The sequence below is a fragment of the Balaenoptera borealis genome (assembly GCF_965194805.1).
Source record: "Balaenoptera borealis genome assembly, chromosome: 6".
NCBI classification, from domain to species: domain Eukaryota; kingdom Metazoa; phylum Chordata; class Mammalia; order Artiodactyla; family Balaenopteridae; genus Balaenoptera; species Balaenoptera borealis.
The window spans coordinates 74,352,570-74,424,658 of NC_138863.1; the positions used below are offsets into that span (position 1 = coordinate 74,352,570).

The 72,089-nt window shown below is 38.3% G+C and overlaps 2 protein-coding genes across 2 annotated transcripts; one reads left to right on the plus strand and one right to left on the minus strand.

The window, feature by feature from the left end:
- Nucleotides 1-2,203: 2,203 nt before the first annotated feature.
- Nucleotides 2,204-7,243, plus strand: ERMN (ermin). Its single transcript, XM_082395799.1, has 3 exons — nucleotides 2,204-2,683; nucleotides 3,332-3,424; nucleotides 6,289-7,243. The coding sequence occupies exons 1-3, from the start codon at nucleotides 2,443-2,445 to the stop codon at nucleotides 6,798-6,800; spliced, it is 846 nt and encodes a 281-aa protein (XP_082251925.1). The 5' UTR covers nucleotides 2,204-2,442; the 3' UTR covers nucleotides 6,801-7,243.
- A 5,923-nt stretch (nucleotides 7,244-13,166) lies between these two features.
- Nucleotides 13,167-55,078, minus strand: GALNT5 (polypeptide N-acetylgalactosaminyltransferase 5). Its single transcript, XM_082395737.1, has 10 exons — nucleotides 50,264-55,078; nucleotides 37,621-37,787; nucleotides 35,915-36,034; nucleotides 30,649-30,784; nucleotides 29,900-30,019; nucleotides 27,699-27,816; nucleotides 26,373-26,696; nucleotides 21,835-21,915; nucleotides 18,892-19,053; nucleotides 13,167-15,331 (listed from the first exon to the last, which is right to left on the minus strand). Exons 1-10 carry the CDS (start codon nucleotides 51,712-51,714, stop codon nucleotides 15,191-15,193), a joined length of 2,820 nt encoding a protein of 939 aa, XP_082251863.1. The 5' UTR covers nucleotides 51,715-55,078; the 3' UTR covers nucleotides 13,167-15,190.
- Nucleotides 55,079-72,089: the final 17,011 nt, after the last annotated feature.

A 72,089-nucleotide genomic window follows, 5' to 3' on the forward strand; every position in this document is an offset into this window, starting at 1 on the left:
TAGAAAGTTATCTTTTGTAAGGGAAATTGGCACTTATAAAGGAGGTCTCCCTTTGTCTCGCTCTCTGTACCAGGAAGAGAAGGATGCTCTAAAGCATAACAGAATCTTGTCAATGGAGAAGGCAGCCACTTAAATCTGCATAACATACCACACCCTTGTTTACTGTGCTTTTCCTGGAAACCTCTAACTGGCCTCTTCTGTTCCACCCCCAGCACACACCTTTCTCTTTTGTCTTTAGCTGGAGATGATATTTACGGGAGTGGCTTAGGCCATCTTAGGGAGTTACTAGGTTTCCCTGAGTCACTTCCATATATATTATACATGAGGCATATTTGTTAAGTTAATTAGACAAGGAGGCCATTGGACTAATGTGGTTCTAGTGCCTGGTGGCCTACATAAGCAAACCAAAATAAAAGCCTATATATTCCTCACGCTTACAAAATCAAAATGCTAAGGACAACCAATCACAAACAGCCAACTAGGTTTTAAGCTGTAGTCAATCAATAATTTCCTTACTTTGCTTCTGCCTTTTCTCTATAAAAGTCTCCCCGTTTCCTGTCCCCTATAAGGCTCCTAGCCACTTCCGGTTTAACATTATCCAGTTAGAATTGCTCAAAAAAAACCTCTTAAAATTTTTAATATGCCTCAAATTACTTTTTAACAACATATTAATAAACATCTGTTCCCTTTTCTCTTGTTAATCTATCTTTTATTACAGGGATCTCAGACAAGAACTCAGAAGAAGGTAGAGGGAAAGTTAATTTTCCTCCTGTGCAGAAACAAACAAACAAATAATCAGTGTGTTGGGTAGAGAAGAGTCAGTGATGACAAGGGAGAGAATTCTAGGATCATAGAGATATCCTCCAAGTATATGGGGAAAGGGGATGAGAGCAGAGTGCCTTGTATTTGTCGGCCCTGATATAGACCCTAATGCATTCAGCCCTCGACACAGTTTTAAAGGTGATAAATATGCAATTACTCTCAAACCTCTATTCTTCTTCCCTTTAGGAAAGATCTTAAATGTATTCTCTAGGGAGTAACATCTATTCATTTATTCAACAGTAATTTTTTTTTCTCTATCCAGTACCTACTTATTTCAAGGCAGATGCTACATGCTGGGGACACATGTAAGTAAGTTAACCATGGTCCCTGCCCAGATAAGGCTTAGATTCTAGTTGATGAGAGACATTATGTACATAATTGTGCAATTACTTATTTAATCACAACTGTGAAGAGCACTCTGAAGGACAAAGATAATGTGTAACAAGAGTCCCATCCTAATCCTGTGGGTCAGGGAAAGTGTCTTTAAAGAAATGGTATTTCAGAGGAGCTGGTTAGGCCAGGGGTTTGGCCTTGAGGAAGAGAAGGGCGTTCCAAACTGAGGGAGCAGCATGGGCAAAGGCTCTGGCATCATTTTGCACTGATTGAGATTCAACAAAGAAAAAGAATGAATGTCTTACTTTAAGAAGGAAGGAATGGTAGGTGGCAGATGTTTTATATAATCACCTGTTTCCCCCAAAGGCAGACAGTGTTGGTGCCTTATAATTTTACCAGCACCATGAAACCACAGTAGGGAATATTGAAAATAATTCTGATTGTAGGAAGGGAAGATTTCATGGAGGCAATTACACTAGGGTTTTACAGGATGGTTTGAGCTACAATAGACATGAATAAACTAGAGGATAAGAAGCTATAGACCAAATAAATCACTGAAATGTAAAATTTTTGGTATTAGCAAGACGGCAGAATTTATGCTTGTATTTTCTTAGATCTACTTCTCTGGGCTCCCGAAAGCATACCATGGAATCTGCTGCCAGAGCCACTTACAATAAAGTTGTCCTGTTTACAGGTTTTTGATAAGCTGTTTTTATTCTTTAATAAATAAGAAACGAAGCCATTGTCCTTTACAAAATAGCTGAGGTTGTACTTGAACAAAATCTGTTTGGAAATGTTAAGCTGGTTACACAGAACTAATATGCCTCAAGGTGGTCATTCTCTCTGGATTAAAGCTGTGGAACAATTGTGGCTCCTGTTACAAGGAAAATGACAAAGGGCCATTATGAAAAGGGACAAAAATCTCTGTTCCCAGAGGGGGACTGACAAGCTGAAAGTCCCCCTGTACATGCCAACACAAAAGGCTGATTGCCTCGGATTGTTTGTTTATGTAAATCAAAAGGCTGCCATTAATTCTGCAAGTGGGACTGCGGAGCAACAAAGAAGGTGGTGATTGGCCAGATTTTTGCTCATGGGTTGGTGGCAAATCTGACAAATTCTATTACTTTTGTGCTATGCTCTGTCTGCACACCTTCAGGAAAAGAAGCTTGTTATTATGCACTAAAGGAAATCATTTGTGTCCTTAGAGTAAGAGCTGGATTTGAAGGCAAGAGAACTTATCAAGGATCTTCCCCAAAGCTCTCTCCAAGTCGGACTCAACTGTACATCATGACAGACGTTCCAGTGACATTCAGTCAGGTTGAGTGTAATGGGGATACACCCCCTGAAAACGGTCAACAAAAAATCACTAAAATCACGGAAGAAGCCAGTGATATGGGTGGCACCCCACCATACTGCAGGGTAGAATCTAGTCTTGAAGAGGAACCCACGGAAGGAAATCTGGAGAAAAGTGCAAAATTACAAGAGAACATACTGCTGAACTCGTCCATGGATGAGAAGATTCTAAAAGGTAAAGCATTTTCCTTTTCTATAATTTGCTTGATTTGATTTGTAAACTCACTCAGGAATCTTTGGATGAACTGTTATGACAGGAATAAGCTGCACATCCTCCCACCCTTGCCCCTGCCCAAATGCAGTCCCTTATCCTACGGGGGCTGCAGAGCATAAGGACTAAACCTCTGCCCTGGGTCAAATCCAGGCTCATTTATTTGAGAGCTCTGTGACCCTAGACAACTTTCTTGGCTTCCCGAAGCCTTGGTTTTCTCATTAGAAGAAGGCAGAATAATAGTTCTGATATTTGTACAGTTGTTGTGAAAATTACTGTTGGTTAAATGTTAACTACTGTTATTTATTATTATATGGACAGCACCATTATTATTCAGTCAGAATGAATTCATAAATTCAACTTCTCCTTCTAAATCTACCTGAAAGTGTCTGAATTCATGGTACAACTTATATAGACATTAAAGGAGAGGTTATCGTTATGCTTATAAATAAAAGGAATCAGTGAAGAAATGAGTTTGAAGAGTGAAATAGTTATTTTTAGTGACCACAAAAATCACAGACATCTACCTTGTTAGAGTCTTAATTGGTAATTTATTTATCTTAGACTACTTAATTGTTAAAATATTAATCTTGTGGGGTTTTTTCCTCTCAGAAAAACCAGAAGAGAATCTCTATATTGTTCATAAGGCTATCACAGATCTTTCTCTCCAAGAAACAAGTGTTGATGAAATGACATTCAGAGAAGGTAAGGGGAACTTCCATTTTGTACACAGAAATTGTTTGATGGAATGTGGAAGACAGTTTTTGCATGGGATGTTACGTGAGTGTGGTATTGAAAAAGCAATCCAGGTAATGCTTTCAAAAACTCAAAGCTGCTATAGGCAGATAAGGGATTCTGGATTTATCTGTGGGTTCCACCTTAGAAAGCATTACACACTCTTCAAGACTGAGACTGCATGGATTGGTATAACTGATTAGCACGCTTCGACCTGACGATATGATATCTGCGTCTTAATAAGTTAGTCTACTAAATAAACCTTTCCTTTCGATTAAGTGTCTTCAAATCTGTGTCAGGCGCCTTGCAAGATGTAAACGTTTCAAAAATGGGTTTATCTTAAAAGTTTACCGTCGGCATACTGTTTAAAATAAACTTATAAATTTATTTGATCTATAGGAAAATTCTAGGCCTCTGTTGTAAGCACAAAATGGTTACCTAATTCTTGTCAAAGAAATCTTCCAGGTGATGAAGTTCATTTTAATTGTGTTCTTTCAGAAAAATGGGAGAAGAAAAAGAATATTGATTTTTAAATGACTATATTACTTTTCAAATAAACTCAAGAGTCTGAGACACAAAATCTTGTAGACTTCTAAGGAGACACCTACATTCAAACAATTTCAAAATAAAGTGGAAGATAAAAATCTATCAATTAATCATTCATATCCTCTCTTGCAGCCATAAACATCTTATCTCAAAATTGAAGTCAGCTTGGTAGACCTAAGTGATTTAGCTTAGTTAGGACCTTAACAAGTAAAACATTGAAGAGATTATTGGTTGAAATATTAGAACATCACACAAAATAGTAGATGCCTAGGAGGACAAGGTTGTTGGCAGTTTCCTGGGTTTGTCCCCTTTGCCTGGACCCCTCTCAGACTGTCTGCTGACTACATATGGTGGTCCACTGTGTAGTCACTCAAAGAAGAATGTAGTAAGCAACAGTCATTGTCAAGCTCTTACATTATCACAGATAATTTATAAGACCTAGACCCCATGAAATGGACTAAATAACCTCTCACCCTAACCCTTCTACTGCCAATGAGCAAGCAAATTCTGAGAGGCAGGGATCTCAACCTTTCAACTAGAGCCCCTTTCAAATTTCTCATCAGAAAGTCACTGGAGACAATAGTTTTCTATGATCTTTCATTTCCTTTAAATAAAGAATAAAAGCAGTCTGGATTTTTAAAGTGGATGGTCTCAGGGTGAATTTTTCCCTGCATGAATCCCTTTGTGTTCGGTGGAACATGTTCTTCCTGTAGGGTTAGAAGGACACATTTGGGTGTCTTTTATTTTCACAATGGCAAACAGCTATAAAGTCCCCAAAGAGAATACTCCTGAGTTGAAAAATAGGAAGATGTTAAAAATACTTAGAAAGAATTATAATTTAAAGTCAAGAAGTAATTTCATGCATGACAACTCCATGCCCAAGTCACGAATACGAGCAAAAAGATCAGTTTCTTTGGTTCTTATGGAAAAGAAGAAAACAAAACAAAGCTTAAAATTATAGCAAACATTCTAATACATATTTATTTATGATGTAAAGAACACTGACTGGATGCCAGTGGCCTGATAGGAGCTGTGCACAGCTAATGAGGAGTGATGAACCACCTCCAATTCTATCTCTTTGTGTAAGTTTACAATCTGATTCCTATAGTTGGGAAAACAAAACAAAAAGAGAATGAAAAACCTCTGATGGAAATGGACTTGTCAGCATCTTTCAGTGAAAATAGGAAATTGTGGAGGAGAAGGGCAAAGAGGAACAGTGCCTCTCGCTTTATATAAAGACTGTTATGGTGTTGAAAGGGAATAGTGAACACAGCCCTGAGTCATGTGCACCGCAGCCTGAAGCTTCCCACAGAAGTCCTTCAGGGCTGAAAGCTCTGAGAACAACCTCTACTCTCTTATTATTAATTCATTTTCTCATGCTCAATAAATATTATTGAGGATATGCTGATAGGATGTGTTTGAAAAGTGAAATTTGCAATGAATTAAATGAGCCTCTTAAAAGTCACTGCATGGTACCAAACAACTTAAGTTAATTAGTTGTCGGTTAAGGACATGTCTAAAATAATAGGCTAACCTAACACTATGTAGATATGACCTCCACATGATTTTTAAATCTTGACTCACTAGAAATCAGTGGCAGATCTTAGGCTATATAATGTGTCCTTTGGTGGACTTGACGCCTCCATTAGCCCAGCACGTGACTCTTGGCCATCTGTGGTTCCCTGCTCCTCCTCCGTACCCGGTACTTTAGGACATGAGAACTCTGAGAAGCATGGTGGTAAACACTGAATTTGCTACTCTGAGTGTGACCAGTCACTGGCAGTCATTATTTCATTATTTTTACTGTTGGAAGAAAGCCTTTTTTCTAATTTTCCTTGAGGAGTGTGTGTGTGTGTGTGTGTGTGTGTGTGTGTGTGTGTAGGAGCTAGGTCCAAATATTTTTTAATATATTCACATATCCACTCATGACAGGCTAGACAGGATTTTTAAAAGTGTGTCTCAGGGAATACCAGTATCACTAGATACAGTAGTCCACAACAAAATTGTTCCATAGTCAAATGAGGTTGGGTTGCTGGATGCTAATATTCATTAGTATTTTAAAGGCTTGGATAAATTCTGAAGAGGCTTACTTAATTGTGTTTAATGCAGTGTTTTCCAAGCTAATTTGATGGTGTAGCCTGTTTTATTGTGTAAAACATATTAATAACCCACAAAACAATATCCCATAAAATGTTTGGTGGAAAACGATTGTCCAGAAATATAGTCTGGAGAATCTGTGGTATTTTGAAATCTCTACACATATCAATTACCAATTGATTTTGCTATAGGACATCAGTGGGAGAAGATTCCTTCGAGCAGCAGTAACCAAGAACTAAGTAGACAAAAGGAAAGGATTGCTCAACAACCTTTAGGAGAGAGAGAAGATGAGGATCTGAAGAACAAAACTCAACATCAGGCAATGGAAATTGAATGGTTAGGATTTCGGAAACCTAGCCAAGTTGATGTGTTACATTCTAAGCAAGAGGTTTGGGATGAAGAAATTAATAATGATGATGATGATGATTGCAAAGATGATGAAGATGAAGTTCGAGTGATAGAATTTAAGAAAAAAAATGAAGAGGGTTCTCAGTTAAAAGAGGAAGGCGATGTAAGTGAGGACTCCCCACTGAGCAGCCCCAGTTCCCAACCTGTCACACCTGATGAGCAGTCAACCTTCGGGAAGAAGGGTGATATTTCCAGAAATGCTTATTCAAGATACAATACGATATCCTATCGGAAAATCAGAAAGGGGAACACCAAGCAAAGAATTGATGAATTCGAGTCTATGATGCATTTATAAACTAACTGGAACTGAGAAGTTCTCATGCCCACTAAAGCAAAAGCTAATTCTATTTTCCTGAGATGCATCTTTGTATGCCTTGAGTCATCCCCTATAAAGAAGTGGAAACTTAATCTCTGTTTCACTATAGAATAATGTGGAAATAACCCTAGGCAAAACTCAGTCCGGTAACCTCAAATCAAAAAGCTTTAGATTCATTCTTGGATATTTGCTTTTTAAATCCTCACTAATTTAGCCTGTGTGCTAAGCACTAAACAGTTTGACTTTAAAAGTAGCAATGCTGGGAAATGTAGTCATCAAATGAAAGAGGACTATTTGAAATGAAATGTATTTCTTTTGGTGTCTTTCTTCCTGTACACTGAGGGTGATAGAAAGTCTGGTATCAAATCTCTCTTTCTTTAAAACGTGGTTTTATAGACTCTGGCAATAAACTTTCCAAAATACTTTGCCTTTCCTATTATCTTCAGATTTTAAGTTGTTTTTCTTGGCATCTACAGAGTGAAATTCTGTATAGGCTGCCTTCCTAGGTGTTACCATTCACTGAATTTTCTCACTAGAGGGGCTGAGCAATTGTCAGTCAGGAAAATTCTGTTTACTAAATGTTGGCTTTATGTTCTCAAGATGAATTAAATCCATTGTGAGATTGCCACAGGGAGGGGCTGGAAGATTGGTGGGCAATTGACTAAAGAGTTATATCAGATAGATTATTTCTGAGACTGAAAATAAAATCTTGTCTAGCACAGTTAATGTCATTAAACATGAAAATGACAGCTTTAGCACAATTTTAAGAAAATACCCCTCTCTATTACTACACTTTCTCCTATTAAGAGTATCTCAGAATAATTTTCTTTCCTTAGAAACCTGAGACAACTCTAGTCATAACTGTACTAGTTACTATGAAAATGGAAATAATTATCTTAGAATATTTTCAAAGTAGAGTGTGAGCATGTATTTTTAGTGAGAAAGCTCTGATGGTTGTTGGGAATATATAATTTACTGGACCTCAGCCCAAATCAAGATGCTTAAAATTGTGCTTGTGAAGCTTCACTCAAACCAATGTGTCAAATAATGTATTGAATATTTATGAAAAGGGAGAGTCTATATTTATATTCTTAGATAGTTCCATAATTTTTCATTTCATGCTTCTATATATATTACCCTGAGCTTTCTGTCACCATAGATAAAGACATTTCTTTTGGCCCTAGAAATAAAAAGACAATTCCTTATTGTCTGAATGTAATACAGTCTTCATTGTACTATTCAACCCTTTGTTTATTTATTTTTCACTTTGTGAAAAACCCTGGGTTAGCCCTTCTCAGATTATTGCTTATTTATGTGTAACAAATCCCACACATTCTAAAGGCACTTTCTTTAATTCTTTATCATATAATATGTTTCCATGGTATCATATACTATTATTTAGTGTTTATGAGACTCAATTTTGAATTTTTTCCTTTTATTCTTTCAAACAGATACTTCACAACCTGACCATATAAAAGTCTGTCACGCTTAATCTATAGAATCTATGCATTTCATTCTCGACAATGCAAGTTTTCAGAATAAAGACAGGGAAATCAGTCTTTTATTGACAAATTTAGGTAGAAGATTGATGCACTAGGACAATTACCTGTTCATTTAAAGCCTCTAAATCTTTTCACTTGGGCAAGCTATTTTCTTTTTGGATTACTGGTGACCCCTACTATTTTCTACTTAACTTCAAAGCACAGTATTATGTTATCCATCATGGAACAGGACCATATTCTTAACCTACCATCAACAGAGCCTGTATTTTGAATTATTCCAGCAGAGGCAGCCAATTCCTGTGGAACTTGAGTGAGGTGGGAGGTCTGTGGTCATTTGATGTGGCCAAGCAACTAGCTCTAATTGGGCTCCAAAATATAGTAACCCTGGCCCTTTTAGTTTTGTGCTCTTACCAGATGATTAACCAACTATGAAAGATTTTATCAACAAGACTATTTCAAGGTATGTTCAATGAGTAAATGCTTAATGCTCATGAATGAGGCAATGTAGTTGCAGAAGAGCACTGAAACTATTATTTGGCATTAGTGCCCATTGCCCTATTCTGCCATCTTACACTAAGGCCACAGAGCTTAGTGACTGTAAGTATAATGGTGATGGGTGGCTGTTTGATTCTTGTAAACTAAGAAAGACAAGGGTCTGGTTCAAATCTCATGGGGGATACTTAACATATTTGAAAAGCATATGGGACACATTAAGAACACAAATTGGTAACTACACATGAAGGTTTACTGCTTTTGTGCTTCAAGGTTCAGGAATGGAAGAAGGACTCTGGTACCTGGTAGGAGGGAGAATTGACTTATTGTGAGAATGCTGATATTTCTTACATGATTTTTTATTTTCCTTAGATGCTGGGTGAACAGGAAGTAATAACAGCTCTATTTCTCTGTCAATATAAAACTTAACCCTTCATATAATGCTACATTTGAAGACACAGAATATATCAGACTCTATCTACCTATTAACAGTTTAAATAAGGAACTGTGTTTGACCTGCTCTCAATAAAAGTTTGTGTCCTTGTTTTTGGTGCCTAGATTTTATTTTTTTATCTGCCTTTTAAAATTTAAAAGAACCCTTGCATATTAGCAGCTATTGAGACCATCAATAAATACCATTTCAGAAATCAACACCTCATTTTAATTCATTCGCGTTATTTATTTCAAAAAGGTCTTAAAATGCTTGTGTATGAAATTGTAAAAAGAATTTCTGATGGATAGATATGTAATGTTCATGAGACATTTCTATTATTTTTACAGGAACTGAACTATTGTTTTAGATACACCTTAATTCCAACAACTTGAAAAAAATATCTTTGTAGTCATTAAGGTAATACATTGCTGTAAACTATGCTGACACTTTTATAGTAATTGTTTCTACATATTTACATGGTGGAGTACTTCTGGCACACTTTCAAATGGAGAACAGACATTTGAGTTTTTCAAAATGATAGGAAAAACATTTAAAATAAGTAATAATAGAGAATTATGGAAAAAGATGAAACACCAGCGTATCATGAAGAAATATGTCTGGCCATATGAGAAAGGCACTACTTCTTTTAAAGCCTAAACTTTCATTCCTCTATAAAAACAAGAGGGCTATAAAAAGTAATGTCAAAAGTTATAGCAAATATTTGTCCATATTAAAGTATCAGACAGTAACATAATAAATATGAATACCAAAACATGTACACAGCTCATGAAGAACACAGGTGAGTAGAACATACAATTGACATAAACACAATGACACGGGTAGTAATGAGCAGTGGAAATCACCCAGATATGTGGCAAACTACAAAATCAAAGCGTTTTGTAATTAACTGCCAGCTTGGATGAGTTTTGGTTATGAATTTGGAAAGTAATTGAATTTTTACTTAGAAACTTAAAATTACATATTTGATTTCTTCTTTATAATAAATTTGGTTGGTCAGAGGCAGAAAAACTGGGTAACTAAAAATGTTCAAATTTATTCCAAATTCCTTTCTACTCCATAGTTTCAATCTAGTTTTTCCACTAACAAATATTTTTAGGTAATCAATAACAAATTCACAAATTTAACCTTTGCCTTCTCTTGTTTTTATGCCCAGCTCTTATAGCTAATATGTATAAAACTAGCAACATTTGGGCAGTTGTTTGAAGGAGAAGAATTAACGCATGTGCATAAACCTAAACTGAATAACAAGCATCTTGATAATTTAGGGTTTGGTTACTCCTTTCAGGTCTGGGAAAAAAATACCCAGAGTGAAAGTCTGTGTGAGATACTTTTGTCCAGAAGGCCAGATGCAGATGAAGCTATGCACTTAAGAGAGAATTAAAAATATCCCAAAACAGTTCTTAATTTTTCTTTGTTAGTTAAAACTCTTGGTTTTACTTTCTCTCAGTTCAAAGCATAAAATATAGAAACATACCCATAGCCATATATATATATGTTTTCGTTTCAACAGCTAATATAAAGACTTTGTATAGATATTTATAACCAATATCCTTGAACTGGGAAAACCTATCAGTCAATAACAAAATAGAAAATCCCAGTTTTCAAAGAAATTATTTGTTACTTATTTGATGGCAACTGTTGTCATTAGAAACTCAGCATATTAGAAGTTGCTCTATTTGCTGGAAAATGAGATTTTTGTGTTTTTGCAAAGCAAAGATTCACATAAACTTGAAAAGAGACCCTAACTGTAGTGATAACTATTAGTTGACCCATTAGGTTGAAAACAGAGGCATTAAATCTTAGTGCAATGGTATTTTTTTCCTTTCTTTTAGGCACGGACACCACCAACACCTGAAATTCCATCCATTAAACCTCATCAGGAGTAGATAATACTTTACATGGCTTATTCAAACCTGACCATGGAATGGCTATTTGCCAAAAATAAATATTTTTGTACATTAACTGTGGTTAGTGTTCCTTTTCTCATTTCAAGGCATCTTGGCTTGTAGCAATTGTTGAGTAAACTTATGCAAAGGTTGTTGTAAAAGCATTATGGTGACAATCTACACAGTGAAATGAAAGCTACACGACTTGGTTTTTGTCTTAAATTAAAGGACTCCAATTTTTCACTTTCCACTTCTGTTCAAATTGAGCAATTTGTCAGCTTTGATTAATGGTTGGGGGAACAAAGAGTTGGTAATATCATTCACAGAGAAGCAATCTCTCTGTGTCCACGTCTCCCTCTTATACTTGTTCTAGGAAATGGAAAGGAATATGTCCTGCATGAAGTCAAGGAGATAGACCACTGCGAAGTGTATGAGGATAACTATCCTTAAGCCTACACTTCAGTTGTTTAACAGAGAGGGGCGCAGCCTCTATTTCCTGTCTGTACAACATGCAAGAGAGACCAAAGAGGTGTGACTCTATACCAAGGGATTTTAACTGAGCCCACCTGAGTTGTCTGTCCTACTTACAGAAGAAATAGAAAGAGGAGGAGAAGGAGGGGGAGGAGAAGGAGGAAGAGGAAGAAGAGGAGGAAGAGGAGAAGAATCAAAGAATCACAGCAGCATGGTTTAGTGAAAGAGGCTCACTTTTTTTTTTTTTTTTTTTTTGAGCCCAATAGAATGGAATCTGGGTTTTAACTCTTACTAGTGGGATGACTTTAGACAATCCCTCTCAGCCATCCTCGTCTGCATAATGAGGAGAATGAAACTCCCCTCACTGAGTTGCACACAATAGTGAGATGGGGCACAAACAGTGCCTAGCACGTAGTAGGTACTCAAAGGTACTTAGTCCCACTTCTTTTCTCTTTACTCCTTGTAATTTTCTTGTTTTTATCCAAGCTCTTGGGGCTTTCTTTTGAGACAGAATTTCTTTTCTGTGTTTGAATGTGAAAGTTAAAGATGTTACAACAAATAAAGATGGTACTATCTGGTGCACCTCAACTCCATTCTCTTGCATGAGAGACCCTTGAAAAGCATTCTAAGCCATTCATGAAATGAAGGTTGACTGGAAAAATTGAATTCCTATACACTATAACTAGTATCTTTGCTCCTCTACAGTTCCTAAGGCAATTCTAGAGGCAAGGTGTTAATATCTAAGAAAGTATTTCCAAATTACAGTTCAAAGCTAATGATACATTGTGATCATGGCACATGGTGGTTTTTGCCCTTGTGAATGACAGTTGATTAAATGTTGGCAAGAAGAATTGAGCAAATTTGAGGCTGGTGATAAAACACAGTTGTATCAACAACAGCTGTGTAATCCTTCAAGAGAGTAGGGTAGAATCTCTGGGTAACTGTTGAAAACAAGAAAAGAACTGTGCAAGCTGGAAGGCTCAGAAGTACTCAGATGGTTTGGTAAATTAGTTTTTGATCAAATAAGTCCTGTAAAATATTATCCACTATGTTTGTGTTCAAGGTAACAAGATGCAGAGACATTTTTTTTAAGAAAAGGCAATAACTTAAGCTAATCCAGGGAAAACTCTGAAGTCCCCAAGAACAGAGCCCCCTATTGAAGAACTTGGGGCTAATTAAGACCCTAATGTGTCCCAGCCAAGGGTTTATCTTTAGAAGTATCAGAAGACCTAGAGGCATTTATACTTTTATAAAGGTCTTCTGAAAACAAAAATTCGAGGGCAATGTTTAAAAGAATGTTGGTAGTAGATTTCACAATTAGTCAATACTCTCACAGTTAGGTCCATAAGATTTCTAACTACTGCTTAGTTCCTTGCTTCTAAGAGTAGTTGAGCAAAAACATGGTAAAAGCTGTTTTAAAAATTCTACCCAAGAACAAATATGTGATGTATGAAAACAGTTCTTTGTTATATTGATAATATGGATCCAAATATAGCTTCACATAATAAGTATGTCAAGGTAAAGCCAGGAAGAGCATACATTGAACAGACCACAGAAGGTTCTTTTGAGCAAAAACATTCAAATTTCTTCAGCTGGTATACCCACAGGTAAGTGTATCCAAAACATAATTCATCTTTTTGTGAACAGAGTTGACATTGTTGGTGGAAACTCTTTTTGAATAAAAAGAGATTCTTTACACTGGCAGAAAACCTTTCAACATTTTTCATTTACACAAAGCATTGCATGAGGCATCCAGCATATTTAGTTTGGTCGGCAACTCAATTAGTCCTTTGGCAACTGACTTGTGTTTTATCCCTCGCATGGCTCTGTTTTGAAAATAATTGTCTCATTTTCTAGTCATTTTCTTATCTCATCTGCAATGTCAATTATTTACATAAAACATCTTAAATATGTTGCAAATACGTAAAACTATTTCCCCTTCCAACTCTTAGTTATTGCTTTGCTTTTGCGTAATTAATTGGGAGTTAAACTTTAAACAGGAAATCAGAGCTAAAGATGCCCAGTTTTACCATCAGCTCAACAGCACAGGTTTGTTTGTTTGTTTTTTTATTTTAATATTAACAAGAATATAGCATGATTGACCTCCAGAGACCCAACCCTAACAAAAAAACTTATGTATATCTTTCTTAAGAATGTTGTGGAGGAGATTTGGTTAGGCTAGTGGCCCTGTCTCTGGAGATCCAAATTCTAATCCTGATTCTCTCACTAACTGGCCTGGGATTTTTGGACAGGCCAGTTTCCTTACCAGAATGAATGCAAAGGATATTAGGATTTCTAAGATATCTTCCAGTATGCCTAGGTATTGTCATACCTAAGATTATGTGCTCAATTTGGATCAAAGAAATATTGGAATTTTCCCCAAATTTATCAGTGTTATCTTTAGGTCCACATCTAGGACTTTGTTCTTTTCTCCCCCCCATAGAGGTGCCAGATCCCCTTCCGTTTTTGGACAAGTCTTGGACAATTTTTTCTTAACTCTCTTCCTAACTGTATTTAACTCATTCTCTTCCCCTTTCTTTATGTTTCCCCTACTTTATTTCTACCTTGAAATCTTTTAGAGCCCATTTTTAGCATTCTTCATCCCTGTGAATGCTGCTGAATCTAAAGTAGTATTTTCACATAAAAGAACTTTAATATTTTTCCGTGCTCTATTTCTGCTTTATTCATTTCAACTCCTCTTATTTGGTCCTACATTAGAGTAGATTCAATGATTAAATGTATTTTTGATTACTGCAGTGTGCTGTGACCCAGCCTCTATTTCTTTGCATTTTTTTCTTTCTTTTTTAATATCCACATGAGTCTAGAAGTTACTAGTATGGCCATTTTCTGAAGTGCAATTTAAAAGCACAGAATGAATGGAAACAACATCCATGTCTAGAATTGAATAAGCATTTGACTTCCTCACTTAAAGTTTTTCCACTGACTCAGATTGGGAAAAACATTATGCAGTCATCTAGATCAAAACCCTGCCATCAAGGAGTATTATATCAATACTATTTCAAACTGTTAGGTAAACATGCATGTAGTTGGGAGGGATTTCACCAAGGTGAAAGCTGTGTGTTTCTGAGGTCTTTTAGCCTAGGAACTCAAGTAATTTTCTTCCTTTCTTTTATTTTCTTTGATGAAAAAATAGCAAATAAAGGATCAGGTTCTCACTGATTATACCTACTTGTGGACCAAAAGAGCTGGTTATGATCAAACTCAGCCTTCATGAGTATCATTGTGCTTCTCCAAGTACTTCCGTCTTCTTTTTCCAGTTACCTGTTAGATGGCATGTGGAAACTTGAAGGCTTTGTTCCAGCACAGGGTGGAAAGCAGGCAATTCAAAAGCCCATCTAGTGCTGAAGAAGGACTCCAGTCTAATGTTGGACTGTTTCCCTGAGTTAACTTTTGGTATCTCAAATATTGTGATTTTTAAAAAATCTTCCATTCAAATGTTATTAATTTTGAAAATTTTGAACTAGCATGGAGAAACAGTCACCAAGTTCATTGTCATAGTCACAGTGTCTAATAGATTTACTAGATAAAGACATCAGTTCCTCCTCAGTCTTCATAATATTTTTCAAATTTCCACTTTTGATATGGCTTCACTGGGTCACAAGCAGCAACTTTCAGGGTCTTCTGAGAAAAATTTCCTTCTAAGCATAACAACTGGTGATAGTTTCCAAAAACAATGTGATTCACCTGGAGGGAAACAGGATCTGAGAATGAGCCACAGACTGAATTTGACAATTGTGATGTAAGAAAATGAAAACCAATAAAAAATTAGGTAATTACATTTTTGATCTTTCAGGAATTCTCCTGAACAAAATTAATAACATAAACACAGGTTTTAGGCAGTATTAAGTTTGTCTTTATCTCAAACTAAGTTCTCACATTCTCCAAGCTACAAGACTTTTAATTCTTCATGAGGCAAAAGATGAATTTTCTGATGATATGGCTGATAACTATATTATTTAAAGGAAATAATTCCAGATGGCATTTACTATATTTGATCGCTGGCTGCCTCACTGCTGGTAGTAAGAAAAAATACACACCATTATAAAAAGTGTGTTAAGTTAATTTCTTAAGTCTGTGACTTAGAATGCAAATTTGGAATAAAAAGTGCTAGAAATGATGTATTTTATTTATGAGCTTCCTATCATGATCTCTGAGAGTACATAATGCCTGATGTCCAGAAAGTCCAGACGTGATTAGAGAAAGTCATAGGTATTTCAGAGGTTCTATTATTGCTTAATATTTATTGAATGTCCTAGAAATGGTCAATAACCTACTTAGAACTTGCTCATGGGTTTATAATTTTTTCATTTACCAATCCTCTCAATTACCCATGACTGTGACAAAGATCATTCTAATTATATATATATATATATATATATATATATAATTTTATATATTATATATATATATATATATATATATATATATGTTGTTTTGAAATGCTTTAAAACTTTATCAAACGGGGGTGACTTCATAATAATTTATTTTAGAGATGCTCTTACAAAAACAATGTCACCCTTGTAGGATTTTGGGAATATGATGTTTGAGTATGCTCAAGGTTTTGTAAAAGAGATAACATTGAGAATATCACTCTGGATTATCTACAATGTTCTGCTCGTGGGTTGTAAAGAGGTAACTAAATAACTTGTCCCCAACAAAAGACACAATGTGGAAACCAGTATTGGAGGGGCATTCTATATCCAAATCCTAGACGCCACCTGTGAGACTTTTCCTTTTAGGTGGCCACAGTTCACAGCATTTGAGGAGGGCTGACCTAGAGGGCACCTATTAAATGCAGATTCAGAAATGTATAATTTTAATAGCTCACTGGTATCCGGGGTCAAACTCACTATCACCCTTCCGCCTTCCATGAAGCTCTCAATGCCTAATGCTTTCTAAAAGAAGAGACATGTTCCTGTTATTCACAGTCTTATTCTCCATTTCTTTTGTTTTTTAAGACTTATACATCTTGGGGGACCTAGGAGGTTTAGTATGAAAACTACCAAAACACTGAAAAAAGAAGAAAGATAATTGTCAAGATATTCATCTCCATGACATCTAGCATCGTGAAAAGAGGAACCCAAGGCAGAAGGCAGCTATGTAACATGTTACAAAGGCATAGGCACAAACAAGGTAGGGGAACAGCTTTCTAATTTTTGCCAGCTTAATTAAATTACCTTATTTACAAATTGGCTTACCGTTAAGGAGACCAGTGTTGGGCCTATACAAAAATCAGCGAATAAAGGCCTAAGTTCTCAGTGGGCCCAATCCAGTTTATAAGTAAGCCTTATGTAATTTAAGGACTGTCAGCTCCTAAATATTTTCTCACTAGCCTAATATATTTTCTGATAACAGATTCACTTCTGAAGATGAGAAATGTATTCTTTTTCTCATTCTCAATCTCAATCTTTCCCCCTCTCTCTCTCCCCCTCTCTCCCTCCCTCCCTATCTATCTATCTCTATCTATCTATCCATCTACCTATCTCTCTCTCTCTCTCTCTCTCTCTCTCTCTCTATCGCTCCTCTTTGGCACAGGGTTAAGAAAGCAGAAGGTAAGATGTAATTTAATCAACATGTGTTTACAGATTTTCTTAACACTATGCAACGTGAAATCAGCAGCTCACACACTGGTAATTCCTAATTTTTCTGAATAACTCAATAATAACCATCATCACTAAAAAGAAAAAAATATTGTCCAGAAGGAACTGAATTATAACAGGGATGATCTATAGAAAGAAAGATTGGAGGAGGTGTTGCTTAGGTCCTAATTTTGATCCTGAGCAGGAAGAAAAATGTCATGAAGAGAACAGTCACTGGCTGTGACATCAAAAAGAATGGAGGCGCTCCAAAGAAAAAAGTGTGCTTACTTTGGGGTTCACCCCTGAGCAAAATGATGGTCTCGCATACTCAATGCATTCAGTGGATTTGGTGGCTACCAGCTAGTGAGATAGCAGAAAATTTGAGAAGGCAGGCTTGAAATTACTCCTGCCACTCCAAGATCCTACACCAAAGCTTGTGACTTTGTGTCCTATTAAAATATAATTGGGGAAAACAGAAGACTTTGAGAGTGAATAGGATAGAGCACAGATGTTCTGGTAAATATTCACAACTGGACCTCTGGTAAAACATCCCCGATTTGTAGTGTGAAATAAAATTCATATTTATGGCAAGACAAGAAAAATTTAAACATAAAAATTCTTCTCTGCCCTTTGGCCTCCCCTCTCCCCCATCTATGCATTGTGTCTCCGCATTATGCATTGACCAAACCTCCCCCACCAGCAGGAATACCTGCTCAACCATAAACAACAACATTCTTCTAGCATCAACAACTCCTTAAAAGAGAACAGTCCTTCCTGATCTTGTGAAGGGTCACATGACCCACCACGATGGCACTTAAATCTGGATTGTGTAAACTGTCAATAATTCGTTATTTAATGTGCAGCCCTGTGTCTCAAAAAACTTATATAAACTGTGTCTTGAATTCTAACAGGCAGAACAGTTCTCAGAGCTTTCTGAGATGCTCTTTCCGGGTTATAATCCTCAAATTTGGCACAAATAAAATTTTCCAATTGCTTCTTAGATCGACTGGTTAATTTTTCGTCAACAGTAGCATGGGTATAAATACTTGCATCACGGCTGTTTTCAAGTTACCAGTGTGACATTGCTGAACGTGAAGTTGGCAAGAGCTGCACACAGGCAGCTCCCCCAGGCTGGTTGGGAGCTGGTTCCAGCACCCGCTCAGAGCCTAGGCCTCTGGGAACCAGAGGGCATGAGAAAGTCTCTCTACGTGGAAAGGAGGCAGGATGCAGAATCAGGTTCACGCTAAGTGCAGGGCTTGTGGGAAGCACACTGCTTCTCGCTTTTCCCATATACTGTCCCTGTAAACTTTCCTGGTAACCAGTGAGAACCAATTCTAGCCTATAAGGCTTCCTTTTGGCATTGTTAGTTGACTGAAGCAAACGACTTTCAGAAACGAAGATGACAATAGCAATATAACCAAAAGAACCCGGTGACTGTTCTATTTAAAATAGCTGATTTGAAATAAATTTTGTGAAAAGAATAAAAAACGACTCGACAATTTATAGAAAATATCTGTTTATCTCTCTTTATGAACTTTCACACTGTCCCTATTGTCCCAAACACATTTAAGGCTTCTGATTGAGGAAGCTGACAATGAGGGTTTTATGCCCCATTTAATTGAAAGTTGGATTTGTGGTAAGCAAGAGGTGCAAATATTTTCTTACCAGCTCTGGATGAAAGACGGATGTTGATTTATGCAGCCATTTTAGCCCTTTGTTTCTGTTATCACAAGGGTGCAGCCTCAGGGCTCCGTTATCAGGGAAGGGAGCTAAGCACCATTCTCCTTGTTTAATAAGTCTTAACCAGGTGTAATTAAATTGTTGAAGCTGTAAGTGAAATGAATAAGAAGGTGACTTCCAACGGCACACACAAGTAGCAGCTTTGTCAAACGTTTTTGTTAGCGATGCTTAAGAATATAGGCACTCTAGTCTGATGTTTTGTGTTCAAATCCTGGTGTTGCCACTTTCAATTCTGACCATGTGGGCCATATTATTTATCCTGTCTAATCTCATTTTTATCATTTTTATGTTGGATGGCTATAGTGTCTATCTCAAAACCTTGGGGTAATTACTCTCAAGTGTTGAGCACACAGTAAGGCCTCAATAAGTGTTAGTTGCAATAATAAAAAAGTATTTAGTACAATTAGTACGTATCTGCGAATGGATGTCATTTTAGGTGTTCTGAATGCCAGACTACTCTGGTGCTTGAAGTATTGGAACATTCAAACCAGCACGTGATTTAGGCCCCTGGCCATTGGGGCTACAGGGAGATCCAAGTCACAGCCCTAAATTACTTTGATGGGAATTATTATGTTTCTTTTTTTTTTAAGACTTGACAATTGGACTCCTAGAGGTTTTGTTCTATTATAGGAAAGGTTAAAAATCTTTCTTTGCTGGTAGCATAAGGAATCACCAGTTTGCTACTGTGTCAGCAGCCCCCAGTTCACAGGAACGGCTCTTGGAGATGTCCAATTTGGGGGAGTCGCCACTGTATGTCTAAAATAAATACTGTTTTAGGTAATGGAACCATGTTTTTAATTTTTATAAATATTTCTCTCCAGTTTTCTTACAACCTAGTACTATCTGCCTGCTCAATATCCTCTAAATGTCTAGGTGTGTGGGAAATTTGTTGTTTTGCACCAATGTAAACATATTTTAAGAAAATAGACTGCTGGTAAAATCTATCTAAATACTTTTATCTAATGAATCATTTGTAATGTAACTGAGATTTAACTTAGATTATCAAGTATGTTATTGTGTTAGAACTCTCCATTCAAAGGGTAGTACTTGGACCAAAATTAGCATCTCCTGGGAGCTACTTAGAAACGCTGAATCTCAGACCCTACTATGGACCTATTAAATCAGAATCTGCATTGTAACAAGCTCCCCAGGTGATCTGAGCGCACATTAAATTTGAGAAGCACGAACATGTCATAATACAAGGATTTATGTGGCTACTAGGAGAAGCTAACTCTTACCTTGAAAAGGGACATTTCAACTGGTAGGAAAGTTAATAACTAAGGAGACGTTTTAAGTAAGGTGATGGATAGGGCTTGATGGTTCAATCCTAGGGTTTTATTCCTTTTGAGCTTTCTTGGATGAATGCTACAGTCACTGGCTTAATATTAAGCCTCATTAATTCTGCTAAAAATAAGTTAACTTCCTCCATGTTCCTTTACTTTTATTACTCAAACCAACCAAAAGAAGCAGAAGCTAAAAATGAGTAACAAGACAGAAAAGAAGATGGGCGTTTGTGAAAAGCAAGGGCTCCATGATTCATACTTTTTGTCTCCTAGCATCCCTTCGAGAGGCTTAGCGGTTATTGAGAACTTGGGTTTTCAGATAAAATACTGGTTAATCAGACACAGAAAGTCACTACAATGATGAGTCTTGAAGGACTGCATTAGTTAATATTTTACTTTCACATAATTTGGACTGCTTATGGTTTTGTTTTACAATTTACTACTTTATTTCCTCTTTGAATTGTTAATACGTGAAAATTACTTCTTTCAATTGATTTTTGACACTTTTCTCTTTCCTCTGTCTCCTCTTTCCTAATTAAGAACGAATTCCATTAGCTTCAAGTTTACAATCCATAGCTGAATTATAGCAGCTTTGAATTAAGAGGTAGAGATGGGATGTGCTTGAAAATACAAGCAATACCTCTAAGTCAAAGCAAAGGAGTAAGTCTTGGCGAGCCTAGATTCTCATCACAAAAAATTTCTCTATCAAAGAATTACCTGCAATTTTAGGGGGTGAGTTCAACTCCTGAATGTATGTTCCTATGAGTCCTATTTGGTACCCAAACTGATAACTGTCCCCGCAGAATGAGTTGGTAGGAAACATATGTTGAAGAGGGAGGTGCCATCACTCAGAGCTCATCTCCAGCCCTGCAGAGTCCTTGCTCTGTTCTCCCTGGCCCTACTCCCTCCCCTAAATATTGTGCCCTGAGTTTGTTGAAATTTTGATTAGAGTTTTCCACCATGGATCATGAATTGTGCAATTTGTATTACTCCCTTAAGATGTAGGATAACGGGTGTGTGTGTGTGGGGGGGGTGGAATCAGAGAATAAAATTGCTCCCTTAGATTAATTATTTAAAAATATGTACCATCTTTATTTTCTTTATCATTTTTGTCTTTATATGTAATGAGCTACTTTTCTCATTGTTGTCTTTATTACTATAGCAGTGAAAATTTGTGGAGCAGCAAATGTTAGATATTGTTTTACAGGCTTCATATGTGTTATCTAATTCCATCCTCACACCAGCTTTGGAGTAGGCACTATTATCACTGCCATTTACCTAAGGGTTAAGAAATTTGCAGTTGACCCATTTTTTACAAGTGATGGAACCAGAACTGGGTCCCCGGTGGGTTGACTACAGTATCCACCTTTATTCCCTCAGTCACTGTCTTTTACATTTAGAAGTGGACCCTGTTGTCAACAACCCCATCATTACACAGAAATGTAGAAACTAATTATTGTTTCTGTAAGCGAAAATGAATTTCTCAAGTGAATGATGAATATGTCATACCCTGCACCTATCAACTACACCTGCACCTACTATCAACTGTACCTACCATGAGAGAAAAAACCCCAGCTAAGCGTACCTTGCTGCTCCCATCACAGTCTTCCAGAATGGCTGTGGTGTTCTTGATGGAAATGCATTTACCCAAGGCCTCATTAATAAGCTAGGAAGCAAAATATAAAACATACGTTAAGAAAAAATATTTTAAAGTAGAATAAGACATTCAGAAAACACAGAACATAAAACTATAATAGGGTTAAAAGATAGTTAAGTTAATAGCATTACTTAGCACTATACAATTTTATTGGTTGCTATCTCTAACAGAGACATAATGTAATCTTGCTAAAGTACAGCTTCAATCTGTCAATTTAGGCCTGTGATTCAGCCACAGAGCCAACAGAGGCTCTTAATTAACCCTTGCCTGGAATGCTGAATAGGAAAGGAGAAAAAGGTGGCATGAAAAGTAGTTATTTTCTTGTCTCAAGTTTGTCTGATGCATATATTAAAAGTCAATGCACATACTTGCAATTTAATCAAACCAGTGCTTATGGGCTCTGTTCACTGGCTGACCCCTCCAAGCTATTTGACTGCTTAGGCACTGAATCATAGATAAATTGAGTCCTTCAAAAACAGCAGATTCCAGCTGACTCCCGGTCAGAATCTTCCTAATGACTCAGGCAAGCTACAATTCATTACAGGGAAGTCACGCAAATTAATACAGAGCCAAGCTTAAAGGCACTTCCTGGCAGGCCCCCAGGTTTTTAATGGATTTCTAAGGTCCAGTATGGAGGCAGCTTTCTATAAGTCACCATTTAATGTGGAAAAATATTGATTCCCTTGCTCCCTTTGACATTCTGGGCAGATCTAACGAGATGGTGGGTTAATAGCACAATTTGGACTTCTCAGATATCTAGAAGAGCTGTGTAGAGCTAAGTGTCTACACTCAGGGAAGCCCCCTGTGCTGGGAAGTGGGGAGGTCTTTGTTGCCAGGGACACTATCTGTGTCCTTTCTGTTCCAGGGCACCTAACAAAGAGCTCTAACCCTGGAGCGCTGCAGGACGCAGGCTATGTAGCTCACAGAGTTGCCAGACTTCACAACCCAGGTGCTCAGTGGGTTGGTTCTCATTTTTACATGCATAACTTTTCTTGCAAGAAAGGTAAGGGGCATCTTTAGGGTCCAGAAAGTGCAGAAAAAAATGTAAAAACAAGAGGGAAAATTGCAAATACTGGCAAGCAGGGGACCGATAGTGAGCATGGATAAGCCAGAGTTGGAATTGAGGTCTTCCACACATAAGGGAAAGCTAAAAAGTTAGACTCTCAGTGGAATGGTGTACTGGGAAAAAACAATTTACCCATTAGCACAGGGGGACAAAGGGGAAGCTAGGTTCTCCCATGGGAATCTGAAACCTTACCTCAACCTTCATTTTGGTTTGAGATGCACACTTACACCACTAGAATTGGCTAGGAAGACGGATAGAACCCTCAAAGCACAAAAATAAACATCAAAATCTAGCAGTTTTGTTACTTCTGGGGTGACTGGTAAGCAAAACATTTCTAGAAGAATCGCCATCAGAAATCCTCAAAGGAAGCTCTATTCACAATTTAAATTGTGAATAGACAATGAAAATTTGGGAGGAGACAACCCATCATTAGTAAGCGGGAGCAGTCAGAACTTACAGAAGGAATCCACCACCATGAACTTCAGAGAAAGGGTTAATAAATAGAAGTGCACGGAGGTAGAATAATCCTGGAGCGGAAAGAAAGGAAAAGCTGTCCCAATTGCTCTCTGGATCTTAACAGAAATAAATATAAACTCCTGTACATGTAGATTATGCAGAAAATATCTTATCTTCAAATGAATTTGGAAAACTCTGGCTTCAGTACAGTTGAACAGGTTGCCTTACTCCAGAACTTCTCAGAACCTTGGGTACTGAGTGCAGGTTAATGTTTAGCTCGCGGCTCTGAAAGGCAATGTGGTACGAGAGTTTGCCAAATACATTTGACCACGGAATCCTATTTCTGACTGCACAACTAATAACTTCGCTCAGAACAGTGTTTGGGAACCCCTGGTTTAATTGATTTCTTTGTATTTATTTCTCACAATCCCTTCTTCCAAGCACTGAAAGGCTTAGAGAGAGAGAAAACTTTTCTATCCCTTGCCTCCCCTTTCCCACTTCATATGAAGATCGTTTCCCTTCCCTTCTTTTGGAAATTACTGGAGAAACTGCTTTCCTTCATATAGGAATGGTCTATGAAGTGCTAAGGAATTGTTATTCTTTATCTCATTATGAATAATTTGAAAACTGGTTTTTTACTTTTCATTTTTTTAAAATTATATCCATGCTTTTATTGTAAACCATATCTATCTTTTTTTTTTAATTAGGAAGTACACAAATTTTAAATTATCCATTTTGAATTATTTCATTTCCAATTTAGGAGGTGGGAGTTCCCTATGGTTTATCTCAGAATTGGTAAACACTAGGCTAGAAGCTGTTTGCTGAGTTTTATCCAATATGAATACGAATTATTGCTGAGGTTCTTTTACTTTATTATTTTCAAATATTTTTGGCTCAGTGAGAAAAGATTTGTTCTTATTTTTAAAAAGTCAAATTTTCCTAAGTGTGTAGGTTGAAAGAAGGGAAAATATGGAGCAAGTAAAAAAAAGCTGTGGATTTTATTTTCTTGGACCTTTACATGATTATCTACCCAAAATAATGGTCTAGTTAATCTTACTCTGAATTGCCTGGAGAAAGGTTTTTTGTTTTTTGTTTTTTTTAATAGTAATAATACTCCCTACTGGTTGCTTCAGAAGGGAGCAAATGTCATTTTATTAAAATTTGTCTAAGGAAGGCAGCAAATAGGGAGGAAAATAGAAAGAATTTGTTAAAATCCTTTAAAAAATATTTTCCGCATTTTGTTGTATTAAAGCTCAGGCATCAGCAGAAGGCTGTTTCATTAGGAGAGCTCTTCAAAAATATCGTGGGAACTATTATACAAGCTGGCCTCAAAGAGGAGCAAAAGATAGTTTTTTAGTTCCCTCTGGTGGTTAAAGTTTAGTAATGCTCTTGCTGAGATTCTGTGTTGTTAGGACAGGAAAAAATTACTACGGTGAGAATTTCTTTTTATTTTATCCTGCTCAGGAAATAGAGTCTTAAAAATGTAAATTTATTTTACAAGCATATTATTTGAACAGTGTATAAACCCAGGTTATTCTTCCTAATGAGTTATCTAAGATAAAATATCAGGTTGAAACATCTGAAGTAGCGACTATTGCATTTTGACCTACAAAGGTGGCAATTATGTCGTACACAAACAGGTTACATATACTTATTTGTCAGTTGAATTTTATAAAGGCAGAACAAATTCTCAGACTGGTTTCCTCTCTTTCTCACTTTTCTGGGATCTCCTTTATATCATCAAGGGGAATGGCCTTACTAAGTGTCCTTGTCATCAGGAGATTTCCTAGGCAGAGAAAGGCTGGGTTTGTACAATCCACTTTCTAGGGAGAACTGAAAAAATATGACCTAAAAAGAGATTAAAAATTTGCATTACTCGAGAAGACCTCTAGGTCAAGGCTTGACTAACCATCTCTAAACCCAGTCTATGGTAAGTGTTCTCATATCCTGTCATCCTCTTCAAATTAAGCTCGCTCCTAGAATGGTTTTGAAATGGCTTTTTTTTGTTTTGTTTTCTTTTTTTTTTTTTTTTTAGAGTTTCTCTCCTTCCTTAACTATTTCTTAGCTTTGTACTCTATCCAACCTATCAAGTTTGGCTTCTTTCCTTTTGGTATGTTATCTTGTGCCCTGGAATTTTCCCTGCTATTGTCTGACAATTTCTGTTATTTTCAATCCCTCTTTGAAATCTCTAAAATGTTAATTAAATCACATCATCCCATTGCTTAACCCTACTCAGCAACTTCCAATTACATTCTGAAGAAAGAAAGAGAGAGAGAGAGAGAGAGAAAATCCTTACTCTGCCCACAAGGACCTGTGTGATGCATCTCCTTCCTCTCTCTTCACCTTCATCTCCTTCCCTCCTTCACACCCTGATAACATCCATCTTCTTTCCAGTTCTTGAAATCCTCAAACTTTCACCTGTCTTAGAGTTTTTGCACAAAGGGCATCCTCTGCCCACGGCTCTCTTCTTTACAGCTTGGCCAGCGCTTGGTCTTTCAGGCCTGGCCTTCAATATCCCATAGAGTTGACTACTCTAAGAATAATTCATGACTTGTGGCCAGTTCCCTAAATAAAAGCTATTATATTTTTTATTTACAGTTTACTTGCTTATTTGTTTCTTATCTTTCTATCTTACCCAACTTTAAGCTCCACAGAGAAGGGATCAAGTCTACTTCATTCATCACCCTACAATCCAGTTCTGAAATACTGCCTGGTTTCTTGACACTCGGTACGTGTTCGCTGAATGAATCAATGAACATGGCCGCCTGGAAGCCTTCCTCAAGTTTACCCAATGTATGTAGTCCTCAACCACGCTTGGTCTCCTCTGCACTCATATTTGGTGTTTACTTATAACGTAATAATTCATTCTTCCCCATGCATTTTCAAAAGGGTTTTTGCATTGTCTTTTTACGAAGTCGGATCTTAAATGGCTGCTTGAACTTACCACACCACTTGCCCTCACTATGGGAGCCTTCAAGTCTGGAAAAACGTTCTCCAAGTACCACTTGAAGCTTTTGCATTTTAGTTTCTTTCGAAGTTCCCGCTGTTGTGTGAGGTTTCCGACGTCTAACCCTTGGTCTATGAGGTGGTCCCCGTGGCCGTAGAAGAGCTCCCTGTACTCATCGAGCCAGACCTCAGCCACCCTCACCAAGTTCCGCTCCACTGTCTTCATCCGGTCTTTGGGGAAGGAATACGGATTGTCATTTCGGAATATGTGGCCCACTCGGGAACAGGGGATGATCTCAATTTCGCCACCACACATCCACACCTGGAACAATTCGATGACACGCACCAATTATCCAGTGATTGTCCACAAATCATGGGCAATTAATGACAAGAAGCCACCTGGCAACTTTTCCCCCCTGTTGAAGCACTGCTCTTCACTTCTGAAATCCTTTTCAACAGAAAATTAAACTCAACAGGTTTATTTAGTTTTGTATATTGCTGTGGACCATTTTAGGATTATTAACATATATATTTTCTCTTTTCCTATCCTGTGCAAATCTTGTTTTTTTTTCTAAAAAAATCCTAACAGAATCCCAATGTATGAAATATGTAACATGAGTTCCTGCTTTAGTCAGATCAAGGAAAGGAATACATATTTCCATTTTTTCAGTGTCCCCTTCTCACATCTTGGAATGATCTGTATGACTTGTGGACACAGCTGAAGACAATTCTTCCTGATCAAGAGCTCAAAGTAATATCCCTGTTCCTATATACACCCCACTCCATAGGAAAGCAGGTGCTTTGGATGCTCTCCACTATGGCTGCTGCCACCGCTTTCTCAGATATGAATCAATGGTTATATAAATATCCAGAGTTATCTGAGACGTCCTAAGATGCTGTGCTATCGCCTGTTGGTGGCCTTCCCTAGTGGCTCTTTTTATTCTTCTGTCACTTGTGCTCTCCAAGACGGCCCGTTACTAAATAATTTCATTATTTCTAATATATTAGAAAAACCTATGAGAGTAATTTTGTGTCAAGTATGCATCCCACAGCATTTACACTGAATGGCAGACAGTTATTTCCCCCACATTCAGATGCAGAAACCATGTTGTGAAGTATGAGGGAACGCCAATAAATTTCACGAGAGTTATTGATTCTTCCAAATTCAGTCTGGAATATGAAGATGTTAATCCAGAGGCCCTAATATTTCTGTGAAATTTCCTCCCAGAGGTAGTCACAAATCTGATTGTATTAGTAAAATGAAACCACTTAAAAATGATAAACTCTTAATTGTAAAGAGAATTTGAGAAACACTTGGTGATACCTTGAAAGAGAGCTCCATATTTTCTCCACCCCAAACATCGAGCCCAGGATCGTATGTTCCAAGTTCAAAAAAGTAATTTTTATCAATAGAAAATAATCCACCTGCCATGACGGGGCATCTACAAAAAGAAAAGTTGTTTTTTTAATCTTGCATGTCATGGGAGCTCAACTTTTAGAGTGGGTTCCCTACTAGAAGGCATTTTAGAATATTTACCAGGTATGGGGAGGTCTTGAAAGAAGTCACAAATAGCATCTAAGTGACAAATTCCCTGGTTTATGTGGCAGAACTTGATTAGGGTCAGCAAAGATGGGGCCTGGAACTAGGATTCTTACTTGTCCTTTATGCCCTGACACAAATTCTCCAGAGATGTTATTTTTAATAACAGTTATTTAGTGCTGTTTAGGGAAGACCCGGCAGGCACTGTTGTAAGTGTTATATATGTATTAACTCAGACCTCACAAAAATCCTGTATGTAACACTAAGAAACTACAACCCAGAAAAGGTAACAAAGTTTCCTAAGGTCACAGACTGGTAGGTTGTACATCTGGGGTTCAAATTTGGGTGGTCTGGCTTGACTCTATGATTTCTCCCCCGCTATACCGCCTCAACTGTACACAAACTTTACTGACAGCTTGTTATGTGGCAAACACTTTTTAAAGCACTTTATATATAGTATTATCTGATTTAATTCTCAAAACAATCCAAGAGGTAGCTACTTCTGTTAGTCTTAAAGTAAAAATGAGGAAACAGAGACTCAAAGAGGTTAAGAAACTTTTTAAAAGTCACCACTAGTACTTAGTAGAGTTCAGATTTAAATCCAAAGGGTCTGACTCCAGAGCCTTCACTGCTGTTATTGGTCATGGGGAACAGAAACTACATTTGAGCCAGCAATTAGACAAGGCAGTCATCACTACCCATGGTGGTCACCACGGAGCCAGCTAAAAGCGGTTTGTGTGGAGAGCCTGCCTTGCTTTTAGGCTGTGCAGCAATCTCAAGGGTAAAGTAATCCCTCCTGCACACTTACCTCCCTTCCCCCACGATTTAAGTGCATATTCTGTCTGTATCCCAAATGTCCTTCACAGACTACCCAGAATGTATTCCCTTTCTAACATTATGTTGAATATAATCTGAACTCAATCACTACATTGACCCTCAAAATGGGGGTCTGAAAAAGGCAAAGAGGTTCTTTAGGTGTAAGATCAGAGCAAGATTATTAAATCCAGGAAGATCTGTGTTTGAATCCCAGTTTCTTCTTTTACAAGCTGTACGTCCCCAGGAAAATTACTTAACTCTCTTAAGTCTCAATTTCCTTATCTCTAATGGGAAAACCGCAACCTCTCTCCTAGGGTTATAGAGAGGTTGCACAGTGCTTAATAAATGGTCATACTCTTACTTCGCTTGCTAGGAGTATCAGTTGTGAAAAGCCTCACATCTGGCAGGACATGAGGCGTGTTTTTCTGAGGGGTAAGTTCAGGAAAAAGATGCTGCAATGCACAGGCTGGGCTTGGGCTTTCTTTTGGGACTTGCTGGCTTCTGTCTGCTCAAGTTGTCTCTCCAACAGGGAAAGCTTCAGGGCTCCCCCTGCTCTGCCTGAGGCTGGCTGAGTGCTCGTCCTGCAGGTCTAGACTTTGGGGGAAGTGTTAGGAAGCTCCCACCACTTTGGCTTCAGGTCTAAGCTGTGTTCTTCAATCCAGTTTCTCCAGCAATAAAGCCCCAATGATAATTCGCATCCAGCTTCTGTGTCTATTTCTCAATTTATTCACAGAATTTGGCACCCCTCCCATAGAAAGTACAGGATTAGACTCAAAAAGAATTAGAATGATATCTCTATTACTATTATTTACTCTTAATTTTTACCCATGTTGACTTTAATATTCTGTGTGTTTATAGAGCATTTATGCAGCACATTTAAGTGGCTTATATTTCTTAGTTTGCAAATCCCGGAGAACAGGAGTAGTGTTTGTGAATTTCTCTGGTTTAGGGCTGAATAGGGTGCAATTGCCCACTGAAAAGGTGAGTTTTGGTTGGGGGAAACTAACTTCTCAGGAAAACTTTTTTTGCTTTTGGTCATTTATTGGCTAGAACTGTAATTCTTGGTGTTCTATAGACTGACAGCATATACTTGTTTTGTGGAATTGCTTCCTATGCCTTTATAAAAAAGATACATGACTCCTTCCTAATCTTAAGTTTCACACACTTACCTTATTATATCAGTTTCTTTAATTTTGTTTCTTGCAACAACGTCTGGAGGAATTGTTCTCCAACCAAAGTTCATTGGCCACACAAAGATGCCTCTTTGAAAGTTGTCCACTGTCATGTAACTAGTTCAGGAAAAAAAACCAAAGTGCTACCTGAGATCATACACATACACTTAATCACCCCGACATCATGTCTTGTGCAAGTGAATGAAACAAGTGCTTATGCAGATGATTTTAGATCATCACAAACTTTTTAACGACGTTTCAATAAAATGTATGAGTATAATTTGCATCAGTGACTAACTGGCTGGATTGCTCACTTTTAACTTACACTTCTCTTTTAATAATGTTCTGGCCATTTTTGAGGAAAACAACCCCACTTAGGAATATATATGTGTATGTGTACATATATATATATATATATATGTATACATACAGATACCACAAAAAGAAAAACTAATCTTAAGGAAAATAAATATTTTGGGGTTCAGCTGAATAGAAAGAGGAAAGACCTGAACAATGAGTATTAGTATTTATTGGCATTAAGGGTTAAGAATTTGTGATGATCAAATAAACAATTGGATCGATCTGCTTTCATCTCAAGGTATCTATCATGTATTTCCATTTATTTAAACAGATAAATTGTGTATTACTTAGATTTGCGAAAATGTACATATTAGGAGTGTGACCAGTACTTTCTGCTGCTGGTGAAAACTCACTTAGAAGTATCTTGTGGCATATGACAATATTACCTCATATCCTTATCATTGATGACTTCAATTACTGGACAGGCTACTTTCTTTCTACTTAAATAAACTCTTTCCAGAAGAGGTTCCAACCAGCCAACGTTACATTCCACGTGAGAATCTAAGAATGTCAACACGTCACCTACAGAGCCAGAAAAAAAAACAATTATTTGAAAATGCAATACACTGAATGTGTGTACTTCATGTTCAAAGGTCCTGGGGATTGATCCAGAAATGTGGTTGTAAAGGCAGTAGTCTTTTCTTCTCACTGAATTTCTTCCTTGTCTCTCTAATTTCATTCCATAATGAAATGAAAGAAATTTTGTTTCTAGCAGTCCCTTGGGGCAAGCATTATTTATGTTTGGAAAAAATTGATAAGCCACTTAGAAAGGGGAGCCAAGGCTCTGAAGGGAATATTTAGTATTAAAGTTAGTTGCTTTTGTCCCTTCTAAGGAGGGTGAGTCCCATTAACTCTGGGGTGGAAGACTGGGACTTTTGTTTTGCAGAAGACAAGGAAGAGTTTGAGATTCCAAGATTGGCCTTAGGAATGATGAAGAGGAAAAATCGCTCCACATTATAGGAGTGAAAAGGAATTAAAGTGGGGGAACTAGTAAGACTAGGAGGTAGTTTTAAAAGGCTTACAGAGGGGGGAATGGGGAGTTGTTTAATGGGTATAGAGTTTTAGTTTCACGAGATGAAGAGTGCTGGAGACTGGTTGCCCAACAGTGTGAATGTACTTCACAGTGAACTGTACATTTGAAAAATTGTCTGTCCTTGTTGAGCACAGACCCCCACTTCTACTTAGGTGACCAACTTAGGATACTGCTGCTAGCACCAATTAGTGCTAGAGCATTGTGCATAGAGTTCCTTGATGAATGTGGACCTGCTGCCCATTTAATTTCACAGAATGATTTATAAGTGATGGTGAGCAAATCACGTGTCTTCCCTGCAGCAGAAACAAGTGGTAGGAATTTACAGAAAGACTGTTGCTCTTCAGGAGACCTGAGAGTTGGCCAGAAGTTAGATGTCACTTGTTGTTCACATACTAAAAGTTAGCCAGAGAGTTACAGTTTTGCCTTACTATTTTGTACAAGACTCATTCAGACTCTCAGAGAGCCTGATATTACTCTGAGACCAAATGTGGCTAATTTGACTTCTGTTTCTGCGTGTCCTTGGATATCGGATCTCAACCTTGCCTGTGGCTTCTCTTCCCTCCTCTCTGAATCCTAAAGGGTAAGTCTTTAGGAAGCAGTAGCTGTCAAGGCCTGTCAGATTCTGGATTCAGAGTCTTATCTTTGATCTCTTTGTTTGGTCAGGCATTCTAGAGAAGATTTCTACGCTGGTATCTTTGCTGATTTCTGATTATAGAGACTCTTCAAATCCACCGCAGGCTGCTGCCTGTGCTCTACTTGTGAGGTCAGGGGAACGCCTGGGAGAGTTTGGGAGGACTCACTAGGCTGGCCAGCCCTGCTCAGTGCCATCCTTGAATGGTCCCTGAATTACATCCTTGACTGAATCTGGTACAGGACCTCCTAAGTTCCCTTAAACTCTCCACGGGGTTCAGGTACATTTCAGGGCAGTTGGATTTGTCTTTAAATGAGGCTGTTACTAACGCCATCAAACAGACCTTTCTGCTTCTTTCCAAACTCAGACATCAGCCGTCCACTAATGCTGCTCAAAGTATGGGCCATAGACACTGCCATCCATAGGGAGATAGGGACAGAAATTGAGAACAAATGTTTTGAAACTTTATAGCAGTTTGCCAGAGTAATTGGTTAATTTATTGTCTATTTCATATACATGTGTGTTACATATACACACGCACACATATATATAATTATGTATATATATATATCTATATGTGTGTATGGATGTATGTATATATAATTGTGTATATAGCTATTTTTTTCCCATTTCTTTTTTAGGTAATTCATTTTTATTATCATTTATAAAGGTGTCCACCAAAAATGGAAATGAAAAGAAGTCCTTCTGTGATAGTTTGGGAAGTCACTCTCTGCTGCATTGTGGCAAGCAATTAAGATGCACCTCGCTAAAGTTTTTCAGAGTTGTGCCCCCTTAGTGAGTCATTAAAACAATTTATTGAGATTGGCCAGAATCTAAAAAAAATAAATAAAACAGAAAAGAAGATATTAGAATCCGTCATGCATTTCTTAACATGGGTCACGGTCAAAAGAGTTTGAAAGTTACTAAACTAAAACTGAGCTAATATGTTCAAGGGTGTTAATGAATGACTGAGAAACAAATTTACACTTTTACATCTGGATTTACTAAATTCAAAGAAATAATTTTATGGTGTAACTATAAGTTATTGAGAAGGCCAATGGCAATAACTTTGATCGAGTTCATTGCACCCCTTCTGAAGGCGGCCTCTCATACTGTCTAACAATTTGGGCTGTTCTGGAGATCACTACCAGCAGGCCTTGTGCTCCAGGCAGGCAGAGAGACAGTTTTTATAAGCAGCACAGTTTCGGTCCTATATTCATCAGCTTTCTCTATATGGATGTCTAATTTTCGTCTCAAACTGAGATGGGCAAAATCAGAGCTCAGTTGCAATCCCAAACCTGTTCCTCTGGTCATAGCCCCACCATCCACCAACTTGCTCAGATTCCAATCCTAGAGGTTTTTTTGACTCCTCATATTAACACTCTCTTCACATCTTACCTGATGGCAAGTCCTGTAGGCTCTGTGTCCACAGTAATTCTAAATCTGACCACATCCTCTATCTGCCCTGGTACATTTCTGGTACCTGGACAACCACAGTAGCCTCCTAACTGGTCTCCCTACTTCCTCTCTGACTTCCCTAATGTCTATTCTCTACAAAATGGCCAGAATGAGCTTTTAAAATGTAAGTCAAACAATTTTATTCTCCTTTTTAATGTCCTTCATTGGTTTCACATTATACCAAGAATATCGCCTGCATTTCTTAAGTGACTCAGAAAACTTTACAGAAGACTGCCTTTGCCTTTCTCCCCAAATGAATCTCTTACCACTCCCTCCATGGTCAGCACCCATCAGCCATAATAAACTTCTTTCTTTAATTTGAATATACAGAACTTGTTTCTGCATTGAGAAATTTGCATTTCTTGTTCCTTTTGCCTGGGAATGTTCATCACACAGATCTCAGCTCTAAAGTTATCCACTTGGACTATTTCTTGACTATTTTATTTTTGTATCATTTGTGGATAATGACTTTCCAAAGGAAATCAAATGGAGAATTTCATTAAATTTTTCCAAATGCGGTCCGTAATTAAGAATCTTAGCTGTCACCACAATGCCTGTTTTGGTGTGATGTGCTTGTTGTCAATTTAAAACTTCCATTACAGAGAGAAGAAATTTGTTAGCAAACCAATGGGATAAGAAAAGTTCCAAATCCGGGGTCTAGTTGCAAGGCAGTGAAACTCAGGTGAGCAGATAATTCGGCATCAGACGATGCTTGAATCCAAGCTGGTGGAGGTCTGCAATGCTATGGCTTATAGGGGTAGAGTGGTGGCTAAATGTCTAGAAGCAACAAAATGTAGTAGAAACGAGTGTAGGTTCTAAAGCCAAGGTTTCTGGGTTCTAATCCTGGCTCTACCACTTACTAGCTGGGAGAACTTGTCGTAACTTCAATGTGCCTCCTTATTCTCATCTATAAAATGAGGGAAATGATTGTACCTACTTCATAGAGTTATTGTAAGGATTAAATCAATTAGTACAGAAAGTGTTTAGAATGGTACCTAGTACATAAGGTCAACTATTATTATGGGGTACAAGTGCATCCAGAGAGGATGTGAAAATGAACCAAAATGTTTGATGCTATTTTTAGAATACTTATTCACCCACTAATACATACACACAAAAAAGAGGTGAGGAAAAGAAGGCATGTTGCTTTTTGGGAAGAGAGGGCAATTGGAAGAGCAGACAAAAGTCAGGGGAGAGATAATTAATTCTGAAGTTCTCAAAACCGATGGGGTCAGGTCAAAAAGTCACAGGCTTGAAGGGGCGCCTAGTGGTCAAATTTGGGATGATTTGAGCACACACACAAAAATATGAATACTAATACTAATACTAATGCTGATAATATACACATTGACTTTTTAAAGGCATGCATCCATAGTGATGGGGCCATAACCGGGGGTTAGAAAGGAGGAAGAGAAAGAGGGAGAGAGGGGAGAGAGAGGCAAAGAGAAGAAGAAAAAGAGAGATGTCTTCTTTACAAGTTGAATGCCAGCTATAAAAGAAGAATGAATGAGAGATTTAGAAAAACAGTTTTGCAGTCCTCAATGTAATAATTGATTCAAGCAATGATCATCAATGGCTGCTAGATTATTGGATAAAATGTTGTGAGGGCAGACCAGAGGGGGAATGGTAGTGGGGGAGGGATAGACTGGGAGTTTGGGATTGACATGTACACATTGTTAAATTTAAAATAAAACACCTTTCCATAAAAATTTTTAAAATATAAGAAAGAATGTTAGCAGTGAAAAAAAATGTTGTGAGGAAACAGAATACTCACATGGATCAAAGTATCACCCACAAATTACTTCCTACTCTGAGGAAAACTCTAGCCGTCAACATCTTAACCAAGTGCTTAAAATTAGTATCACCAACACTGGGACGACCTGACATCATGTGTCTCTTGATTTGAAGCGATAAGAAGTTCACAATTCCCATCACCTATGTAATAGAATTCTATATGGTATTCATGAAAAACATCCTGTGAGATAACAGTGAGAACATTTCCGAACATGGTCAATTGCATGGAGTAAATGGCCTGTACTCTTCAAAAAAAAATAACTCAAGGGTAAGTAAGCAATGTATGTGGACTTGTCTATTTTAGACTGAGAGACTAGGAAGACCAAGCAACCAAATGCAGTGCATGACACTGAATTAGATTTCTAATTTCAAAAGTGAGAAACAGTTATTAAAAAATGGGGGAGCAATGAGGAAATTTGAAAAGATCATTTATTAGATGATATTTAGAAGATGAAAGTTGTGCTAATGTAAGAGAATGTCTCTATTCTTCAGAGATGTCTACTGAGGTACTTAGAGATATGGTGTCATGATGTCTGTAAATTCCTTTTCAAAAGTTCAGAAAAGAGTGTATGTATGTATGTGTCTGTGTATGTGTGTGATGAAGCACGTAAAACTTTGTGGCATGAAATGATGGATATATGAGTGTTCATTGTATTATTATTTCAAATTTTCTGTATATTTGGGAAACAAACTAAAATAAAAATGCAACCAAAACAAAAAATTAGCAGCTTCTTACCTGTTGCGTTCTGTGCCCCTGCCAGCCTGGCTCTTATTAAGCCATGTCTCTCTTTGAGGTGAAGAATCCGAACTTTTGGAAACTGAGACATGTATTTATCCAAGTTATCTTTCAGGTAGTCTATATCAGGGAAAGGATAGACAAGGAAACACTTTAATTAATGAGATCTGGACAATACCAGAAGTGGCTCTTCAACATCAAATTCCCAAAACTATGACATTTACTATAGTCACTAAACGTTATTCTTTGAGCCATGATGTCATTTTCTTGGATGGATTTTTCTCTGGGTTCAATACTCTAAGCTCTCCGTTTTCCCAAAACCTGAATCCATCTTTTCAGTGTAGCCAAGTTACCAAGAGGAGGGCTCGCCTTTTCTGAGTATTTGTCAGGACAGGTACAAATTTACCTTGAAATAAATAAAGCTCAGGTTTATGCACAACCTTTCCCCCTTGCTAAGGCCCCTTCTAAGACCTAGGGGAGAGTCTAAGCATTGTATGCAAACTGAAAAACTTGCAAAAGAAATATATTGTAACTGCAATTGGCTTAGACCACTGTCACTTCCTACTATGACACCCCCTCTATCACAGCTCTGCTCTCTTGCTCTTTTGGGGGGTTTTGTGGGGTATATTTATGTAGCTTGCTGTTACTTCTATGTGCAATTAAGTTATTGACATATCCCAGGTAGGAATGGCTTCTAGGAATATTTCTGCTGGTCACTTTTCTACTAATTGTGAATTCTTTTTCTTAAAGAGGACCCCATAGAAGCTTTGGGTCCCACAAAATCCGAATAGGTCATTCCTAAAGGGACTATTATCTGTTTGGTAACTAGATGCTATTTCTGTTTACGCTATCAAGGCCACTACTTAAAATTTTCAACCAGTTTTCTTTAGGTATCTCCCTGCTCCTGGAGCTCAGTGTGACCCCGGTAGGCACTTTGAGGCTGGGGGAAATGGCTCCTGTCCTTGGGGTCATGACCAAGGCTAAGCTGTTCTATTAAAATTGTTGTCTCTTTGCTGTTTTCTAAAATTTTCTGAAGTGGGTTGCATTTTGGGAATATGTAATGTGGTCTAGGACCTCTGGCAGTCATGGGACCACTTACATACACAATTTTTTTGACAGTCCAAAGAGAGAGATTCTTCACTGTAATAAACACAAAAGTAAAGACAGTGGTGGATTCTGCCTTTGAACTCTGTTGGAACCTCATTTTTCTTGTCGCTTTGGCAATTTGTCTTCTCAACACTTAGCTGAACATATAATAGGCTTTGCCCTTGAAGAAGAGGACATAGGCCTTCCATTTCATTGTTTACTATAACTCTAGCTATTATCAGTAGGAAAGGCATCCCGTTAATTATGGAGTCTTTGCTTGTTAGATTCCATAAAAAGTTATTTATGCAATTGTAGAGAACATCTTATGGTCTCTGGAACTTCAAGGAGCTGTAGTTAGAAAATCACTCCTACATGGCAGAGAAGTCATAGCTAAAGGGAAGTCTGCGGTGGCTAGTTGAACAAGGCCCTGGATAGTTGAGCTGACTTTCTGTAACCCATAGACGTTTGGACTTAGACCTCTAAGGCACAACATGAAAAAATGATTTGGCATTTGTAAAATGTTTATGCTTTATCAAATTATCCTGTAATTTTTGTAATTTCCATCCAAACTGCTATTGCCTCATATCAAAGTTTGATTTTCTAGGGGGTAGTTTTCTTACCTTTGGTGCTGAAGTCATCCACCAGTAGAATCTCCTTGATGAGGTGCGGAGGAGAGCGGTTGAGGACACTATGAACAGACCTCAGGAGAGTGGACCACACCTCATCCACAAAGCACATGATGACACTGGTGGTTGGGAGGTTATTGTGTACAAGCTGCTCTGCACACCTGGGCCATAACACAAGCAGAGCACAAAAGATGTGCCAACAAGATCCACAAGGTGGTTTTAAAAGTCACAGAGTGCAATTGTGTGTAAATACACATACACTCACACTATCTATCCATCTATCTATCTATCTATCTATCTATCTACCTATCTATCCATCCATCCATCCATCATCTATTTATATCTTTATCTTTATCTCTAACTATCCATAAGATGATTTTCTAATGTGCTTTTGTTGGGGAGAGTTACAAACAAAATAAAAGAGCAGAGGAAGGATACCAAATGACAATTGTTGCTATAAGAGGCCTAGACATGTAAGACATGAGAATGGCCTGTGGAGACATCACCCTGTAGTGGAAAGGGCATAGGCTTTGCAGGTGGTTAAGACACTGCTTTGAAGCCCACAGCCAATATTTCTCAGATATTTGTCTATTGATACTTTACTTAATCTCTCTGTGCCTCAGTTTCCTCATCTGTAAAGTGAGGTAATGGTTCTTATTGAACAGAGGTTTACAGCTTAGTGAGAATGCACATAAAACGTCTGGCACAGTTTCTGGGCACAGGAATTCACCAAATGGTAGCTATTGCTATCCTAATTAGGTTATATACCACAAGAGAACATGCCTATTCTCTTATTTAATGTTACTTAATTAACATTAATTCAGCTAATGCTACCAAGTAGCTTATGATTGCCTTCTCAATTGGCCTTCAGCCAAATGCCAAAGAAAATATTCTTTCCCACTGCATGTGAATGTATTTATGGATATAGATGATATGTATTCTATACTACTTAAACTCTTAAATAGCTAGCTTCTCTATCTATTTAAGGGGTCTTTGCTGAGACCCTCTGTGTTACAGGGTAGCCACAGTTGAAATAATTTTGCTGGTATGGAAGTGAGACAATGGCTACAGTGGGAGTTGGTATTCAGGTGGGTTGTAATTGGTCTTGGGATTTCTCCATGCCCTGAAGTGCATCGTGCCTCACTGCTGGCATTCTTCCAGCTCCCACCTGAGTAACTCTTCACAGGACGGAACCCAGTGGAACCTCACAAAGAGTATTTGCCATATTTCTAATGCAGCTACTCTTAGTAATGTGATAATTAAATTACAATGATCATAAATAAATATTATCAGCCTTCTGCATTATTTCATTTTAAACCTCAGACTAACAGCATCTCTTCCCCTTTTTATAGAAGAATAATTGAAATCATGGGGAGTCTAGCCCATGATTATACTGTTAGTAAATGGCAGAGTTGGGACTCCAGCTCTGGTCCAGTTTGGCTCCAGAAATAACTATTCAGGAAATATTAAGTCCACAAGAATAAAGGCAGCTGGCTGTAGATGTGGCATTTTGTGGGAGCACGTACTTCTGCCAGACAACATAATTACACTGTGCTTAGTCTGAAAATAAGAAATAGATAGGAGTAAAAGCCATAGAAAAAAACATATTAGAATGGCACTTTGCAGTTGGTAAAATACTATTATGTACATAGTTAAATTCAATCTTTATAACAACTACTTGAAATATATACTATTATACTCTTCTTCAAATAGAGCAAACTGAAGCTTAAGAAGTTAAATGAACTACCAAATGTAACATCCTTCACTGGAAAGAATGTATATGAGAATGTGAACAAATAGTTTAATCCAGATCTAGGTCATCAGAGAAAATGAGGTAAAAAGGAAAGTGGTAGAGGATTTTGAAGGTACCGGGGAAGTATGGTTAAATGTTCCATCTTGGGCTCTAAGTTGGGGAAGAGGAAATAAAGCTAAGAGGAGTTTATTGGCCTGAGTGAAAGGAAGAGTATAGAAAACATCAGTGACCTCCTGTGACTCTCTCATCTCTAATTTTATAGTGTAAATGAATGGGAAATGCACATTTCACACATAAATAATCTTTACAACATTTGGTCCTGAAAAAAATAAATCAATTCTAAAAAGGAAGGGTAGTATATATAAGTCCATGCCACTCTTTCTACTAAATGTAAAATAGATAGCTAGTGGGAAGCAGCTGCATAGCACAGGGAGATAAGCTCAGTGCTTTGTGACCACCTAGAGGGGTAGGATAGGGAGGGTGGGAGGGAGATGCAATGGGGAGGAGATATGGGGATATATGTATATGTATAGCTGATTCACTTTTTTATAAAGCAGAAACTAACACACCATTGTAAAGCAATTATACTCCAATAAAGATGTTAAAAAAATAAAATAAAAAGGAAGAGTCAGCTGCACAAATTCTGCCTGAGCTATCTGAATCAACAGGCCTTAGCTGTGAAGTCCTAGAGCTGCTTTATTATTAAAATTTGGTCGACTTTAGAAACATCTAGTTACAAATGAAAATACATTGGGGAGAGTTAACCAAGCAGGCTAACTCATGTTATATAACCAGGAAGATGACTCTTCTCATCTTATAAAACAGTTGATTTTTTTTGGCCTCTTTTAGAAGAAAGTTCTAAGTGGTAATGTGAGCCAGTCTGAAATTGGAGGTTGAAAGAATGTTCAGGGATTTGAGAGGTTTGGGGAAGGCACCTCCCTTCACCAAATACCTCCTTTCCCCCTTTCCTCTCCATTATCTGTTGTGATGCCTTAATTTCCCCATCAGGAGTCTATATAGGTAGATCATGAAGGATTCCACTAGATCCAATGTGGATTTCTATCCCAGGAAAGAGTACCTCTGCCAGTTATGGACAAATATATATTTTAGATGCATTTGAGGAATCACATCAAAGATGACCCTGTGGAAGATTATGCTATACAGATCATATTGGTGCCTGGAAAAGGGGGTGGCATTAAAAGATGGGGAAGAGGGGCACAGAAGGATATGTGAGAGGTTTCAAATACAAAGTTTCATAGTGTGTCTTGGTTTGGGTGGCTGAGATGCCAGGCTACTCTGTCATTTATAGGTACCTGGTTTCCTGCATTACTAAACAGGTTAAACATGTTTCCAGGTGTATAGAAAACCCAGCATGCTTGTTTTGTTCAAAGGCACAGGGGGTCAGACCGGAAAGACTTTCAGCCTTATTAACTCTTGTATCATTCTTACACACGGACTGTCATCTACTTCCCATAGGTGGTGAAACTGTTTCAAGTTATCCTACATTGACCCAACTGAAGCAAATTTCCTTTCCTCCAGTTTGCCCATTGGAAACGTTTCTGCCATATTGGAGGGAGGAGTTTCAGCTCAAGTCAAGTCTAAGTTAAATGCAAGATATTTCTGAGTTTGTAATCTTTTTTGAGGTTAAGAATTCATATTTGTATTGTATATGTCCAGTCATCACACAAGTGAGGTATTTAGAGTCTACAGGCCTTGTGCTATACTTTCAAATTAACCCAACCTGTAACCTGTATGTTTGGGGGAAGTCTAGACTGAGATTACTGTAGTCCGGCCAGGTACTAAAAATAAAGGGGGACTCTAACGTGGGGGGCTCCATTGTCCTGCGCACAGTGGGTCCACTACTGTGTGGGAGAGAAACACTCTGGACTTGAGGAAGATGACAGGGGACTAAATACTGAGACCTTTCTGATACTTATTGGCTGCACAACTACGGGCAAGTCACATAACTTTTCAGAACCTGTTTCCTCGCTTTTAGGATGAAGATTACAATGCCTTCATCACCAAATGTCTGTAAAGATATGATGAGATAATGGAGATAAAAATACTTCTGTAAGTTCCATGGTAAAAAACCCATGCAAGGTCCTATGATTATCCAAAAGCACATGCACCCATTTTGACTGCGTGCACTGCCCTTTTCCCAGGCAGTCCTTTAATCCAAATCTATCAAGGGCTCATCATTTACCAAGAGACTCAGAAAGTGATGCGTTTTGCCTTCTTGGCTTCTATGCACTGAAGGCTCAGCCCCTAACCTGATTTGTACGTAGCCTATCGAATAAAGAAGGTTTTAAATCAGAAGATTGAGGAAATGATAATATTCCCTCATGTCTATGAATTTTTCATTTTTATTCCAAAACAGTCAAAATGGACTATGTGGGTCAAGTCTCAGTGTTCACGGGTTTGAACAGAAGGTCGAGGAGAATATTTTCTCAGCTTCTATTTGCAATTCAACTACTGCCTCAGTGTGAGCCTTCAGGGGCCTTCCCTCTCCAAGCTCTGGTATCTTTGGGAGGATCAGAAAGAGAATAGAGCATCTAGCTGAGGAGTTCTGTCCAGAATTATATTCTTTTCTGCAAGACCTTAGAATTATTGAGGCTTCTTTTCCTCTCACTGATAAGAGGGTATAGTGATATAAATTTTTTACTTTTATGTTTTGTTCTTTCTAGGGTAGCCTAGCCCAGACATTTAGTCAGAATTGCCTGACTACTAAGTTAGAAGTTTTCAGTCACACTCAGCACCCATACTCCAAAGGCTGAAGCTGTGTTTCCTGAGGTAACTGCCTACCCATCAAAGCTACTGGACTCAGGCTTAGAAATATAAGCCACCAGCATCAATATTCACCAGTTCAACAATAGTCTATTTTGAGCAGGCAGCTGTCAGAGTGAGGTAAGGATGGGAGGTAAGGATGGGAGGGAGCAGGAGGTGGTGTGATGTGGCAGAGATAGTTCTGGGTGGAGGTTAGGGCACCTTTCGGGTAGTTCTGTCTCTCCTGGGGGTTTGTGACCTTGGGCAAGTCACTTCCTTTCTCAGACTTCTCTGTAACGTAGGGGACAGGATTAGAGTTCTTCTGAAGCTTCATCTAGTATTAACTTTCGGTGAGGCTCTATGTAATTTTAGCCTCATAAGTGCTTCCCTCTGGGTCATGAGAGCCAGAGCAAAGGTAAATTAAACTGTTGTTTTGGGCTTTAAATCTTTGGACATTTTCTCTCTGGTCCTTAGAAGCACCTTAACAAGGTCCTGCGTGACCTGGACTCTGCTTACTTCTATGGTCTCCTTTCTACCCTCCCTGCTCTCCCCAACCCTATGTCAGATTTCCCTCAGTTTCTCAATGGATTATTCTTTTTACCCCCTTTCCCATGTCTCTAACTCCCTACCCCTCCAGGTTGCAGATCAAACACTTCTGCCCTCTCTCAGGCCAGGCTCAGCCTTTCTCTTCCTTGCCCCAGTAGTTTACTCTGCTTCCGAAGAACGTTTTGATGTGTTTGCCTTGCAGGCAGGACCCATGCTCAGATGTCAGATTGCAGAGTAGGTAGGCACTCAGAGATATTTGTCCACTCCTGAATTGTGGTTGTTGGGCAGTTTTAGAGAGCCACCTTTGCTTAGTGCTGTACAGAAAATGATTTCCTGTAAATTTTCTCCTTGACAAGGTACCTGACGTGCAGACACTAATTCCCCTTGTATACCTCTGACCCTATACCCCTCCCTGCAGCTACCCACCCCGAGTATAAGGAAGAGAGATGTTTTAATTTATGCTAAAGTCATCTGATTATAATGAAACAAAAGAAAGGAGCTGTATCCTATGGAAAGAGCGCTAGAATTAGAAGTCAGAAAATTTTCTTGCTGGGACAGCAGACCTATATCGGTTAATCTTTTAGAGCCTCACTTTTCTCATCTGTAAATCATATGAGAGATAGTATGTCTTTCATAGTGTTGTTGTGAGGATTGTTTAGAGTAAAAAAACTTGGGCTTCCCTGGTGGCGCAGTGGTTGAGAATCTGCCTGCCAATGCAGGGGACACGGGTTCGAGCCCTGGTCTGGGAAGATCCCACATGCCGCGGAGCAACTAGGCCCGTGAGCCACAATTACTGAGCCTGCGTGTCTGGAGCCTGTGCTCTGCAACAAGAGAGGCCGCGACAGTGAGAGGCCCGCGCACCGCGATGAAGAGTGGCCCCCGCTCGCCGCAACTAGAGAAAGCCCTTGCACAGAAACGAAGCCCAAACACAGCCAAAAATAAAAAAAAATAAAAAAAAAAACAACTCCACACACATATAAAATCTATACACACACACACACACACACACACACACACACACACAATCACTGCCTGGAACATCAATAAGCACCTTTGTGGTGAGGCTCAGCAATGGACAGATTCCCTTTATTCAGAGAGGCTCGTCAAACCCAGGAGAGGTGGAGGTGTGGATGGGTCACTATAAGGGCAGAGCAGGTGGGGTGGGGAGAGAGCCGGCCTGGTGCGGTTGAATTATTGCTGAGTGAGGAAGAATCACAAGACTGAGCGTTGGATCCCAGCCCTACCATTCATGAGCTGTGAGTCCCTGGGCAAGTTACCTTTCCCTGTGCTTTCTTCCTCATCTGTAACACTTTATCAATCTGGCATGGCTGTTGTGAGGATCAAACGAGATGACGTACATGGAGCATGGAAGGTCCCAGCTGCCCAGCTCATGACAGGCAGTGAGCAAACAGGCGTGGAATGAAATGAACCGCCACCAACTGCATTGCCTGCCGCCATCTGAAACCTCAGCTTCCTCTCTAAGTCTCAGCTTCTCTACAGGTGAAGCTGGGACAGCGACAGTACCTGCCTTGAAGAATAATTTTAAGGAACAAATGAGAAGGCAAGTCGTAAAGGCCTTTTGAAATACTGTACTCAGTTTCTCTGCATTGACCCTTCTCACACATACCCGTACACCAACGTTTTAGAAGCAGGGCCAATTTAGAAGATATTTTAGTTTAGAATAATGTAGATTTTTTTTTTAAACATAGAGGAGACTCTAAAAAGCTCCCTTTATTCTGAAAGCAAACAACAAAACAGAGCTTCTAAACAAACATTGTTATTTTTCCCCTATTTTCTGAGCCTTGAGCAAAAAATGTTCCCTTCTTGAGAGGCTCTGCTCTGAATGGGTCGCCCAGAACAGCCCAACAGGGAGTTATTTTCTGGGACAAGAGTACTCGGGGCAATATCACCACAAGAATTTGATAAATAATTTTGGGATGGTTAAACTGGGCCCTGGATGAGGTGTGTAAAAAGAGAAGTGTACACAGGTTTGAATTTCTACATTCATTAATTCCTCTCTCGCATAAATATTTCTAGGTCTCTGGCAGTATTTAGGAGACAAAGTCATGGATTTGCTTTAACATTTCTCAGTTTTACATTAATTAGGCACTGTTTTCTTCTCTTTGAATCAGTAGCAGAAGCGTGTTTTATATCCTCTGATCGTCTCTCTCCTTATCATTCCCCTAGTTGTGGGGAGAGTGTGATAAGTAAAAATGTAAAAAGCTCTATAGTCATCTTTTGGCCACATTTAACCTTTGTCTTGTTATGGTCTAGCCTGCACCCTTTAAACAAAGTTGCGTTATATTTCCAGCTTCCTGATACAACTTTTTAGTGAAATAGCACACTGTGCTCTAACGCACACGAACACACTAATGAGCATGGACATGTACACAAACACACACACAATTCAAAAGCAACATTGCTTTGTGTACACTCATGGAAGAGAAAGCAGGAAATAACCCTTTTAAATCCATCTTGTGAGATTTTTTTTTTTTCCCCTGCCCTTGTTTGGTTTCTCAGGGAGGTCTCAGAGCTTTTCCAGTCAATTTTAGATAATGTTCTCCTATCACTATTAGTCACAAAAGCTATCTCATCTCACCAATTAAAATACTAATCTTATGTAAAACTAAGGACATTGAACTTCACATAACAGTAAAGTTTCTCTTTTCTCTCAGCCTGATACACACATTTAGAAGCATGAAGTTTGAAAGGCTATGTGGTCAGTTTACTTTCAGTAATTCATTAGTTGTGGTTTTTGACCTCACTAGGATTGGGAGAGTAGGGGAGAGGTGGAAATTTATGTTCTAGAAAGGTTTTTCTTTCTCCTCAGTAAATTGGACTGGTTTGTGGCAAACGCACGGTGCTATCTTTTGCTTTTCGTATGTGCCAAAAGAAAACTCTCTTTAGCTGTGTAGGAAGGAATCAAATGATTGGTTGACAGTCCCAGCTCTGGGCTAAGAGAATAGGCCCATTCTTGTTGCTTTATTGAGGGGCTTGCCAGAGTACCGTAGGAAAAGCAAAGCATTAAAATAAACAATTGGCTAACATCGTGATGATGCAGCAGTGCTAGAAGAGCATGCTGTAATTCTTACTGTCCTCTAAAAAACTAAATGTTGGCAGCAAACATGTCTTTGAGTCATTTTTCTCTAAATGCAGATTCAGGAAGTGCACTCTTAAAATAAGTTCATTTTTGAAGTTACATCTTCACTCTAGCTGCAGGCCCCAGGACAGACTTCTCTAAGTAGAATTGCCCTGCATTTCCAGTAGATAGGACCATGTTTCACCAAAGCCTGTGTGTATGTATTGATTATTGCTGGCTAAAACAAACTTCAATAATTAATAGTAAGAACTGCAAGGGTTAGCTTTTTATAAAGAAAGGGTTAAATATGGAAATTTGAAATAACGTCAAAACAGTATTTTATCTGAAGCATATTATATAGGCAAAAATTCTAAGCAAAATGAAATTGTATTTTATTTACTGGCATAAAACATTCTCATAAATAAGATAAGGAGATTTTCATCCATTGAAAGTCAAAACATTAAAATGACAAACCAAACAACAACAAAAATATGAATTAATGAATGAACACGAATTAATGAATAGACAATAGTGTTAGAATAGGATGTATTTACCTTCAACGAGACACTAACATATTCCATATATTCAAAATGAAAAATTAGGAAGTCATTATTAATTTGTAAAATGACTTCTCGCAAGCCTAATTTGAATAGTTATCTATCATTTATTTTTTTTAAATAGTATCAATATTCAAAAATCATTTCAGAGAATCTTATCTTTAAAACCATATTGTGTAAACTTGTATCTTTTGAGTGCACAGCACCTGCTCAGTGCTAAATGGATACAAAATAAAGTAAAAGACAGAGTTTCCTTCCTAAGATCAGAATTTCACTGAGAAGTTGAAACAGATTCTCAAGGCCACGGTTAGTGAAGGGCACACAGCAAGGAGTGTTTCAGTAACCAGGAGAGTGCATTAATGGTCATTGGAATTTAGAGGTCGCAGTCAAATCATGGTCTAGATGGAGGTAAGATACAATTAGATTTCGAGCAGTGTCAGGTTAAGAAGTTCTAGGAGAAATGGTGAGGACTGTGAAAGGTGAGGATAGGGTGAAGCCGTGGGAAGGGACCAGTTAAGAAAAATATCAGTGGATGGTAACGAACGTGATGAGTAGAGAAAGATAATAAGACTAACTATCCTTATGCTGAAGGCCCACATTAGAGAGCATGTCACATGCAGCAAGCGATAGCCCCACAGCCAGGGTCAGAAATCAGGGTGGCACTGAAAAGGACAGTGAGAATAATGCTAATGACAGAAAGGAGTTTTTGTGCTTTTGGAAAAGGCCATGACTATATCTCAACATCTCAGAAATGGTTCTTTGGGACTCAGGAGAAAAGGAGAGAAGAGCAGTTTTGGAAAAGAGAGTCTGATTTTAGAACAAGAGCAAGTGAAATTGTCCTGGGAATGCTGCTTCTCTCTTCTCCTTCTCAATGTCAACCTCATCCTAGCATATTGGTTAAATCATCATCCTTAAGAACTATTAACTACTTATTATCTTTACTGAGGGGACCTAAATTTAAACAAACATACTAGCAAATTTATGGTTTTTATCCTTGTTTTGGTTCAATGTATATTCAATAGCCAGTTATGATATGTCAGTTATACTGTGTTAATCAATCCATAACGTGGATTTGGGGGAAATGAAAGAAGCAGTAAGGGAGATCTTTCCCAGAACTCTTAAAATTTAAAGGTTCCAGTGTGTTGCTACCATAGCTAAATTTAAGGCCAGTCCTTCGGCATTCTAATAGATTCTTTCTCTCTCCCTTTCTTTCTTTCTTTCTTTCTTTCTTTCTTTCTTTCTTTCTTTCTTTCTTTCTTTCTTCTTTCTTTCTTCTTTCTTTCTTTCTTTCTTTCTTTCTTTCTTTCTTTCTTTCTCTCTTTCTTTCTTTTTCTTTTTGCCTCTCTCTCTTACATGCACGTGCACACACACACATTTTTATAATATTCTATAACAATTTCCCCCATGCTGACTTGTAAAATTTATTATCTCAAAAAATCTTATTGTGTATGTTCTTACAAGCATCTCATATACCTTTTGAGCAAAGCTGAAAAAAATAAAATCAAAGTAAGAAAACTTTAAATCATGCCAACCTGATGAATCAAATGCTTTTCATTTGTATTTTCTTCCAAACTTTATCCATATGAATACATAATTTGCACATACTTGTAGTCAGAGTGTTTGGGTAAAAGAAAAGAAAAATAATTTATTCTCTTCCCTGTAAGAATGGCCCAAAAGGGGTTCCATACACAGGATCCCTGCTGGCTTAAAACTGTCACCTCCATCCTGTTGGAAGAGTAGAGCATCAGGTAGGCACCTTGCCAAGAGCACCTATATTTAGCCAAGGTGGGTTGTGTGATAAGAGGGAGGGACCTGGCCACATGCTGTCTGACTCATCCTCTCAAGCACACGTGTCACTCACTTTCTCCTACTGTCGGGACAGCCTCCTTCAGAAGACAGAGCCTGACTATGACTTCCCTGGGCAGCAACCCTTAACTTCCACAGACCAAAGCCTTCAATAAATCACATGGACGATAACATCATTATTACTTGCTTTTGGCCCTCACACAACTGTCCTTTCTCTGGTTTGGAATTGCAGCCTGGGCTTCTGTGCAGTGTCTGATCTTTCCCCAAGCTCCATAGCCGTCTGCCAGGCCACAGAAGGGATGTTAAAATACAGCTACTTTCCTACTTCATTCTCCGGTGTTTTGTGTTCAAAGTTGGCATGTATAGTATATGGCCATATAGTATACACTATATAGGATATGTATAGTAATATGCCATACATAGTATGGCATATATAGTATACGCCCTATACTGGCATATTTGGATATGCCATACATAGTGTATATGTGCAGTAATATAGTGATATATCATAAATATATGTGATATATGTGATATGTGATATACAGGATTTCAGATCAGAGCTGGTCCAGCATAATTTTGGGGATCATTTTGGTAGTGATTAGTAAGATATGGGTGATCAACAGCACAACATAATTTTGAACATGGATTTTATTAATTTCTCTATAATTGCTAGCTCTATGACCACAGACAATATAACTTCCCAGGGCCTCAGTTTCTTCATCTTTACTTTGGGTATATTTGTGTTCTCCTCAAGGTTGTGAGTTTCACCAGGGTGAGGAACATGAATGGCAGAGTGCTTGGCCTAAACAGGTGATTAGTGCATGGCCAATAGCCATCTGCCAATGGCTAAGAGCTGAAAATGGCTAACATCCCAATGAAGAGGCCCCTCTCACCAGTATGAATACAGGCACATCTATATCTGCCTTCCTCTTAGTAACACTGAATACCTACATCACAGAGAAGAGTTGTTTTCCTTTTTTTTTTTTTTTTTTTAACAGAAGCCAAAGGAGGGCATTCTTTACAGACCACATGTGCTAAATCTGAATCTTGATATTCCCTAATTCCACCTTCTCGGCAAACATTGTTTGGCTCAGGAATTGCATATCAAGGCATACATGGAGTTGTATTATCAGTTAATGGGTAGTGAACATATGGCTATGAGGTACCCTCACTTATGAGTGGGCCAAAAACAGCCAGAAACCAAATATATTTGAATCAGATTAAATATTTGTGATCTACTTTCTAGTTAAAGGAATATAATTTTTTAAAAACTGGTTTATGAAGGCTCACTGGGCACCTTCAGAGCTGTGCTGTCTTGGAAGACTGAAGTAATTTCTGAGTGCCCTTACTTGTTGATTTGAACGCATAATATCTGCTGCCTCCTTTGCAGAGCTCTTGTGAAATTCATGTGATTTGTGTGCAGTTGCTTCATAAATGGTGAAACTCTAGAAATATAAAATATTATATTCTTGTATGTCCTGTGGGTGTTTGCTACTTATTGGCTGATTGACTTTTTCCAAAATTATTATTCCTGTATCACTGAACTCCTGAACTATCTACCATTCTCATCTATAAAGGATATTAAATTCTAAGGAGTAGAATCACTTCTTCACTTATGGTGACCATTACTCATGATTAGGCAGAATTCTGCTGGCTAAGACATGATTCCAGAGAGGCCTAGAAGGCTCCTTCTCTGTGCTCCTTTTCCAAATATACTCCTGACAAACTTGCTAATAATAAAAAATTCTGAAATTGAGAATTCACTTCATTGTCACTGTTTTAACGGAATTACATTTTAAGCTCTACCGTTCATCTACACCTTATTAGGAATTGAGCTCCCCTAATCATTTTGATAGGTTTTCAATACAGAAAAGGGAACAGAACATGAGCTAATAGGGATGAGGGCCAAAGTCTCAGAGAAATAAATGTATAAAGAGAGTGCAATGGGTATGCTGATATCGGAATTTTTCTCTGTGTTTCCTCTGTGTGACTATTTGAACTGTGCCTAATGATTATTGTTGCTCTAATTCTCTAGATGACCAAAAATCACACAGAATTATCTAGAAATAAGTCTTCTCTATGTAAGACCCAAAATACTTGGGGCTGAGGAAAGAGAAGAAAAATGGATCTTACCCAGAAGGTCTTGTGTCTTCAATGGCTCTGTCCACTGGGATCAAATCACTGAGGTAGACGTTGAAATTTCCTTCTTTCCATCTTCTTTCTACCTCCTTCTCCTTTCCATGGGGAACAACTACCGGACGTCCAAATTGACCTGGAGCTTTGGGGTCCCTTGGAGAAAGTGTCACATCAATTCTTAACACACGGTGCATTCCACCATCTTCAGGCGAATGAGCTTTTCTGTGACTTTGGTTGAGTTGTGCAGGCTGGGTTTTGGCAGTTAAGTTGATTCTTGCTGGCCCCAGCCCACCAGCTAAGGCTTGGTTGGTTTGAGACACTGCTGCTCCCTGGAGAGCAAGAGAAGAGAAAGATGCCTCCCTGCTCTTCCTGGCAATGTGTTGCTCTTGGCTTTTGCGCAGTACTGTAGGAAATATAGTTTTGGTTTTGGAATTGGGGACCTCTTTGGTGTCTGTCTTTAGCTCCTCCTCCTTGGTTATAATCACGACATGGCTTTCAGACAAATTGAGTTTCTTCCCATCAGCCACTTTGGCTCCATCATCCTTTGGCAAGCCTCCCAACTGTGTCTCATTAATAGATTGCTTCTTTAAGCGACTTGAATTGGCAATGGACTTGGAAAAGGGAAGGTTCTTACTGGCTTTGTGTTTATTTGCATTTAGTTCTTTGCTCTGAGTCTCAGTTTTATTTAAGGCTATGGCTTCCCTGGGTTTTGGCCCTGGTGGGCTGGCAGGGTAGGTCCTTTCATTTGCTACTGCCTGGAATTGCTGCTTTGATCTGTCAACATTAAGACGGATGGTCACATTTGGGTTCCTCTCAGCTGCTTGTTTTGATGTTTCACTGCTGAGACTAAGACTCTTCAGGCCCTCCTGGTTTATACCAACAGGTCCTGTGTGTGCAGATATTTTGGCCAATGGAGTTCCCCTTGCTGCTGTGAATGGGGTTTTCTCAGCCCCCTGGGCTGTCTTTTGCTTTGGCATCACGTGCGAGGAAACTTCAGGTCTGACATCTCGCCCTTTTGTCTTCCGCTTGGTAAAAGTCACTGGGGGGGTCTGCAGATATGCAGGACGCCACAAAGGTGCAACCTTGCCCCTTCCGGGGGCATTCTGCACTTTTCTTTCCTTCTGGGTTTGGTCCAGATCATCCTCAACCTTGAGCTTACTCTTTTCAGTCTTTCTAAAGTTCTCTTTGCCCCGTACGCTCTTGCCGTGTCCCTTCGAGGGGGGCTTCGTCTCTTTCACGCTGCCATCAAGGCTCTTCACCTGGTAGGGCTGAACTCTGAGCCCTATCCTCTCCCTCCGGATGATGTCTTCCTTCAGGACCCGAGTGTTGATCTCGCTGAATGAGAGGCGGAGAGCTGCCATGTCAAAGAGCAGCCAGATGACAGAAGCTACAAATATAAATGCCAGGACTCTCCCACTTCCTCGGAAAAACTTTCGGATCTTGTTCATGGTACAAAGGCTTCCCTTGCAGCCTGCCCTCCCTCTGAGCCTGCTTACCTTGAGTGGAGAGGGAGCTGACGTAGTAGCAATAGCAGCAGCAGCAGCAAAGTTGGCAGCAAGTGGCCCCCTCCCCTGAACACAGCAGGAAGCAGCAGTCCAAAGGGAGAGCTCAGCTCCTACCGCTTGTCAGTCTCTGCCTGCGTGGCATTTCACAGCAAAGCATCCGTGCCTGCTTGGCTGGCTAAGCCCTGCTCAACATTGCCCTTTGGTCACTCCGGGAGCAGTCGATTCCAGCCACCAGACAGGTCAACAGATCACTCGCCTCGTCTCCATGAGCCCATGTCCACCTTCCTACAAACCCAAGAAAAGGTGGGGTCCGGGCTGCGCCTTCTCTCCTCCAAGTTCTCGGTCTGCACGCTGTAACTCAACACCGCTTCTCATAAGGAAAACATTTCAAGCCATTACCCAGAAAACTTCATTCAGCTCTCACCTTCCGTGTTATGTGAGAGGGTGTGTGTTTTCAGGGCAATTAAAGAAAACTGTCTAACTTGGAGGGCATGTGTTCCTGGTTTGTAACCCCACCTACCCCATTCCTGCTTATTAACCCTGTGGTACCCGGGTCTCCAAGTGATTTGCCCCAGCAATTAATCACTGAACTTAATGTTTCAACTTTGAGAGGTAACAGCTTATAGAAGGGGCTGAGCATAACCTCAATACCAAAGGTGGGTGTTTGATTATACAGAAGCCTTCTTGGGAGGCGGTGGGTATCAGAATCTTTGTTTGTAAGTCAACTTTTTGTTTAAAATGAGTCCATCTTTTTTTTTTTTTTTTTTTAATGAAAGGTTTCTCTTTTAAATTTATTTATTTATTTATGGCTGTGTTGGGTCTTCGTTTCTGTGCGAGGGCTTTCTCTAGTTGCGGCAGGCGGGGGCCACTCTTCATCGCGGTGCGCGGACCTCTCACTATCGCTGCCTCTCTTGTTGCGGAGCACAGGCTCCAGACGCGCAGGCTTAGTAATTGTGGCTCACGGGCCCAGTTGCTCCGCGGCATGTGGGATCTTCCCAGGCCAGGGCTTGAACCCGTGTCCCCTGCATTGGCAGGCAGATTCTCAACCGCTGCGCCACCAGGGAAGCCCCATCTATTTTTATTATTAGATTCAGTAGACATAAACTTAATTTGTCATATTGCTGTAAAAGTTTCTAAACTCTTACTCTTGGTTTGGATACTTGTCCCAGATGTAACAACAGCTTGCAGACTGAACCAGAACTTGGACCAGACTCTGAGTGGCACTGGTAGACTGGTAGAACACTGGCTCTGACAGCTTTATGGTAGAATCACACTGGAGAAATCCTCCCAAATTCTGATTAACTGATGGGGGGGAAGGGGCAAAGATGACCACTGGTCTGCACTGTGTTTTTAGAAGCTTCCCAGGTCTTTCTAATGTACAGCCAAAGTTGAGAAACACTGGGCTAGAATAAAATGCCTCACCGTTATTTTTTGGGTTTTTGAACACTGAGCACAATTTTTGTGAAATTTTCTCCCAGACAGAGTAAAACCTAATAAAAACTATACATTCCCAGAACAACTGAATCAGAACCTGCATTTTTATAAATTTAATTTTTATTTTATGTTGGAGTACAGTTGATTAACAATGTTGTGTTAGTTTCAGGTGTTACAGCAAAGTGATTCAGTTATACACATACATGTATCCATTCTTTTTCAAGAATCTGCATTTTAACATCACCTGCTATAAACATTGTCCCTAAAGTTTGAGACTCACAGCCCAGGAGCACTGTCCTCCGAGGAGCGCTGAGTGATCTGCAGACAGTGATGCCACTTATTTCTCCAGTGTTAGGAGGAGTAGAGCATCCTCGCTTTGAGATAAACTTAGGCTCCCAAAGACTTGGGAAGGGAAGAAGGGAAGATTCTGAATAATTTATACTTACGCATTGCCTTCCACAACATTTTAACTTTAAGTTTGTACTTTACCCCATGGGAGGGAACCCAGATAAGTGCAGCTATGGTAACATGTTTCTTAAGTCTCTGATTCTCCTTTTCATTCCGTGCCTCCTCACTCCAGTTTGGAATATCCACATCGATGGCAGCACTGGGGCTCAGCCATTTCCTCCGTGAACCCCTGCCCTCCATTTGTCCATCCTTCCAATATTTGTTGAGTCTGTCCCATCGCTCAGGCCCTGTGTTGGGTGTTGAAAGATATTGAGTAAAAAGGACATAGTCCTTGTCTTTGAGATCTCACAGTCTATTGGTGGACACAGACAGATAGGCACATACACAATACACAGTAAGTAACATGAGAGAACCATATCCTGGATTCTTTGGGAATGATTTTTGGAGAAGCTATCCTTAGACTTGAGGGATGAACAAGAACACAATAATCTCTGCTCATACTGTGGTCAGAGAAGGGAAGTATTAGTTGGATGGTGAAAGGCAGATAAATTAGCAAAAACATAGAAGTGAAGAGAGAGTATAGTACTTATGGGAAGCACACATTTCTGAGAACCAGCATGACTGGAAACTCAGGCATGTGTGTGTGTGTGTGTGTGTGTGTGTGTGTGTGTGTACCCCATACGCCCCAAACTGTTTGCTAAGCTCTTTCCATTGAGTATCTCATTCGATCTTTACAACAATCCAATGGTGACAAACGCATGGTGAAAAAGCACCTCTAAAGGCCTCTTCCCAGCCTTTTCCACGTCTTTTCCCTGGTGAGTCTATGAGAATCTGTAAGGATGACAAAAGTTGGTTATAAGCAGCTCTACAGACTCAATACTATGGATCTTCAGAAAATCAGTAACAATCTCTACTGGTGGTCCCCACCAGTTATGCCTTTCTCCTCTTTTTTTTCCCTCTTAGCTGGGCTTCCATGATGTTCAGAGCGATGAAAAAGTATGGATAAAAAAGAATAGAAAACAAAGAAATTAAGAAATTTTACCTTTAATAGCAGTCAATACACACATTCTTCAACAGATGACCTTTCATATAGATACATGATGCTGCTTTTTGGTTTAGTTGTATTAGTTTCCAAATTACTAGCAGAAAACTAAATATATAGGTGGGTTGGCTGTTTAAGGTACTTCTGGCTGTCATCCCAAATGGTAGACGTACCTGGTCAAATTCCTCAAGGATCTGCACATACTTGGTTGGAGTGGGTATCATTCTAAAAAACTAGGGCTATGAAGTGGTCCTTGGGAGGCTTTTGGAGGGGTTTTTCTAATTCATTTTGACTTCATTTTGACACCTGTGTAGTAAAAAATTAAAAATATATGTTTAGTTTCTTCTTCTGTAAAAGAGGTATATTAGTAGGAGGACTTGTCTTTAAACTCTACATGGTTGATGTCAGGATTATCATGTTAATAGCTACTGAGTGCCTGGCACTGGATTCCCCTAGATTAAATCATGAACTGTTTAGCAGGACAGCTTTGCATATAGTTACAGTGAAATCTGAGTTCCTTTGTTCTGCTTCCAAGGTGAGTATCTCTGAATCATGCTCATTGATAATCAGTAGAAGTTCGATAAACATTTTTTAAAATTTCTATTCTCCAATTTCCCCAGTCAGAATGCAGAATATTAGAAGTACTGGTTCCAATTCCCTGGCTTTGTGTCTAAAGTAACTCTCTCAGAATATTTGAATGGTTTTTTTTTGATTATGTAAGTATATTCTGAGTAACTAATACCTATTTTCTTTTATAATATGTACTCAGTTGCTTACCCTTAATTATAAAAGATATAAAAGGAAAATATATTTAAACATGTATTCTTTAGAGAATAATGAGAACCTACAGATGCATCACTGAATTTGAATGTAGATTTAAATTTGGAGAATCCAATTAAAGACAATATGGGATGAGGATATTATTCATTTAGGAAATTTGAATGGGAAAATCAAGTAAGTATTAAATATCATTTTGCTTTTGTATTTTAATATGATCATTTTTTCCTTCAAAATTCTTTTTTTTTTTTTTTTTGAGAAAAAGAGAAATTGTATTCAAGAAGATAACACTGTCCTGTGAACAAAATTCACAAAAAAAGAGAGAAAGTTGAAAATCATAATTTAAAGGCTGGAGTTTTTATAAAGTCCATAGGTACCATAAATATAAAAATGATAATTTTATTCCAATTTAACTGGTTCTTCCAGTGAAGATGGATGAATACAATTTCTGGCAGCCATTTAAGCTTTTGTGTATGTATCCTTTTTTATAAGATTTAGAAGCTGGTTAAGAAACAGCCTCACTATCTAACGCCCAGAGAATGAGGACTGCTGTGATCTTCCCTCTGACGTTTGTCCTTGAAAAGTTTTCCCATATTAGTGGTGGTAAATCATAATCCATTAAGCCTGAGTTTGAAGAAAGCAAGGCCTCTACCATTGAAAGATAATACACTGTGCTTAGACCTCAGGTTTCATTGATTTTTTTAAAATTAATTTTTATTGGAGTATAGTTGCTTTACAATGTTGTCTTCATTTCTACTGTACAGCAAAGTGAATCAGCTATATGTATACATATATCCCTTCTTTTTTGGATTTCCTTCCCATTTAGGTCACCACAGAGCACTGAGTAGATTTCCCTGAGCTATGCAGCAGGTTCTCATTAGTTATCTATCTTATACATAGTATCAGTAGTGTGTATATGTCAATCCTAATCTCCCAATTCACCCCACCTCCACTTCTCCCCACCTCGGTGTCCATATGTTTGTTCTCTACATCTGTGTCTCTATTTCTGTTTTGTGAAGAGTGGAGCCAAGCCAGCATCTGTGCTTTTTAAGTCCCTGGCCAATTTAATTGTTTTAATATTTTATTTTGATAAAGAAAAATTTAATAAATTTAAAATAAAACAGGGACTTCCCTGGTGGTCCAGTGGTTAAGCATCCGCTTTCCAATGGAGGGGATATGGGTTCGATCTCTGGTTGGGGAACTAAGATCCCACATGCCGCAGGGCAACTAAGCCCGTGTGCCCCAGCTACTGAGCCTGCACACTCTATAGCCCATGGGCCACAACTAGAGAGCCTTCATGCTCAACGCACTGCAACTAGAGAGAAACCAACGCACTGCAACGAAGATCCCGTGTGCCACAACTAAGATCCGACACAGCCAAATAAATAAGTAAATAAATAAATAAATATTTAAAAATTATTTAAAAATTAAAAATAAAATAAAACATTAACTGAGTATTCACCTTGGGAAAAGAACTGTGCTAGTTATCAGAAGGAAAAAAAATGCCCTAAGGAACAGGTTGTCAATGAGCCTTTTAACTTAAATACTAAGTTAACAGAGCCATTGGTATTGGTTAATTATAAATTTGGAGAAAAAGCTAAAATAGCTCAGGGTGACTCTGATTAAGGCTTCACTAATTCAGAAAGGAAAGGTAGGAAGAACAATGACAGTTTGGAAGAAAAGAGAAGTTCAGATTTAAACATGTTGTGTTTGAAATATATGTGGAATACATAAACACGTATATATTGAGCAAATATTTGAGTACCAACCGTGTACTAGCCTCTGGGAAAACAAAGAGGCTGAAGCTCACAGTTTAATGTAGTTGTTTTCAATTTTTTGTGCATCAAAAATCTCAAGGGGAGGGACTGTTAAAATATAGATTCTCATGTTCTTCCCTCAGTAATTCTGAGGTTGGATATAGGGCCTGGGAATCTAGATTTTTAACTAGAATATCAGATGATTCTGATATAGGTGGACCAAGACCCACACTTTGAGGTTCATTGGCTCAGTGGCAGATGCAAAATATTAATATAAAAATGGGAAAAGTGAGTGAAACAACCAACTAACCTGAGAAGGAAGAAAAATAAGTCCTGACAAGAAGACAAGTTCAGTGTTTCAGTCCCTTACCATTCCAGGTTGGAGAAGGATGGGAGTAGCCATTAGTATAGTCTGCAATTTTCTAAGAAATCAGGTCCCTAGCTCTCTGGTCCTAAGAAGGACCTGCAGTCCTGTCAGTGGGTCTCAGCAGGGCAGTGTGGAATCTATGATTTGTGTTTTCTTGCTTCAGGCTGTCTGGGAGAGCAGACTTTTGTAATTTTGGTTATCACTTATACATTAATTGCATGTTTTCTTGTTTAATGTCTGACCGTCACTAGATTTTAGGTTCCAGGAAAGCAAAAACTGCATTTCTTTCATTCACCACTATATCCTTAGAGCCTAGTACTCAATCACTACTACTTTTCCCAATATTCTGGGCACCAAGAATACAACAGTAACTAAACCAGAGAAGTTCCATCGTCTTGTAGTTCATACATAATGAAATAAAGAGATAAAAATGTGTAACTTGAGGTAGTCATGTGTGCTAGAAAGAGAATGAAAGGAAATCGGGAAAGAAAAGTGGGAATATAAATCAGGGAAACCTCTTTAAAGAGGTAACATCTGAGAAGAAACTTGAATAGAGTAAGGGAGCAAGCCATGAGAAAATCTGGGGGAAGAGATTCCAGATGGTAAGAACAGAAAAATCAAGATGTGACATTGGAAGCAAGCCTGGCATTTTGGAGATGGGTAAGAATGTGAGTGTAGCTGGAGTAGAATGAGTGAGAAGGAGAGTGGGAAGAGATGAAGAGGTAGGCAGGCTCCAGATTTCATAGCTAATTTATTGTATATATGATTCAATTAGTTGAAAGAGTGGGCTAACACTCATAGCATTACCTATATTACCTCAAGTAATTTTTACTTAAAATCAACTTCGTGAATTAGGTGCTAAGATCTCCATTCTACAGGTAAGAAAACTGAGGCACAGTGAAGTTAAGTAGCCTGTCAAAGGTCACACAGCCAGCCAACTAGTGGTGGGTTCAGGATATAAACCCAGGCCGGTTGGATCCTATACATCAGTGTTTCTCAATCTCTTTCTCATTATCAGATCTTACTCCCTGAGAGAAAAATTAAATTAAAACTCTCCCTAAAGAGAGAGAATTTAAATACTAAGAAATAATACTTTGTCAAGTAGAGTTAAGCTTTGGAGGGCCAGAAACCATTGTAATATTTTAGAATGTTTTTGCCCCCTAAGAATCAATTTTTGCCCCCTTGAGGGTGACATCACCTCGTTGAGAAAAATGCATACACTACACTATAACATCTCTCATAAAAACATAATTTTGTAATAAAATTTTCTTATAAATAAATGAATATTTTTTATAAATAAATTATACCTCTCTTATAAATAAATGTTTTTATTGTATAATTTTCTTACAAACAGGGAAATAAAAGGGATAATTCGGTAGCTCGATGAGACTGCCTTTTACTTGCAGATGGATTAGACCTGAATGCTTTTGAAGACTAAGGCATAGGGGAGGTAAGATTGAAGATAAAGAGTGGATAAAGCCTTATCAGATTAGAGTGACGTCCCAGAGGAGACAGGAAATAAGCTTAAGAACACAGGTGGATTATTTAATTCATTTTAGAAACAACTAGGGGCATGTTTCATTTTGAAATCGTACCTGTTTCAGGGCAGATAAGGATGAGTGGAGATGGAAGGAAAGAAAGTTCAGGGAGTTTGTGCTCGATGGCTTCTGATTATTTTACATAAGCACGAGGCAGACAGTGAAGAGTTGGGAGTGGGTGGGTGGGTAGGGGGTCGAGGCACATGCTAAAGGTTGGAATCAGTTGCTATGAAGAGAAGGAAGAGCTGCCAACTCAGAACAGGAGCAAGGAGTGTCAGAGAACTTTGAGCCCTGAGCCTCCAGGAGCCCTACGTGCTCCGCTGAGGCCACCTCTGCCACTTTCCAGGTGCCACAACAGTGGTGCCCTCAGAACATGTCCTGACTCTTCGTCTTCTTCTGATCTGTCTCACCCTGGAACCATTCTGCTCTCTCCATGACCTCCATTTTAAGAAAGAGACGAGAAGAGCGAGGAGAGAAGGGGTAGAGAAAGAAGAGTCGTGGGAGAGGCGGACGGTAGGCACAATGGAGGGCCCTTGAGTGCATTTTCATGTGCTGTGAAGAAGCAGGATGAAATGAAAGACTTGAAGAAGGGCTAAATGCTGCTTCATATCTGCGCCCTCCACCACCACCTCCAACTCAATTCCTGCCCCCAGGAGCAAGATCAAAATAATCTTCTGTGGGATGAAAGGATGACAATGACTTTGGATCCAATTACATTATCATAACCTGGAAACAACCCTTGCATTTGAGGCTCGCTAAAGTACTGAACCGTGAAACTCAAATCACAATGTGAGATATGAAAGCGATTTGAACTCAGGGCCCTTTGGACATTTTCCTGGATATCAAAGAAGGGTTTTTTTTCCTGCTTTCTGAAAATAGGGTAGAAAATGGACAAGTGATGAACTAACCAGAAACGTTGGAAGAAATACTTAATTGGAAATGAAATTAAGGGAGGAAAAGACAAATGGGTTTAGATTAATGTCAGGCTTACAGTTATCACAGGATATGAATTTTGTTTACATGATCAAATATCTTCAGAGTTACTCAGCTCCTCTGATGTACAATTGTACGTGGTTTCCTTACCCTTAGAAGCTGAGGGTTAACTAACTACTCAAGCCTGGGCACAGAGGAGACAGGAGCATGCAAGCATCCACTCATGATTGAACTAAGGAATGTAAATATAACCCTAAAGTCCCCACCTTATTTCCAGAGGGATGAAATAAGCCGAGAAATAAGATGAACTCTCCTCATGAACTTGGACTGGATGGGAACCATGCAAAAAGAAACACTTGAGAGAAAAGGAAAGATGAGCAATGTGTATATTTTACATGTGTGCACACATATGTGTCTACATATTTATATGCAAACACACAAACTCCATGTGCGGTTTATGCTTGTGTGTACATATTCATATTTATACACATATGTATGTACAGAGTTCACAGAGCACTCCCAAACAAATACACACCAGATGTGCTGATTTTGAGCTCTCCAAGGAAAAGATTACTATGGAGAAGGAAATGAAACAGGGCTTTTGAGGACATTGGTCATCCTACCAGGTGTACTGATATTTGGAGGGCATATTCTATGTTTTGCATATGTTTATTTTGGGTTAGAGGAGACTCAGGACAACATAATAACTGCTTCATAATTTCGAGAGAGATGTCATGTGGAAGAAGGATTTAACCATTCCATATGGTTCCAGAGGGTAGAAATGAGGCCGAGGCGTAGCAGATTTCTGTTTTAAATGAGAACGACTTTCTAACAATTAGTACTACACAAAAGAGACATGTATTCCTTCTAAAAGTAGATAATGATCTGCCTACTCTTGGAAATGACATGTGGCAGAGGCTGCGTGGCCATCTGTCACAGAAGTTGTAGGGGGCATTCTTCCATTTGGTGAGGGTTTGCACTATCGTTATTTGCTGGGCCATCTCCATTCTGAAATTCAATGGTTCTAAAATGCACAAAGACATTTTAAGGGAAGTCAAGTCAGATATGGTTTTGGTTTTCTGGCTGCTTTTATTTTATTCAGTGACTTATGAGCAGCTAACTCCTATCTCAATAAATACTAGACATAACAATTTCTTCTGTCTTCTATTTGATTTCTGTTTTCCCCTACTTCTTTTCCTCACCTTTAATTTTTGCATTTTCTATTCTCTTTTCCTTGTCTTTTCTTCATCCTGCCTGTGCCCTCTAGATGTAAGAGATGGAGGGAAGGCAACGTTCATTGAGACAGTAATATGAGGAAGAAAGTGTTTAACTCGGTTAACATTTTTTTTTTCTCTGAAGGGAAAATCCTGGCTGTGTGATTACGAGAATATGTGTATGTATACTAGAGTGTCTGTGTGTGTCTGTGTGTGTGTAGGCCTTCAGTGAAATGTGGTATTGCCTGGAGAAAAGGCTTATTGTATTTTTAACCTAGAGGATTCCTCTCCCAAGTGGATGTTTGGAAGAGCTGGGGATTGGGAACGACTTTCGATTATCACAATGCCTGGGAGCTGTTACTGGCACTGAATGGGAGGAGGGAAAGAATGCAGAACGTCCTACACTGTGTGGGACACTCCCATCCAATCAAGGATTATGCCATCCCAAATGACAATAGAACGCCATTGAGGTATACGGAAGTGAAGGCTTTGGAGACAGACTATCTAGGTTTGCCCTCTTTAGCTCTGTGATCCTGGACAGGTACTTTAATCTCTCTGGATTTTTGTTTCCTCATCTGCAGTATGGAGGGTAATAAGAGTACCTCCTCACAGTGTTGTTGTGAAGATCAAATGAATTAACAAGTCAAGTGCTTAGAGGAGAACAGACGATAAAACACACTCAACAAGTGTCAGCTATGATTTTGATTTTTCTGAAATGGGTAGGAGTTGGCTATTTGGATTCATCTTACATGTTGAGTGTATGAGAGTTTCTATATGCTTTCACCAAATTTTAGTGAACTAAAACATAATGAACCAATACTTACAAAAGTGTGACCTATGGACACTTTGAAGTTGTGAAGCTGCTGTGATATCACCATGGACCTATGTGAAGTGAGCCTTGACAAGATAACATCAGTCTGCTTTTCTTTCTCCACCTTGCACATATGCAAATATGTCCCCAACCATTTCCCTAACATACACACACACACACAGCATTATATTTAATAAAATATAAAAATTCATTTAAAGTTCTAGGAGTCTTCAACAAAATTCAACACCCATTTATGATAAAAACTCTCCAGAAAGTAGGCATAGAGAAAACCTACTTCAACATAATAAAGGCCATGTATGACAAACCCACAGCCAACATCATTCTCAATGGTGAAAAACTGAAACCATTTCCTCTAAGATCAGGAACAAGACAAGGTTGCCCACTCTCACCACTATTATTCAACATAGTTTTGGAAGTTTTAGCCACACCAATCAGAGAAGAAAAAGAAATAAAAGGAATCCAAATCATAAAACAAGAAGTAAAGCTGTCACTGTTTGCAGATGACATGATACTATACATAGAGAATCCTAAAGATGCTACCAGAAAACTACTAGAGCTAATCAATGAATTTGGTAAAGTAGCAGGGTACAAAATTAATGTACAGAAATCTCTTGCATTCCTATACACTAATGATGAAAAATCTGAAAGAGAAATTAAGGAAACACTCCCATTTACCACAACAAAAAGAATAAAATACCTAGGAATAAATACCTAGGTCTTTTGACCTAAGAAGACAAAAGACCTGTATGAAGAAAACTATAAGACACTGATGAAAGAAATTAAAGATGACACAAATAGATGGAGAGATATACCATGTTCTTGGAATGGAAGAATCAACATTGTGAAAATGACTATACTATCCAAAGCAATCTACAGATTGAATGCAATCCCTATCAAATTACCAATGGCATTTTTCACAGAACTAGAACAAAAAATTTCACAATTTGTATGGAAACGCAAAAGACCCTGAATAGCCAAAGCCATCTTAAGAAAGAAAAACGGAGCTGGAGGAATCAGGCTCCCTGTCTTCAGACTATACTACAAAGCTACAGTAATCAAGACAGTATGGTACTGGCACAAAAATAGAAATATAGATCAATGGAACAGGATAGAAAGCCCAGAGATAAACCCCCGCACATATGGTCACCTTATCTTTGATAAAGGAGGTAGGAATATACAGTGGAGAAAAGACAGCCTCTTCAATAAGTAGTGCTGGGAAAACTGGACAGCTACATGTAAAAGAACGAAATTAGAACCATCCCTAACACCATATACAAAAATAAACTAAAAATGGATTAAAGACCTAAATGTAAGGCCTGACACTATAAAGCTCTTAGAGGAAAACATAGGCAGAACACTCTCTGACATAAATCACAGATCCTTTTTGACCCACCTCCTAGAGAAGTGGAAATAAAAACAAAAATAAACAAATGGGACCTAATGAAACCTAAAAACTTTTGCACAGCAAAGGAAAACATAAACAAGATGAAAAGACAACCCTCAGAATGGGAGAAAATATTTGCAAACAAAGCAACTGGCAAAGGATTACTCTCCAAAATATACAAGCAGCTCATGCAGCTCAATATCAAGAAAACAAACAACCCAATCCAAAAATGGGCAGAAGACCTAAATAGACATTCCTCCAAAGAAGATATACAGATTGCCAACAAACACATGAAAGAATGCTCAACAGCACTAATCATTAGAAAACTGCAAATCAAAACTACAATGAGGTATCACCTTACACCGGTCAGAATGGCCATCATCAAAAAATCTACAAACAATAAATGCTGGAGAGGGTATGGAGAAAAGGGAACCTTCTTGCCCTGTTGGTGGGAGTGTAAATTGATACAGCCACTATGGAGAACAGTACGGAGGTTCCTTAGAAAACTAAAAATAGAACTACCGTATGACCCAGCAATCCCACTACTGGGCATATACCCTGAGAAAACCATAATTCAAAAAGAGACATGTACCACAATGTTCACTGTAGCACTATTTACAATAGCCAGGACATGGAAGCAACCTAAGTGTCCATTGACAGATGAATGGATAAAGAAGATGTGGCACATATATACAATGGAATACTAGCCATAAAAAGAAACGAAATTGAGTTATTTGTAGTGAGGTGGATGGACCTTGAGTCTGTCATACAGAGTGAAGTAAGTTAGAAAGAGAAAAACAAATACTGTATGCTAACACATATATACGGAATCTAAAAAAAAAAGGTTCTGATGAACCTAGGGGCAGGACAGGAATAAAGATGCAACGATGCAGATGTAGAGAATGGACTTGAGGACATGGGATGGGAGAAGGGTAAGCTGGGACGAAGTGAGAGAGTGGCATGGACATATACACACTACCAAATGTAAAATAAATAGCTAGTGGGAAGCAGCTGCATAGCACAGAGAGGTCAGCCTGGTGCTTTGTGACCACCTAGAGGGGTGGGATAGGGAGGGTGGGAGGGAGACGCAAGAGGGAGGGCATATGGGGATATATGTATATGTATAGCTGATTCACTTTGTTATACAGCAGAAACTAACACAACATTGTAAAGCAATTATACTCCAATAAAGATGTTTAAAAAAAATGTTCTAGGGGTCTTGTCCCTATGTATTTGCTCAGTAAGTGGATACAAAAAATACATTTACAGTATGCAGGGACTATGGAATTTTGGAAAAAATTTTTCTTTAATCCCTATGCTTGAAAAGTTGTGATTCGTACAACAGACCATTCTTAAACTTGCACTAATACTAAAGGTTATTTTATATTTTGAAAGACTGACTCAGAAGGTGTTTCAAGATTTGACTAATCCCAAGGTTATAATCATGGACTTTAATGATAATTCTGTGAAAAGCCAGTTTTAGAAGGTACATTTGATTAAGCAGAATCTGTTAAAACATTGTAATGCCATAAAAATTGTTTTTAGAAACAAGTCCCAGAGGTTAATATGATTACTTTTCATTTTTAATTTATATTATGAAGACAGAGTCAGAGTCTTTATAATAGTGTGTCCTTTGGTACGATGAACAATATTTTCAATTTATTTTGTCCCGTCTGTTTACAATGATTTTGTCCCATCCCTTTCCCACTTTGGCTCATTTGCAAGGAAACACAAGTATGTATGACAGTATATGGACTGAACAGTATGATTCCCCCATGATATGACTACTGTATTTTTCTATGAATATATATTGAGAAGTTTTCAACTTTTTCCTGCCTTTCATGGATGCATTTGTTGATCAACCTCTGACACATGGAAACTGCGTGTGCTGGGTCCCACAAATTCCATGGAGAAGATGAAGACATTTTATAGTTTACTAAAATATGTATACTCACCCATTTTTCACTATTTGTTAAGAGGATTAAATGACTTCATACAAGTCAAGTGCTCAGAAAAGCACAAATAAAACACCTTCAGCTAGTGTCAGCTACGATTTTGATTTTTCTGAAAAAGCTGGGAATGAGCTATTTGGATTCACCTTATGTGTTAAGTATATGAGAATTTCTGTATGATTTAACCAGTTTTTAGGGAACTAGTACATGATGAATCCATACTCAATAAATTCCATGGAGACGATGGAGATATAATTTATTAAAATAGGAGTACATCACATACCACTCTTGTGCAAGATCTTGATAGTGCAGGAGACTGTGCACGTGTGCGGCAGAGAGTATATGGGAACTCTCTGTACGTCCCCTCATTTTTTTTTTTTTTTTTTTTTGTGGAAATGAAACTGCCCTAAAAAGTAAAGTCTATTAAGTGCTTAAGAAATACCATTAGGATTAAGATTGGGATCTAAAATAATAATAATAATGTTTGAGTAATTCAGGGTCCATAAAACCAAAATTTAAAATTACTTCTTTTCTCTCGTGTATACCTCAACCCCCAACTCCACTGGGGGTAGGGGCAGTTACTAGAATTTGATTTTATGAGGAATTTCATTCACTGAATTGTATCTTTCTGCCCCTGAGGAAGCACAGCCTGGAAAGAAAAGGCAACAAGCAGTCAAGTTCATGGCTGCATTGACTGGGATACTCAGGGTATTGCTGCTGGTTTGTCTGAAGTGCTCCTGGTCCACTGGTTTATATGGCCATAATCTGGGTATCATTTGCACTACTTTCTTTTGTCTTTACTGTTCTGTTTGCTTGTGCTTTTGTGTATCAAAGGTTTAATTACATTAAAATATGCATACTCACCCATCATTCATTTTTTAGTAAAGAAACAAAATCATTGAATAGAGAACCATGCGTACAAAAAGAAGTTCTTTATAGGGAGACAGACTACATGGTAAAGAGCAGACAGAGTCTTAGCTCCCCCATTCCTTGTGATGTGACTTAGGCACCTCAGCATCCTCAGTGAACTTCAGTTTCCTCATGTGCAAGCTGTAGATTTTCATGCCCATTTGTTAGTGCTGTTGTGAGAATTGGATACGAGGAGGGTAAAAATACCTAGCTCTGTGTCTGGCACATAGTAGATACTTATTAAACGCTAAGGTAGCAATTAATGGCAGTTAATATTTTTTGTTGACATTTTTAATAAATAAATTTTGCTAAAGTATTGTCATTTGTTTTCAATCATGACACTATAAAGTAGTGCCTGCAGCAGTAACAACAACAGCAACAAAAATGATTGGAGAGTAGGCCCAATAATTTGCTATATAGTAAGTAGGCAATAGCCTATAGTCCCCAGACAATGTTGGCCACAGACATTAAGGACAAGATACAAGAATACTATCCCACATGACTGAAATGTACCCAAAACTCCTTAGTGTGCATGAAATTAGCATGTACTTTAAAGTTTCTAAGAAGTAATCCATATTAGACTGTAATTTGGATATAGGCAACCAATGAGCTTTAGGTGTGTGCCTATGTGTATATATGCATGCATCTTAACGTATAATCAGTAGAAGCCAGATGAAACTGTAACAAAAATAAATGATAAACCAGGACATGATGAATTTATCAACTATTCATTCCACAAATGTTATGTTATAGGTAGTGTGTTATGTGCTAGGAGTGAGGATGGGGAAACTTCTAAGACACTGTCCTTAAACTCAAGTTTCTTAGGCCAAAACGCCAGCATTTTTAACACAGATAAATGATAAATGCTGCAGCTAATAGATATCCACAGAAGAATCTGGTTAGTTTGGAAATATCAGCAAAAATAACTTTAAGGATAAGTAATAAAGATTGAATAACAGCTATCAAGAATGTCAAGGGGATTAGGTAATTCCAGTCTGAAGGAACAGTGTGTACAAAGGTACAGAGACTTGAGAGCATGTGGCATATGTAGTAGGTTAGGAAAAATTCAAGAAATAAGCCTAGAGAGGTAAGCAGGGACCAGATCATGACATTGTTTATGCATACCAAAATGTGTAAGAAGAGACCCAACAATCAGCAGTAGCAGGGAGAAATTTCTCAGTTGCCCCTGTAGGTTAGTGAGCTGAACTCTTGAGGGCCCTGCATCACTTGGGTTTTTATCACAAGTTCTCTTTTGCAGGTTCTTTTTTCCCTGTCCTGGCTCTGCTTCCCAAGGGAACCCCACACACTGTGGTCACATGATGCTACAGAACATTTCTGTGATTTATGTGGAACACAAACTTCTTAGAAGTGAAGTTTTTGGTAGAAGGAAAGAGGAGATTGTAATAAAATCGTGTAACGTGGTAAAAAAAAAAAAGGAATCTGTTACAAGAACCAGAGCCTTTTCTGCAAAATCATTCTAGTGCCTCCCCACCTGCTAAACTGTGTCCCTGCTTTGCTAGCTAGCTTGCTTTTCCCATCTGTTTCATTCATTTCAGAATTAAGAGCCCTTAATGATGTCTTCCTATGTCTTAAGAATTTCCCCCTATGATTTCTCATTTAAAACAGTTCTTGAGGGATTGGGTCCCACGTGCTAGATTTCTCGCATCTCTCAACCTTCTGACAACTCCCAACCAAAATTGTCCTGTATACCTTAGTGCCTAATTCGATCATCTGACCAATTAATGGTTTATCGTGGCTCAATAGCTTGGCCTTCCGCAAGAAGAGTGTTATCATGTTTAATGTCTTCACCTTTATACTCCCACTGCCTCGCCTCTCTTCCCTACATCCAATTTATGTACTCTGGCAATATTTTATTTGTAAATCATTTTTAATAAAACTTATTTTTAGCAGTTTTAGGTTCACAGCAAAATTGAGAGCAAGGTACAAAGATTTCCTATATAGGCTCTTTCCCCACACGTGCATGACCTCCCCCATTATCAACACCTCCCATCCAAGTGGTATGTTTACTACAAATGATGAACCTACATTGACACATCATAACCACTCAAAGCCCATAGTTTACATTACAGTTCACTCTTAGTGTTGTATATCCCATGAGTTTGGACAGATGTATAATGACATGTATCCACCACTGTGGTATCATATAGGGTATATTCACTGCCCTAAAAATCTTCTCTGCTCTGATTATTCGTCCTTTTTCCCATCCAACCGCTGGCAACCACTGATCTTTTTAGTGTCTCCATAGTTTTGCCTTTTCCAGACTGTCATATAACTGGAATAATACACTATGTAGCCTTTCAGATTGGCTTCTTTCACTTAGTAATAAGCATTTAAAGTTTTTCCATCTCTTTTCATGGATTAATAGCTCATTTTTTTTAGTGCCGAATAATATTCCATTGTCTGGATGTACAACAGTTGATTTTTCTACTCACCTACTGAAGTACATCTTGGTTGCTTCCAAGTTTTAGCAATTATAAATACAGCTGCTCTAATCACCGGTGTGAAGGTTTTCCTGTGAATGTAAATCATTTTCAAATTTTTCCTTATGTTTTTGAAACAAGACCATTGAAATAAATAAAGAATGGGGAAAAAAACAATACCTTTACTTTCAAAGGATTCTTTAATGTTAAAACCTAACTTAGGCCTCCATGAGTGGAATGGCGTATAGCAGGCTGACCTCAGTGACATTTCAAGCAGAAGGTCTTTGGCCTCTTCTTAAATCACTCAGCCCAAGGAGGTCACAGATTTTGCCACATCAAGGAATTTCCTTACTAAAATTTAATGGTTCTGACTCTTCAATTTCAGAGCTTGCTATAAATTTTAGTGCTCTACTTAAAAGAATTACAAGAGCCACAGTTGCACTGGACAAATCAGCAATCCTTACTGCAGTCTGCCAATGTTCCAATATGTCTACAGCAGCAACTATAATTACTGAACTCTTGACTTTGTCACTGTTCAAACTCTTTTTCCTGTCAGATGTAACATTTACTGTCTTGACCATGATTACATATATCCTCACCAGGCAAAGTTAAGGGCAACACATAGCATGATTCTGTCAGGCACCGTTAATTCATTCTTTGAGAATGGTGCCCTTGAAGCTGTGTGATACTCCAGCTTTGCACAGTGTCTAAGTACAATATTTATCTGCCTTTGGCTTGACTGTTACTCTATCTTCCTTAACCTGTGCTTTTCACTATCTCCTTATACACCCTATTCAGCTCAATCTTCTCTCTGACAAACCACAAAAACCTTCTCCATATTAACTAGAATAAAACGAGATCTTCTTGTTCTTGACTTAAGGCCAGTCTCAGCACTGAGTTCCAGGGGGTTGAGTTGGGTGGGGGGAGAGTGCTGTGACTATTTGTGCTTTGATAATTTTGTCTGATTACATGCTTTCACTTTTAGCAAAAGTAAATTTTACATGTTGATTAAAAGTTACCTGTATTACTTTTAGTCTTTTGAAGACAGTGACCCTCCTTGCAGTCAGACAAGTTATACACAGACATTTATACAGACAGTTTATCAGCATAACCACCAAAGACCATAAGCCCTCCAAACTGAGAAAATTGGTCTCTCCTTGTCCTCTTTGGGTTCCCTGAAATATTGGGTCACCATTTTGATTTCCTCTCAATCATTAGCTGGAGGAGCTTCTTGGTCATACAGAATAATTTGTCATATTCTGCTGTTGTCAACACTTTGAAGAGCCTCTCAACACTTAAAAATTCCTTATCTTTGGGTGTTGAAAATATTCATGCTATTTTAAAGTTGGAGTAGTATGGACTTAACTAATCAATTTATTCATATAGAGGTGACTATTTTCTCAAGGGAGGACATGCTGTTCAAACAGCCAGGAATATGTGTGTATTTGTAGAGCAGTTCAGCCTACACTTCTTACAGTGGGAACGTTTGGTCAGGCTAACAGAAATCATTTTCATGGTTCAGGCCAAGAACACAAAGTTTAAAAGTATAGAGTGTTGTCTTGGGGACTCCTTGTGAGAAACTATGCATGACCAGCTATCCAACGAACTGTGTTAAATAACAGACTTCATTTTTTCCAAAAAAACTCCCTCTACCTTCCTCCACCTCTTTCAAAAATGATAATTTTTTAAAGTAAAAAAAAGTGACATAATAACCAGTTGCTATTGGAAATTTAATTTAGAGATCTGTTTATAACTGGCAGAAATATGCATTTTTTCTCTTTTCTTTTTAAAAAGAGCTTCTCATTTCATTTTAGTATAGAACTAGCTACTTTATTTACTATCAGAATATTCCAGATGTTGTACTGCACAGAGTTTTAAGCCTCTAGTCCTTGTGTATTGCACCACTCAAAAAGAGAAGAATTTTACAGCAGGAGAACGTTTTATGATCCTCAGGTATCTGGAGAAACTTCCTTCCTTTTCCTCTTTTTCCATTTATTCATCTATAATATCCATCTGCCTGGTATGGGGTTAAATGCTTGGGATATCAAAATTGAATAAGCTCCCAAGCCACTTGTCATTTTTGATGAATTTTATCAAACAGTTTAAAAAAGAAATACACCAGTTTAGATCAATTCTGCCAGAGAATAAAGAAGGAACATTCCTCAACCTGTTTATGTGGCAAGTATAACCTTGACACTAAAACCTCAGAAGGACATTATAAGAAGGAAAAGTTACAGGCCAATCTTACTCACGATCGTAGATATAAAAACCCTAAACAAAGTAACAGTAAACCCAATATAGCAATATCCAAAAAGGATACATCATGATTAAGTTATGTTTATTCTAGGAATGTAAAATTGGCTTTGCATTTACCAAAAAAATCAGTGCATTTCACAAATTAACAAAGGAGAACAATCATGTAGCCATCTCAATAGATGGAGATAAAGCTTATGATAGAATTCAATTCTTATTTATGATCAAAAGTCTTAGCAAACTATGAATAGGAGACTATTGATTTGATTAAGGGTATCTAGAAGAAAAAAAATCCAGAAATGTCATCCTTAACGAGGAATGCTGAATGATTTCCATTTGATTTGAGGAATGGAAAAGTGTAGCTGAATATTCACTTTTTTCCAATGTTTTCTTGAAAGGCCCTGCCAGTGCAGTAAGTCAAGAAAATGGAGCTATGAGAACTGGGAAGAAAGAAATACAATTCTCGTTGTATTTCAGGTCATATGATTGCATACATACAAAATTCTGAGGCATCTATAACTAAATTATTAGAATTTCTAAGTTAAGTTAGCAAGATTGCTGTGTAAGAGGTCAATTGAAAAAATAGTGATTGCATTCATATATACTACATACGATATATACTTTAGCAGCTAAAATAAACTTTAAAAATAAGTGTTCACTAACTCTCCTAGCCAAATGCAAAATTTTAGACAGACTCAGAAGTGGAATTTGTTTTTTTTTTTAATTGAAATATAGTTGATTTACAAAGTTGTGTTAGTTTCAGGGGTACAACAAAGTGATTCAATTATATACATACATATATGTGTGTATACATATATATATATTCTTTTTTAGATTCTTTTCCATTTTAGGTTATTACAAGAGAAGTGGAATTAGTTTTAATCCAACTGAATCTGTGGGAGGATTTTATCCAAAGGTCTTTAAAACTTTCTGATATTTGGTTTTTATAGACTTTTATTTTTTCCAGCAAAATCCTACAGGTATAGTTATTTGAAAAATAACTTCATATAAAAGAAATTATTTGACGAATGAAACTTTTTTTTTTCTTTTTTTAATTTGGGCATATCAATATCTGTG

Bases quoted from the DNA above. Each gene is read 5' to 3' on its own strand.
- ERMN (XM_082395799.1), top strand. From the start codon at position 2,443: ATGACAGACGTTCCAGTGACATTCAGTCAGGTTGAGTGTAATGGGGAT. The intron at 2,684-3,331 runs GTAAAGCATTTT...TTTTCCTCTCAG, and splicing joins GGATGAGAAGATTCTAAAAG to AAAAACCAGAAGAGAATCTC. The intron at 3,425-6,288 runs GTAAGGGGAACT...ATTTTGCTATAG, and splicing joins TGAAATGACATTCAGAGAAG to GACATCAGTGGGAGAAGATT.
- GALNT5 (XM_082395737.1), bottom strand. From the start codon at position 51,714: ATGAACAAGATCCGAAAGTTTTTCCGAGGAAGTGGGAGAGTCCTGGCA. The intron at 21,916-26,372 runs GTAAGTTCAAGC...TTTGCTTCCTAG, and splicing joins TAGTGAGGGCAAGTGGTGTG to CTTATTAATGAGGCCTTGGG. The intron at 15,332-18,891 runs GTAAGAAAATAT...GTTTCCCTCCAG, and splicing joins CCGTCTTTCATCCAGAGCTG to GTGAATCACATTGTTTTTGG.